A 61,349-nucleotide genomic window follows, 5' to 3' on the forward strand; every position below is an offset into this window, starting at 1 on the left:
AAGACCCACAAAGATCAAATCCCCCAGGCAAATACAAAGAACTCATACTGATGACTTGTTGGAAATCCCATGAGTTTTAAGCCAGTCTCAGGATTTTTGTGGTGACTCAAGTGGTGTGAAAGCTTGGGGCTGGGACCACTGTGTGAGGAAAGGTTGGCAGGGCAGAGCTGTGTCCAGAGCTCTATTTTCAGAGTTGTTAGGCCCTGATTCAGGAAATCACTTACACACGGGCACAGACGTAAGGGCCCTTCTTGACTAGGGGATGCCTTCCTGAACTGCAGCCTTAGTTACCTGCATGCTGATATTCCATCCATTAACACACGTCTTGGGCTGAGTCCAAGATTGTGACCATCTGTGGGGCAGGGACTGTCCCCTTCATTACTGATCTGTGCAGTGCCTGGCACAGTGGGGCCCTAATCACTGACTGAGGCTCCAGGGCACTACAGTAACATACCTAATAAATAATGTACAGCACCTAGCACAGTAGGGCTCTGATCCCTGTCTGGGGCTCCAGGGTGCTACTGTAATACATATAATTAATCACAATTCTAATCTCTTGCATCATCTCTTTGATCTTTCTCCCCATCCAGCCTCCCAGTAATGAATGATCAATTTCACTGTGTCTTTGATCATCTCTCTCCCCCCATCCCAGACACACTGGGTACAGGGGATCGAAGGGGGTGTCTCTGCCACACCTGTCTGTACATTTGCTAACACTGCTTAGCCTCACTGTCATACCCACCTTTCTTTCCCAGCAGATAAAGCACCACAGTCAGAACCAGGACAGCAGGGATTGTAATTCCCAACAGGAGCTTCAGATCCGGCCCTAGGAAAAAACCTCGATGTGAATGGCCTCTCCAAGCAACCACCGGCAAGTCCCCACTGGCTGGAGCTGGCTGAGCCGCTGAGCCGTAAGTGACCGCTAATGTCCTCATGAACGTACCTGGGGAGCTCACCCCACAGTTATCTGCAGGGCGACGTTATTGGCTGTTCTTTGTGAGTAAAGTTTTCCAAAAATTATTTTGACCCAACAGATTTTATTCCAAACACAGTTTAATTGAATCAGATGTTTCCCCCCGAATGTGCACATGCAATGATCTTAGTCTTGCCAGAAAAATAACTTTGAAATGAAAGAAAGCATTTTGTTTTGTTTTAAACTGACAGTTTTGTTTCATTTTGGTTTTCCAAATCCAGAAATGGAAGGAAAACGTCCCTTTAAAGGAAAACAAAGCAAAACTTTCTGTATTTCCAACTGACATTTTGTCTCATTTTTGTTCTGAAAACCCAAAACAAAGGAAAATGTCTAATCAAAATGAGATCAAAGGAAAAGTTTTGAGTTTCATGTCTATTTTTTTCATCAAAACATTGACATTTCCCATTGCAAGTTTTGAATTAAATACTTTTGTTCACAAATTTTTGTGGCAATAAATCTGGGTTTCCTCCCAGCTCTAAATGCGAGCTTCTCAAGGCAGGAAACATCCCTGTGGGAACTGCCCTGCTTCAGGGAAGCAACACAATTCAGGACAGCACCCTGCTACAAACTTAACTTCAAACAACCACTTTAGTTCCATCAATGGGACTTTAGTAGGTGCTTAAAGATAAGCACATACATAGAAGGATAGGGTTGGACTTGAGCACATGTTCACTGTTTTTTTTTTTTTTTTTTTAAATGGAGATATCTCCTAGAACTGGAAGGGACCTTGAAAGGTCATCGAGTCCAGCCCCTTGCCTTCACTAGCAGGACCAAGTACAGATTTTGCCCTAGATCCCTAAGTGGCCCCCTCAAGGATTGAACTCACAACCCTGGGTTTAGCAGGCCAATGCTCAAACCACTGAGCTATCCCTCCCCCCGATGGTTTCCTGGGTTGGGGCCAGAGATCTGTAGGGTATGTAGAGATGTCTGTGGAGCCGGTCAACAAATCTCCAATGGAACAGTTTTCCACCAGAAAATGCTGTTTATGCAAAATAAAAACATCTCAACAAGGCGCTTCCATGTTTCTGAATCAAAATGTTGCTGAATTTCTGTTCCATGAAATATATCAAATTTCGACTTTTCGTCCTGATTCCAAATGAAAATAAAATTTGAAATGTCAGAATTTGCTGCAGGAGAGAAATGCCTTTTCCCTCCCTCATTATTGGCCAGGGCTGAGCTGGGATACGGTCTCTCTCTGTCTCTCACACACACACATCTGACTCACGGGGCACGTTGAGGTGTTTAGCAGAGCTGAGCTGGGATCTGGTCACCCGTTTGTCGCTGTCCTTGATCTCGTAGCCACAGGCATAATTCCCGGAGCTGCCACTGGACACCATATAGTTATAGCTGTAGATGACCTTGTCCCCCGAACTCCTCTGGGATGAAATCTCCTCCCCGTCCTTACAGAAGACGATGCGAGTGGCCGGGGCCTGTGAGATCACAGAGCACTGGAGCTGCACAGAGCCCCCCGGTTGGGCAGATGTCTGGCTCAGGTAGAGGGCGGGGGCAGGGAGAGCACCTGGGAAGGGGAATGGGTCAGAGCTGTCAGTGGGGCTGTCAGTGGCTCTCGTTTTAGGGGGAGCCCAGGGAACATTTTACTAAAGGAAGTTGGTTACCGTGGAAGCAGCTCGCAGCTTCTAAGGGTCTGTCTACCCTGCAATCAAAAACCTGGAGGTGCAGCTGACCCATGTCAGCTCATTTGGGCTCGTGGGGTTTGGGCTCGGAGCTGCATATGTGGCACGGGCCAGCGTCCAATTGCAGAGCAGGAGAACCTCTGCCTGCGGAAGGGATGGGGAGTCTGCGCACTGTCTCTGGAGCAGGCTCTTATTTCAGCACAGCTGGGTAATGGGGGGATAATGTCAGATCTGAGGCTGGAGGCCGGTCGCTGCCCCAGGGAGCTCACTAACAGCCAAGGAGCTAACAGCAAGTCCCTAACCCCACCCCCCCAGTGTCTGCTCTAACATCCTCCTTGTCTTTGTGCCCCTCCCACTCCACAGTTCCCAGCTGGCAGAGGAGGCACCGGGAGCAATTCCAGGCCCAGGCTAAGGGAAGGCCCTGGAGCAGCGTCAGGGAGAGGATCCCCCTTTCCCGGGAATCACCAGAGTGATGGGATCCAGCTCTGAACTCGCAGGGGAATTGCTGCTGCCGCTGGGTAGGTCAATATCTACCCACCACCTTCCCCACCCCCGCAGAGCCCCCTGCTGCTGTCTTGGCCAGCAGCATCCCCCCTGCCCCTACTGCCCAGGCAGCCAGCAAAGAAATGCAGCCACGACCAAAAAAACACATCCCTGCTCCACCAGCCCCTGCTGGGCTGGAGTGAGGGTCGCTAGGTGCGGCTCCCTGGCCCGGGTCATACAGGAGCTCAGCCTGGGTGACCTAATTGCCCCTTCCAGCCATACCTTCTTGAAAGCTCCCTGCCCAGCTGGGGCTCACTGTTAACGGTTCTGCTGATATATAAGGAGGAGGCAAAGGCTGCATCCATGGGGGTGGGACAGGAGCTCCCGGGACAGCCCTGCGACCATGAGGGGCTGGGAGTCAGTGCCATAGAAAGGTAAATCCCTTAGGATCAGAACCGTGGTGTTCTCAACTTCCCAGGGCCAGTGCCCCGGCGCTGGGATGGGCTGTGGATGTGACTCTCTCACCCGAGTGTCACAGTGGTCCCAGGTCAGAGCAGAGCAGAGAGGGAGCAGGACAGAGAGGAATCGGCCAGGAGACCTGCGCACCCCACTTGGATCCCACACAGGCCCATCTGCCTTCCTGTGCCATTGGTACCGCCACTGCTCTGAGCAGCACGCAGCTCAAGGGGTGGTGGCTGGATGCTGTGGAGGGGGAGGGGTAAATGCCATGGGCAGATTGGGGACAGACAGACAGATGGACTCACCGGGAGCTGAGCAGATCTCCTGGCTGCTGGGACTCAGCACTGGGAACAGAAAGGTGACGTGTGTTCAGTGCCCAGCTAGAATCTCCCCTGCTGTGAGATGCCCTGAATGTCTGAGGGGGTCTCTGCTCCCCCCATGAGCCCAAGTCCTGCTTCCTGCCCCATCTGTCCCACCAGGGGCACCCCCACCTGCTTTGCAAGGCTCTGCCAGGCACTGTGCAGAGCCCTGACCCCCGGGTCCCCTCTGGGCCAGTGACGCCCATGGGGGTGGCTTGGAGTGTTCCAATGTCCCTACGGGACTGAGCATCTCTGTACAGGGCTCTGTTATCAGCCTGGCAGTGCCTACATTCATCTCCGGCCCCATTAATTCAGCTCAGCCCCTCACTTCACCAGCAGAGCCTGCAGCAGGGAACATGCTATAGACAGAGAGTCAGGTGCAAAGCAGAGCCCCCGATCCCAACCCTGCCTCCCAAAACACAGATCTTGGGTGAGATCCAAGCTGTGTGACTTGGACCTGGCCCTATAATGAGTCTGACCCTGAGCCCCAAACCCAGAACCCCTGAATTCTGGGGGAATCCACAACCGGAGCCCAGCCTGGATCCCAGCTCAGTGTCTCTGGCCTGTTGGTAACAAAGCCAGGCTGGAGGCCTTTCTGGGAGATGCTTTAGTCAAACACAAGTGACTGGGCTCAGTGCAGGGGAGCTGGATGCGTGAATGGTCCCTCCTGGCCTTAAACTCTGTGAAGCTGTGACTGTAACCCCAGCCTGGGCTGACTGCTAGCCCCAACCCATCCCCAGCACCGAGTGCTGGCCCTGTGCTGGTTTGGGACAGTCCCACTCCCTCTAACATCACAACAGTACAACCCTCTCTGCCGTTAAAGGGGATTTGCCGATTCCCTGGGCCAAGGACTGTTCTCAGTTCTGTGTCCTCCCAACCCCCTACAAATTAGCACAGGGTTCCCGGATACTCACCGGGCAGCAAGAGGCACAGAGACAGGATCATTGGGAACCAAGAGGGATGGAAATGGCCCAGCGATGTCTGCTCCGGACGGGGACAGTATGGGACAATCTGCAGTTGCTCCCTGCTCCGATGTGCCCCTCTGGGCTCAGGGCAGAAGGAACCTCTCCCTGCTCGGAGTCTCTGCCAGCCCCCTCGAGGCTGGGTTGTGAACCCAGACACTGTCTTGCTCTGAGTCCCCGTCAGGGCCGTATGGCTGAGGCAGCAGGGATGCCACGGCCCCTCTCTGCTCTGTCCCGTCCTGTCCTCATGTCTGATCGTCACTGCTCCCCGTTTCCTGTCCCATACACCCCCTGGCCACAGCGTCTTTATTTAGCGCCAGAAGCTTGAGAATCAAACACACATCAACTACGTCAATAAAAACCCTCTCCTAATTTAGTAACAGAGGACTCAGCCAAACCCACCCTGTTAAACACAGGTCTGTCCTGGCTGGAGGGTTTAACAATAATTCCTCCTAGCTCATCCAAAGATCTCAAAGTGTTTTACGCAGGAGGGAAACAAATGGTGAAACTGAGGTACAGGAAGGTGGGGACATGAATGGCCCAAGGTCACCCAGCAGGGCAGTGCCAGGAACAGGAGTCAGATCTGATTTCCAAACCATTGCTCTGTCCACTAGGCCACTCTGCCTCTCTTTGCACCAAGAACCAGCGTAACAAAGGTATTTAGGCAACTAGTGCTGCAGCCAGGCGTGTAGTGGGATTCACGAGAGCTCCTGGGCAGGCCAGGCACCTGACTCCTGTTGGCAGCCAATGGGAGTTAGATGCGTCACTCCCCTGGGCACTCCGTCAGTTGCACAAAGAGTCCATCTGCATCGCTGGGCGCCTGAATCTGGCCCCAGGTGCTGAAGGACCCGGAGCAGGTGAGAAAGGGCAGCTCCTTCTCCGTGCAGAGCGGGGCCAGGCAGCCCCCAAACCGCCTGCCCTCATGTGTGAGCCATGCCCTGCACGAGCGCTGGGAGGTCACTACCAGGACGACGGCTGTGGCTGTGTGTCACCTGAGGAGCTCTCAGCCACCACCTCAGGGTCACACACTGCTGACTCCGGGGAGGTGGCGCTGTCCAGTCCCCAGGCATTAGGGGAGCTGGGCTCCATTCCCCCACTGCTCCCTCACCGGGGCGCTTGGGGCAGCCAGTCCCCACCTGTCCAGCCCCCCTTGGCGATGGGCTCTGAGCTCTAGGGCTGACAATGCTACGTCAGAGCTGAGCCCACAGCCCAGGGCTCCAGTGACTTGGGGCTATTCACCCAAAGCTCCCACCTCCCACTAACCCTCCCCATCACGGCCCTCCCCCCTCTAACGCTGGGAACAGGCTGAGCTTTGGGGAGCCTGGGCCCAGCTGATGCCAGACAATTGCCAATGAGAACCGAGAGGCCAATTTCTGTCCAGGCAGGTGATTAACCACTGGGACAAACCACCTAGGGCAGGGGGGATTCTCCATCATCTGACGGCATCAGAGCCAGGCTGGAGGCCTTCCTGGGAGAGGCTTTGGTCCACACGAGCTATTGGCTCAATGCAGGGGGCTGGGGGAGTCTCTGGGCTGTCCAGGTCAGATTGGCTGAGCTAACGTCCCTTCTGGCCCTGGAAGCCAACGCACAGGGCTGTTTGTGTCCCAGTGTGGGGAGTGCCTGGCTGGGATGATCCAAAAACACAGGGCAAGTGTCAGAAACACAGGCTGAGAAATAGCCTGAGCGGGTTTCATTGATCTCACAGAGTGTCCCCCATCTGCTGGGCCTGGATCCGGGGCTGAATCCTGCCTCCCTCCCCCGGCCCAACCTCCTGGGCAGCCAGGGCAGAATTAGACCCGTCTCCCAGCCCTGCAGGGGATATTGATGGAGCCAGACGCTGCGGGACTAGAGAACAACTGGCTGCTGCTCAGTGTCTCTGTGCACCCAGTCTGGCTGCTCTGTGCAGCTGTGCAGAGAGGGAACCACAGGATGAGCTGACAGCGCCCTGAGCATCTGCAGAGTCCCTTGTGCAGACGCCTCTTCCCCCGACCAGCAGTGAGCTCTCCCCAGCCTGACCACGAACATGCAGCCCAGCAGTGCGGGGGTGTATCACATGCTCTGATGTGGGCTTGAAGAACCTCTCACATTGTGATATTTCTGGCACAGCCGGTGTCTCTGTGGCTCCTTCTCTCCATCTCTGAGGTTCTCCAGGGGAGCCTGGCTCTGAAGCCCAAGAGCCGGGGGTCTGAGCAGTGACAGAGCCGCCCTTAAAGAGCGCGGGAAAGTGAGCGAGTCCCACCGGGCTCAGACCAAAAGCCCCTGGGCTTCTTCAGTTGTGATGGCACCTGAAAAGGATAAAACCATGAGGTGTTTTGCGTGTTTTAGGAAAGTAAACCCATCCCCCGGCCAGACCCAGACCCCACCCCCCGGACAGGCGACCTACTGGATCTATTGTAGGGTTGACAACATTGTATTTGAAAAATACAGGACAGACCTCAGATGTCCCCAGTCTTGACTTGAACCTCTGGGGACAAGTCCCTTCCCTCCCTCCTAGGGTTTCTTTCTTTCCAGCTCTGAATGCTGCAGAGAGCCCAGGGACCTGCTGTGACTCCTGTTCAGGTTCTGTGTGGGCGCCAGGAGACAAATTGGAAGTTGCAGATGCTGGTCTTTGCCTGCTGCCAGGCTGTGCACCCTGCTGGGGATGTTGGCAGACTGTGCAAGCGGGATAGCTACATCCCAGGAGTACTGACCCCCTCCTAGACCGAGCCCCTTCCTGATCCTGGCCCTTCAGCACAGCTCCAGGGCACACAGCCCCGTCCACTTGCCCTGCCAGATAGAACATGTGCAGGGAAAGTGAACGGGGCCATGCTCAAGGACTGGAGTCAGCAGGGGGCCCTGTCCAGCAGGGGGCCAGTAGTCACAGGTGCATCTTTCCACTCCCTCCGAACCCTGGCCCTTGAGTGCAGCTCTGTCTTCTTTCTTTGTGCAGCACTGAAAGGCCAGGGTTGGGAGGGGAATGGAAAGATGCACCCATGAGTACCAGCTCCCTGCTGTTGAAATACAGGATAAAAGGCACCACACACTGATTTAACAGAGGACAGGCAATTTTCTATTTCAATAAGGGACATCCTTTGTAATACGGGACTGTTGGCAACCCTGTAATGGGGATGTAAAATTCCTAAGCCCTCTGCACTTGACTCATGGGTATTGGCAGATTCCCTAAAATGCTGATGCCCAAGAAAAATCTGCTTTCATAGTGGAACCTGCCAGCTCTGCCGGGCCAGGGTCAGTAAAGCACCAGCCCCACCACCATGAGGAGCTGATCCCTAATGATGAGTAACAGTGCACTGGCACCCTGGGGAATCTGCCATCCACCCTCCTGCCCTACAACATGAGGACCCTGTGACCTCCTAGGGGTTAGCGGGCATTGATCTGATGGGCTGTGAGAGCTTTTCACTTCCAGCTGAGAGGATGCTGTGATCCCCAGTGACACCTGGGAGAAGCCTTGAACTGCTGTTCTGGGGGCAGACATGGATTGGGGCAGGTGTACATGGGCCAGGCGGGACACGCACTCTCCTTGCTGTGCGCTGGCCAGACCCCAGATCGATGGATACAGAGATCCCAGCGCTCCCACTGGCTGAGTCACAGAGACAGGCGAGGTTCTGCAGAGCCTCCTTGGATGGTTCAGATGCTGCATCCCCCCTTCCCTACAATGGCCACCCTGAGACATGGAGCCACCCCAGTGGTGACCAGCTGAGGAGCCAGAGGGGGCCTGTCACACAAAGAGAACCCAGCCCCCTCAATGTCTCTCCTGCTGCTGCCTTCAGCACCGAACGTGGGAATAAGGAAGGGCAGGGGGACACACACACTGAAATTTCCAGATGTTTTAGTTTTCAAAACCTGAATCTACACCAGCCATTGTTCTGGGCTGGAATTTCCTGTTAAAATATCAAAAATGTGTTTTCTGAAGGAAATGAAAAACCCCAAAGAACCCCCTGTTTCTGACATCCCCCCACTTTTCAGAAGGGGCATTCCTGGGGCAAAGCCTTTGGAGCAGCTGCCCTGGAGTGCCTGGTCCATATACGGGTGACCTTGGATATGGGCTGTATGGCAATGATGGGACCTGTAGGGAGCCCTCCTTGGAGGGTTAATCCAGCCTGGTAGGGAAGGGGCTGGAGGGAGCTGGGGATAAAGCAGAAATGGGATCCCTGGGGCTCTGGGAATGACCCTGTCGCACACCAGGAGAGGCTGAGGGTTCAGCTGCAGTCTCTGAGAGCTCAGAATAGCTCAGCTTGGGTGATCCCTCTCCAGTGCCTGGCAAAACATCTACCAGCCTGGGAGTACCCAGAGCAGAGCGTGCCAGGCAGGAAATATGCCCACCAGCTCCCCGCACACAGGCAGCAGCTGGGGACATTTTCCCATTGCTGCTCTCCCTGTTTCAGCTCCTGCCCTGGTCTAGTGAAAGAGGCAGCAGGGAACCAATCCCAGCTTATCAGAAATGGGGGCTGGGCCAAGCTGTAGTTGGGGGCAGGAGCAGCTGCCCCAGGGGTGCCCTAGGGGGAAGGATGGGAGGGGAGATGGTCAGTGCCATTGGGGAGGGGGCTATAGGCGTGCTCTCTCGTTAGCTGTGAAAAGACGCTCAGACCTCGGAGTTAGTGGCTGGGGTTAGAACCTGGTTTACAATTTTCCCAATAGAAAATCTGGTTTGTCTGAAATCAGGATTTGCCGATGGCAGCTGGGATTGATCCTGAGGGAGAATTCCCAAGTGTGAGAAAGTGGGGGACACAAAACGCTGCCACCCCTTCTTCCTGAGACAGCTAGAAACCAGTAACCAGTGTTGGAAAATCATTATCCCTTCACCTCACCTCCCTCCACGGAGATATGGAGAGTCCAAGGGGAACATCTCAAGTGAGGATTATTCCTGAAAAAATTCTCCCAGGAAAATCCCCCTTTCCTGGCAGCCCTAACCAAGCTATTGCACAAACCTCATGTCATTGTTATGGGACTGGCTGCTCCTCTGTGCCCTCTCTGGGTGACCCCTTAGGTCTTCCCCTCTCTCACACCAGCCCTGGGCTACAAACCTCTGTGTACTGGCCATGCTGAGCCCCAGGAGGTCTGACTGGACTCGATACTTGTGGTTCCACCCACTGGAGCTGTGACCAGCAGTGACTGCAGTGACCCTGTCATAAACCTACAACTAAGGGTAGCATGGTAGCAGAGTGGTGGGATCATTTTTAATTTTGGCTGATTGAAAACCAGGGAGGTTTTTTGTTTTTTTTTAAAGGACACTTTTTTTTTTCTTTTAGCTGAGAGCATCTGGAGGTTGTTTTTTTCCCCCTCTGCTTCAGGGCAGAGTAGTTAAGTCCTGCAAGGGAATTCACAAGCTGTTTTTTTTTCTTTCTAGCTCTCGGGTTAGGTTAGGCTAAGCTAAGCGCAGGGAGGCTAGGATGACGGAAAGTGATGTCCAAAAGAAACTAGAGTTAGCTAGACTGGAAGCAAAAGAGAAAGAAAATGAACATAAGAGATAGATGGAATTAAGACAATTAGAAATTAATGCAGAGGAAACTGCCCACAAGTTAGCTGTGGAGGCAGAAACAGCCAGGGAGGAGGCTGCCCACAAGAGAGCTATGGAGGCCCAGAAGGAGGTCCAGAAGCATGCTCAGGAGAAGAGGGAAAGAGAGAGGAAGCATGACCTGGAGGTGATGAAGTTGAAATGACAAAACCCTTCAGCAGCTGACGCCACTTCCCCAAAAATCCACAAATGGGAGTGACTATGTCCAGTGATATTGCTGAATATTTCATCACCTTAGAGAGACTGTGCACCCTCCATGAAATTCCTGAAGATCACAAGATGACCGCACTGGTAGCAAAATTGACTGGAAGAGCTCTGGACATATTCAACAAGATGCCTATTGAGGATGCTTCTATGGTAAATTTAAATATTTGGTTTTGAAACAATTTCAAATTTACAGAGTAAACAATCTGAAATTTACAGAGTAAAATTTAGAGTCTTTGAGAGGGGGCTGGACTAAGTAATGTGGCTTATGTAAACCAGATGAAGGATCTGTTAGATAAATGGATCAAAGGCAGGGGTGTAACTAGCTTTGAAGGAATGTGTGATTTGGTTGTCCAGGAGCAGTTCCTGACTATGACCAGTGATGATGTAAAACAGTGTTTATGGGATAAGAAAATGGACTCAGCAGAAAATCTCGCTTCTTATGCTGATCAATACAAGCAGTCCCAGACTGTCAGAGAGGCGGGACAAATCAGAACAAAACGAGTGTAGGTAGCAGGGAGGAACAACCCTGGTTGCAGTTTGGGCGGATGCCCGAAGGCACACCCCAAGACCACACCATAACACTGAGGGCAGCCCAAGGCCCCAACTACACCCCAAGGAAAACCACAGACACCTTACTGTCCCACCACACCATTCTCCAGCAACCCACCTCGCTCCAGTGACCAGTCAGCTGGATGATGTTTTAAATGTAATGAGCTGGGGCATGTAAAGGCCAACTGCCCCTAGAACGCAAACAGATTACAGTTCATTGCACCGGGGTTACACCAAAGGTCCTAAGGTCCAGATGCCTCCCAGATACCCTCAGAGTGAAGGGAAACTGTGAGTGTGGATAGGAACAAAGTTATTGCGTGGAGAGACACTAGAGCACAGGTGTCAGCTATCCATCAATCCCTAGTGGACCCCAAATTCAACAACACAGAGGCCCAAGTGATGATTCAACCCTTCAAGTCGAACTCTTTTGACTTGCCTACAGCCAAGTTGCCTGTCCAGTACAAGGGCTGGTCAGGAATGTGGACTTTTGCAGTCTATGATGATTATCGCATTCCCGTGCTGCTGGGGGAAGACTTGGCCAACCATGTGAAGCTAGCCAAGAGGGTGGGAATGGTCACCCGCAGCCAGGCTAAGCAAGCCTTCACACCTAGCTCTGTTTCTGAGCCTTCTACAAGGGCCCAGTCTGTATTATCAGAGACCCAGATTGAGGTGGTGGAACCAGACCCCATGCCAACATCTGAGACAGCAATAGTGGATCCAGTCGCAGGGACCCAGCCAGAGCCAGTCTCGGAACTGTTGTTTGTTGTAGAAAGAGGACTTTTATACAAGGAAACTCTTTCTGGTGGGCACCAGGAAGACTGGTATCCTCAAAGACAGTTGGTAGTTCCAACTAGGTACTGGGTAAAGCTCTTGAACTTAGCCCACGATCATCCTAGTGGCCATTCTGGGGTGAACAGAACCAAAGACCGTTTGGGGAAGTCCATCCACTGGGAGGGAATGGGCAAGAACATTTCTACTTATGTCCAGTCTTGTGAGGTGTGTGAAAGTGTGGGAAAACCCCAACACGAGGTCAAAGCCCCTCTCCAGCCACTCTCCATCATTGAGGTTCCCTTTCAGCGAATAGTTGTGGATATTCTGGGTCCTTTTCTGAAAAAGACACCCAGAGGAAAGCAGTACATACTGACTTTCATGAATTTTGCCACCCGATGGCCAGAAACAGTAGCTCTAAGCAATACCAGGGCTAAAAGTGTGTGCCAGGCATTAACAGACATTTTTGCCAGGGTAGGTTGGCCCTCCGACATCCTTACAGATTCGGGAACTAATTTCCTGGCAGGGACCATGAAAAACCTGTGGGAAGCTCATGGGGTGAATCACTTGGTTGCCACCCCTTACCACCATGAAACCAATGGCCTGGTGGAGAGGTTTAATGGAACTTTGGGGGTCATGATACGTAAATTCGTAAATGAACACTCCAATGATTGGGATCTAGTGTTGCAGCAGTTGCTTTTTGCCTACAGGGTTGTACCACATCCCAGTTTAGGGTTTTCACCATTTGAACTTGTGTATGGCCGCAAGGTTAAGGGGCCATTACAGTTGGTGAAGCAGCAATGGGAGGGGTTTTCGCCTTCTCCAGGAACTAACATTCTAGACTTTGTAAGCAACCTACAAAGCACCCTCCGACACTCTTTAGCCCTTGCTAAAGAAAACTTAAAGGATGCTCAGGAAGAGCAAAAGGCCTGTTATGATAAACATTCCAGAGAACGGTCCTTCAAAGTAGGAGACCAAGTCATGGTCTTAAAGGCGCTCCAGGCCCATAAAATGGAAGCGTCGTGGGAAGGACCATTCACGGTCCAGGAGCGCCTAGGAGCTGTTAACTATCTCATAGCCTCCCCCACCTCCAACCTAAAGCCTAAGGTATACCATGTTAATTCTATTAAGCCCTTTTATTCCAGAGAATTAAAGGTTTGCCAGTTTACAGCCCAGGAAACAGATGACGCGGAGTGGCCTGAAGCTGTCTACTATGAAGGGAAAAGTGATGGTGGCGTGGAAGAGGTGAACCTCTCCGCGACCCTTGGATGTATGCAGCGACAGCAGATCAAGGAGCTGTGCACTAGCTTCGCGCCGACGTTCTCAGCCACCCCAGGACGGACCCGAAGGGGCATACCACTCCATTGACACAGGTAATGCTTGCCCAATTAGAGCTCAACCTTACCGGGTGTCTCCTCAGGCCAAAACTGCTATAGAATGGGAGATCCAGGACATGCTACAGATGGGTATAATCTGCCCCTCTAACAGTGCATGGGCATCTCCAGTGGTTCTAGTACCCAAACCAGATGGGGAGATATGCTTTTGCATGGACTACCGTAAGCTAAATGCTGTAACTTGCCCAGACAACTATCCAATGCTACGCACAGATAAGCTATTGGAGAAACTGGGACGTGCCCAGTTCATCTTTACCTTAGACTTAACCAAAGGGTACTGGCAAGTACCACTAGATGAATCCGCCAAGAAAGGGTCAGCCTTCATCACCCATGCAGGGCTGTATGAATTTAATGTGCTCCCTTTCGAGCTGCAAAATGCACCCGCCACCTTCCAGAAACTTGTAGATGGTCTCCCAGCGGGATTGGGAGAATCTGAAGTCGCCTACCTTGATGATGTGGCCATTTTTTCTGATTCATGGGCAGAACACCTGGAGAATCTACAAAAAGTCTTCAAGCGCATAAGGGAGGCAGGACTGACTGTTAAGGCGAAAAAGTGTCAAATAGGCCTAAACAGAGTGACTTACCTTAGACACCAGGTGGGTCAAGGAACTATCAACCCCCTACAGGCCAAAGTGACTGCTAGCCAAAAGTGGCCTGTTCCAAAGACAAAGAAACAGGTCCAATCCTTCTTAGGCTTGGCCGGATATTACAGGCGATTTGTACTGCACTACAACCAAATCGCCACCCCACTGACAGACCTAACCAAAAAGAAACAGCCAAATGCAGTTCAGTGGACTGATGAGTGTCAGAAGGCCTTTAACCATCTTAAAGCGACGCTCATGTCTGACTCTGTGCTAAGGGCCCCAGACTTTGACAAACCATTCCTAGTAACCACAGATGCGTCCAAGCGTGGAGTGGGAGCAATTTTAATGCAGGAAGGACCGGATCAAGAATTCCATCCTGTTGTGTTTCTCAGAAAAAAACTGTCTGAGAGGGAAAGCCACTGGTCAATCAGCAAAAAAGGAATGCTACATCATTGTATATGTTCTGGAAAAGCTACGCCCATATGTTTGGGGACGGCGTTTCCACCTGCAAACCAACCATGCTGCGCTGAAGTGTCTTCATACCATCATGGGCAATAACAAAAAACTTCTTCAGTGGAGTTTAGCTCTCCAAGATTTTGATTTTGCAATACTACACATTTCAGGATCTTCTAACAAAGTGGCTGATACCCTCTCCCGTCAAAGTTACAGTCTATGACAATTATCCTATTCCCATGCTGCTGGGGGAAGACCTGGCCAACCATGTGAAGCTAGCCAAGAGGGTGGGAATAGTCACCCGCAGCCAGGCTAAGCAAGCTTTCACCCCCATCCCTGTTCCTGAGCCGTCCACCAGGGCCCCATCTGTGTTACCAGAGACCCAAACAAAGGTGGTGGAACCGGATCCCCTGCCAACGACTGCAACAGCCGTAGTGGATCCAATCCCAGAGACCCAGCCAAAGCCAGTCCCAGAACCGGAACTGGCAACGCAACCGGCACCAGAACCATTGCCAGCACTGAGTCCAGCGCTTGCAAACCCGTCTACAACTTCAACACCAGAGGGCACCAGCGAGCCTGACCTGGCGGAAGCAGCAGATAACCCTACCCAAGAGGCTCAGCCAAAGCCTGAGATACCACATAGTGCACCAGCGGACAGCGGTTCACAGTCAATGGAAACAGCCCCAGCACCTGAATTGCTTCCAGAGGGACCAAGCCCCAGTCCACAGTCCAAGGAGGAACTGATGTCTCCAGCATCAAGGGAACAGTTCCAGGCCTAGCAGGAAGCAGATGACAGCCTTCAGAAAGCTTGGGCGGCGGCGCGGAGCACCCCACCGCCTCCCAGCTCTTCTAATCGATCCCGGTTTGTTGTAGAACAAGGACTTTTATACAAGGAGACTCTTTCTGGTGGGTACCAGGAAGACTGGCATCCTCAAAGACAGTTGGTAGTTCCCACTAAGTATCGGGTAAAGCTCTTGAGCTTAGCCTATGATCATCCCAGTGGCCATTCTGGGGTGAACAGAACCAAAGACCAGTTGGGGAAGTCCTTCCACTGGGAGGGAATGGACAAGGACGTTGCTAATTATGTCCGGTCTTGTGAGGTGTGTGAAAGTGTGGGAAAACCCCAACACGAGGTCAAAGCCCCTCTCCAGCCACTCTCCATCATTGAGGTTCCCTTTCAGCGAATAGTTGTGGATATTCTGGGTCCTTTTCTGAAAAAGACACCCAGAGGAAAGCAGTACATACTGACTTTCATGAATTTTGCCACCCGATGGCCAGAAACAGTAGCTCTAAGCAATACCAGGGCTAAAAGTGTGTGCCAGGCATTAACAGACATTTTTGCCAGGGTAGGTTGGCCCTCCGACATCCTTACAGATTCGGGAACTAATTTCCTGGCAGGGACCATGGAAAACCTGTGGGAAGCTCATGGGGTGAATCACTTGGTTGCCACCCCTTACCACCATGAAACCAATGGCCTGGTGGAGAGGTTTAATGGAACTTTGGGGGTCATGATACGTAAATTCGTAAATGAACACTCCAATGATTGGGATCTAGTGTTGCAGCAGTTGCTTTTTGCCTACAGGGTTGTACCACATCCCAGTTTAGGGTTTTCACCATTTGAACTTGTGTATGGCCGCAAGGTTAAGGGGCCATTACAGTTGGTGAAGCAGCAATGGGAGGGGTTTTCGCCTTCTCCAGGAACTAACATTCTAGACTTTGTAAGCAACCTACAAAGCACCCTCCGACACTCTTTAGCCCTTGCTAAAGAAAACTTAAAGGATGCTCAGGAAGAGCAAAAGGCCTGCTATGATAAACATTCCAGAGAACGGTCCTTCAAAGTAGGAGACCAAGTCATGGTCTTAAAGGCGCTCCAGGCCCATAAAATGGAAGCGTCGTGGGAAGGACCATTCACGGTCCAGGAGCGCCTAGGAGCTGTTAACTATCTCATAGCCTCCCCCACCTCCAACCTAAAGCCTAAGGTATACCATGTTAATTCTATTAAGCCCTTTTATTCCAGAGAATTAAACGTTTGCCAGTTTACAGCCCAGGAAACAGATGACGCGGAGTGGCCTGAAGGTGTCTACTACGAAGGAAAAAGGGATGGTGGCGTGGAAGAGGTGAACCTCTCCGTGACCCTTGGACGTCTGCAGCGACAGCAGATCAAGGAGCTGTGCACAAGCTTTGCACCAATTTTCTCAGCCACTCCAGGACGGACCGAACGGGCATACCACTCCATTGACACAGGTAATGCTCACCCAATTAGAACCCCACCCTACCGGGAGTCACCTCATGCCCAAACTGCTATACAAAGGGAGATCCAGGACATGCTACAGATGGGTATAATCCGCCCCTCTAATAGTGCATGGGCATCTCCAGTGGTTCTAGTTCCCAAACCAGATGGGGAAATACGCTTTTGTGTGGACTACCGTAAGCTAAATGCTGTAACTCGTCCTGACAACTATCCAATGCCATGCACAGATGAGCTATTGGAGAAATTGGGACATGCCCAATTCATCTCTACTTTAGACTTAACCAAGGGGTACTGGCAAGTACCACTAGCTGAACCCGCTAAGGAAAGGTCAGCCTTCGTCACCCAGGTAGGGGTGTATGAATTCAATGCACCCGCCACCTTCCAAAGACTTGTAGATGGTCTCCTAGCGGGATTGGGAGAATCTGCAGTTGCCTACCTCGATGATGTGGCCATTTTTTCTGATTCATGGACAGAGCACCTGGAGCACCTGGAAAAAGTCTTCGAGCGCATCCGGTAGGCAGGACTAACTGTTAAGGCTAAAAAGTGTCAAATAGGCCTAAACAGAGTGACTTACCTGGGGCACCAGGTGGGTCGAGGAACTATAAATCTCCTACAGGCCAAAGTGGATGCTATCCAAAAGTGGCCGGTTCCAAAGTCAAAGAAACAGGTCCAATCCTTCTTAGGCTTGGCCGGATATTATAGGCGATTTGTACCACACTACAGCCAAATTGCCGTCCCAATGACAGACCTAACCAGAAAGAAACAGCCAAATGCAGTTCAGTGGACTGATGAGTTTCAAAAAGCCTTTAACCAGCTTAAGGCAACACTCATGTCTGACCCTGTGCTAAGGACCCCAGACTTTGACAAACTGTTCCTAGTAACCACAGATGCATCCAAGCGAGGCGTAGGAGCAGTTTTAATGCAGGAAGGACCGGATCAAGAATTTCATCCTGTTGTGTTTCTCAGCAAGAAACTGTCTGAGAGGGAAAGCCACTGGTCAATCAGTGAAAAGGAATGCTACGCCATTGTGTATGCGCTGGAAAAGCTACGCCCATATGTTTGGGGACGGCGTTTCCAACTACAAACAGACCATGCTGCGCTACAGTGGCTTCATACCACCAAGGGGAATAACAAAAAACTTCTTCGGTGGAGTTTAGCTCTCCAAGATTTTGATTTTGAAATACAACACATTTCAGGAGCTTCTAACAAAGTGGCTGATGCACTCTCCCGGGAAATTTTCCCAGAATCAACTGGTTAAAAATTGTTCTTGGAATGTGGAACATATTGTTAGTTTTTATATAATCAGTAGTATGTCTAAAGGTACATGTGTCCTATTAACTCTGTTTTCTCAAAGAGCTCCAGGAAGAAATCACAGCCAGTGTGGAACCGGATGTCCAACACTATCTGTGATTTGGGGGACATGTCATAACTATAAAGGGAAGGGTAACAGCTGTCCTGTGTACAGTACTATAAAATCCCTCCTGGCCAGAGGCTCCAAAATCCTTTTCCCTGTAAAGGGTTAAGAAGCTCAGGTAACCTGGCTGGCATCTGACCCAAAGGACCAATAAGGGGACAAGATACTTTCAAATCTTGGGGGGCGGAAGGCTTTTGTTTGTGCTCTTTGTTTGGGAGTTCGTTCGCTCTTGGGACTGAGAGGGACCAGACATCAATCCAGGTTCTCCACATCTTTCTAAACAAGTCTCTCCTATTTCAAACTTGTAAGTAAATAGCCAGGCAAGGCGTCTTAGTTTTACTTTGTTTTCTCAACTTGTAAATGTACCTTTTACTAGAGTGTTTATCTTTGTTTGCTATACTTTGAACCTGAGGCTAGAGGGAGGTCCTCTGAGCTCTTTAAGTTTGATTACCCTGTAAAGTTATTTTCCATACTGATTTTACAGAGATGATTTTTACCTTTTTCTTTAATTAAAAGCCTTCTTTTTAAGAACCTGATTTCCTTGTTTTTAGATCCAAGGGAGTTGGATCTGTATTCACCAGGAGTTGGTGAAAGGAAGGAGGGGGAATGGTTAATTTCTCCTTGTTTTAGATCCAAGGGGGTTGGATCTGTATTCACCAGGAGTTGGTGAAAGGAAGGAGTGGGAATGGTTAATTTCTCCTTGTTTTAGATCCAAGGGGGTTGGAGCTGTATTCACCAGGAGTTGGTGAAAGGAAGGAGGGGGAATGGTAAATTTCTCCTTGTTTTAGATCCAAGAGGGTTGGAGCTGTATTCACCAGGAGTTGGTGAAAGGAAGGAGGGGGAATGGTTAATTTCTCCTTGTTTTAAGATCCAAGGGGTTTGGATCTGTATTCACCAGGGAATTGGTGAAAGGTTTCTCAAGGCTACCCAGGGAAGGGAATTAGTTTTTGAGAATGGTGGCAGCGGACCAGAACTAAGCTAGTAGTTAAGCTTAGAAGTTTTCATGCAGGCCCCCACATTTGTACCCTAAAGTTCAAAGTGGGGATACAGCCTTGACAGAGCCCTTGATGGTGTGGCTGATGTGGTTGGGTCCTCTGATGGTGTCACCAGAGTAGATATGGGGACAGAGTAGGCAACGAGGTTTGCTACAGGGATTGGTTCCTGGGTGGGCTTTTTTTGTGGTGTAATGTGTAGTTTAACATTTAACAATCATGTTAGCACATTCTGATGTAACTGGGGGTCGGATGGGTCAAAGCGTTATCACAAATCGCTGATGTTTTCCTTTGAGTTCAGGGGGAGGAAACATCTGAGGTGTCGCCATTTCCCCAAATTCCCTGTTGGGCGAGGTTCTTTCTCAGGTGTCAGCATTTGTGTCTGATTGCCCTGTTGTATTTCCTGGCCCTGGTATCCCTACAATGAGAGACTCAGTTCCAGAGACCCCTCAGGAGTCAAGTGCAGGGCCAGATTAACCGTTTCTGGGCCTGGCCCCAAACATATTTGTGGGCCCCCATGGGGGCAATGGAGTATGGTGCAGGGGGGTCGGTCCCCAGAGCGAGGGGCAGGCCAGGGGCCTGGAATGGGTAGCCCTGCCCCACCCAGCCCAGTGCAAGGGCATTATTTACAAACTGGCAGTTGCCAGATGCCCGCCCAGCCCTGTGCTGCCAGCATGCCGCTTCCCCTGGGGGGTGGGCCCATGCCATGCCACAAAGCCCCCCTCCCCCCCAACACTGGAAAACACCTCCAATTCCCTATGGCCAGAGCCCCCCTGGGCCCACTATGCCCAGTGCCCTCACCAAACCCTGCCACAAATGCCCAGCACCCCGCTGCCCACAGCCCCACCACAACTGCCCAGCACCCGAAACAGAACCCCCATTCCCTAGTGCCCCAACACACAGATCTTCCCTACCCCCTGACAGCCCAGCACCACCACCCCTCCAGACACCACCTCCTGCATGCTCTGCCTCCCGGCCACACTCACCGGCCCTGCTGGGAGGTGACTGTCTGCCAGGCTGAGCCACCAGGGCTGGTCCTGGGGCAAGGAATCACTCCGTCCCCTCGGGAGTGGCGCAATCAGCCAGGCCAGGGCCTGCCCCAGCCGGGCTCCCTCACGACCTACTTGCCTGGAGGGGCCCAGCCAAGCCCCCCACAGTGTCACCCCCCACCCCAACTGGCAGAGACTGGCCAGACTCCAGGGAGACAGGTGGGGCCCCACAGGTGGTGGGAAGCAGAGACTGCCTGGAGCTGGAAGTGCACTGGGGTCCAACCAGGGGGTCCAACTGGGGTCCAACCAGGGGGCAGAGAGAAGTTGGCTGGTAGGGTCGGGGGGGAAGAGGAGCCCTCAGCGGGCAGGCCTAGAGGAGCAAGTGGTGGGCAGGGTAGGGGGAGCCAGTGGGCTGGCGGGGTCTCAGGGCGCAGTGCACACAGAGCAGGCTAGGGCCCCTTCTGAGCATGGGCCTAGCTCCATGGCGCCACTGGCACCATTGTAAACCCAGCACTGGTCACCTGCTGAGCGTTTTTCTCTTCAGACCTTGGGGGTTTAGCATTTCTTTTCCCTCTTCTGTTTGCCAGGGCTCCTGCTCTGTTTTATCCCTCTTCTCTTCAGGATGGGGAAGTGTGTTTGGATATTTTTGATCTCAGATGTGCTGTTTCCTTTCACATCCCCATCTGTGGGAGCAGGATAATGTCCATGTTTCTCATGTAGCATATGGCCCTGTGTTGTTTCATAGACTCATAGACTCATAGACTTTAAGGTCAGAAGGGACCATTATGATCATCTGGTCTGACCCCCTGCATGCTGCAGGCCACAAAACCGTCCCTACCCTTTCCTTGACTCTGCTGATGAAGTCCCCAATTCCTGTGTCTTAGTGACTTCAATTGGCAGAGAACCCTCCTGCTAGAGATCCCTGCCCCATGCACAGTCACATGCTTCCACTTCCCTTGTTCTCCCCCTTTCATTCCCCTCTCGCTGTCATCTACTACTGCCTCCTCCTGCACCCTAGAGCATTCCCCTTCAGCCCCGCCTTGCCTGTCCTCCATCAGCTGCTCGAACCCCCGCCTAAACTCCACCAGGGTATCTACCTGCATCTCCAGTCCCTTACTCTTTTCCTCCAGTAACACTATAAGGTGACACTTCATACAAACATACCTTTGTTCCAGGTCCCCTGCTAGGACTATATACATACCGCAGCTCCCACATGCCGCCATCTGCATTCTGTCTGCTGCTGCTTGGCTCATGGCTGCTGCAGTCTCTGCCCACGGCACCTGGGGACTCAGAGCACACAACACACCGCGCCCTCCTGCCTCCCCCTGCAAACTCCCTCTCAAACTCCCCTGTTAGCCGCCCTGTTTGCTGCCTCCGGTGCCGCTGCCTGGCTGGGCGGCCGCTTTTATGGGCCCCCTACTCAGCCAAGTCCCGCCCCCTAATCAGGGCTCGGCGTCCCTCCCAGCACCCTGCCCCTGCAGGCCTCACAGGACCTTCCTCCTGGTGTCTGATAACGCTTGTGCTCCTCAGTCCTCCAGCAGCACATCCTCTTCCTCTCAGCTCCTTGCTCCTCTTGCTCCCAGCTCCTCACACTCCCACTTTCCTGCCCCTTCGCCATAACTGGGGGAAGGGGGCTGTGCTGGGGGTGTGAGATTTTGTCACAGAGTGTTTTACTCACCGTAGGGTAGTGCCCCCTTCTGGCAATTCTGGGGATTAGCGCCATCTCATTCAGCACCCGCTTTCTACCATTGCTGCTCTCCTCCCACTCACGGAGTCGCAGCACAGCCATTTTGTGATTCGGCCCTCCAGCCAGGTCACTCTGTGATTTCCATTTCTGGGGGGAGTCTCTCAAAGTCGCTTTCCACCAGCAGCGTCAGGCAGTCCTCACACCTGGCCCTGAGTAGTGACTCCCACAGTGACTCAGTCATTCCATTCACTGCCCCATACTGCCACTCTGCAGTGATAAGTAGGGGAACCCAGGCCTGCCCTCTACTCTGGGTTCCCATCCAGAGCCCTACAGCGAGCAGTTAAGGTCTGTGTCTACACTAACTTTACTGCTATTACCCCTGGACTCCTTCCTACCACACTGTTGTCAGCCTCCTGGCTTTATGGAAGCCCCACCTGTCCCCCCACTGGTGAATTTCCTCCTAATTAGCTCCCTCCACAGAACCTAAATTTCCCCCCTTCACAACTTAATTGGCTGATTGGGCCACTTGGCCCAGTTCAGCTCTTGCAGGGCCGGTGTGGGGAGTAAACCCCATCACAGATCTCCCCATCTAGCAGCTGCAATAATCCCTAATTTCTGGGGGGAATCCCAGTCGCTGGGGGGGGGGCAGATGCTGAGGGGTTTCCCCTGGTCCCTTCCCACAGTGTGACCAGGGCTGAGGAATGGGAACATTCTCTCAGAACCTTCCACAGGAATCTCCAGGAAAAAGGCCATTTCACTGACACTATAAAATGAGAGATGCCCCCGTTCTAGATCCAGATACACCCCAACTACTGTCAGCATCACACCCCAGGTCTGGATCACTGTCGGCCTCCCTGGGGTGATACCGCCCCTCAGATCTCCCAAGAGCCCAGCACTCCCTGTCAAGGGGTCTCTCCTACCCTCACTCTATCCCTCACAGTCTCACTGGTACTGGGAGGTGGAGGTGGGGGACAACTCGGTTACAGTATTTTGGTGATTCACACCATAATTTACAGATCATCATCATTTTTAAGTACAAAACTTGTTTTAAAAATTGGCTCTTCACTGTGTGAATCCCATAAAGCCAAACTGCTCTTATTATTTGCATTGTAGTAGCACCTAGAACCCCAGTCACGGCCCAAAACCCCATTGTGCTAGGTGGTGTACAAGCCCTGAACATAAAAACACTCACCCCCCTCATTGAGATCAGCATCAGGGTCTGAACTCTTAAGTATCAGTTCCCTCCTTTAGGCCCATGCTAGCTGAACCACATGAGTAATTACTAGGCTCTTTTTACATCAGCCAATGGAGAAGGACATGACACATGACTTCTCAATGAGTTACACAAGCATTCACTTGTCAACAGTAGGCTATTGGTGATTAGCAATCGCGGCTTCTACCCCAGCTCTGGGAGAGGCGTGTGGCTTATAGTGGTTAGAAATAGGTTAACCCAAGCTGCATCAGTCCCTCTGAAAGGCGGTGTGGTGAACTAGTCAATTTGAGTGGGGTTTGTTGTCTTAACAACCTGGGTCTTGCTCTGGCTCTCATTTTTGCCATGCTACATTTTTTGTCATCATATTAAAATTTTGCAGCTTCAGACTGGCACACAAATTTATTGTTATAATTGTAAAGTACTTTTTAGAAACAAAAATGCCATGCGTTGACCTAAAACTGGTACTCTTAGAATTGCTAGTATAAAAAACTAGGCTATATACAAGTCTGAACCTTGTCTGTGACTGGATCTTTCCACTAGAGGAGTATAAAAAAAGAGAAACATTCCACAGGGGAAAAAATCGCCAACACACCTATTTTTCAGCAGCTTATCATCAACTTTCCAGTACTGCACATTGTACAATCAATCCACCAAACATTCCATCACTGAATAAAGACTATAACCCAGGTTTTGTTTTATTAAAACTCACTCAAAAAACCAAAATATTCCCCATCCTTTCCACTGTAAAAACACAAATGTCTTTAATACAATCCTAGCTCTGGTGTAACTACGGCTGTACCCTAATCCAGACAGATTCCAGTCCCCGGTTATGTTTTGCTTCCATCGCCAATGGTGTCAATTTAGTCCACGGACAAGACATGAGACTTCCCATTCAGAGTGGGAAGAAAGCTCTTGGGCTCAACCCTCAGGGCTTGGCGGATCCGAGGTTCTAGTCCCAGCTGCGCCACTGACTCACCGTGTGAGCTTTGGTAAGTCTCCCCTGTCTGGCTGCCTCAGTTTGCCCCTTCCAAAGACAAAGCAAATAACTTTTGTGTGCTTCATATGAGTGTAAAGAACCAATACAAATCTGAAAGCAGACCATGAACATAACAACAAATCAGTGTGTGCGCAGAGCTGGTATATCTGAGCTTGCCATAACAGATGGGGATCAATATGAAAATTGAAAGGTGGATAAGGAACTGGTTAAAGGGGAGACTACAATGGGTCACACTGAAAGATGAACTGTCAGGTTGTAGGGAGGTTACTAGTGAAGTTCCTCAGGGATCGGTTTTGGTGCCAATCTTATTTAATCTTTTTATTACTGACCTTGGCACAAAAAGCAGGAATGTGCTAATAAAGTTTGTGGATGACACAAAGCTGGGAGGTATTGCCAATACAGAGAAGGGATATCATACAGGAAGATCTGGATGACCTTGTAAACTGGAGTAATAGTAATAGGATGAAATGTAATAGTGAAAAGTGCAAGGTCATGCATTTAGGGATTAATAACAAGAATTTTTGTTATAAACTGGGGATGCATCAGTTGGAAGTAACAGAGGAGGAGAAGGACCTCAGAGTATTGGTTGATCACAAGATGACTATGAGCCGCCAATGTGATATGGCCGTTAAAAAAGCTAATGCAGTCTTGGGAAGCATCAGGAGAGGTATTTCCAGTAGAGATAAGGAGGTGTTAGTACCGTTATACAAGGCACTGGTGAGACCTCATCTGGAATATTGTGTGCAGTTCTGGTCTCCCACGTTTAAGAAGGATGAATTCAAACTGGAACAGGTACAGAGAAGGGCTACTAGGATGATCCGAGGAATGGAAAACCTGTCTGATGAAAGGAGACTCAAAGAGCTTGGCTTGTTTAGCCTAACCAAAAGAAGGCTTAGGGGAGATACGATTGCTCTCTATAAATATATCAGAGGGATAAATACCAGGGAGGGAAGGAATTATTTAAGATCCGTACCAATGTGGACACAAGAAGAAATGGATATAAACTGGCCATCAGGAAGTTTAGACTTAAAATTTGATGAAAGTTTCTAACCATCAGCGAAATGAAGTTCTGGAACAACCTTCCAAGGGGACTAGTGGGGGCAAAAGACATATCTGGCTTCAAGACTAAGCTTGTTAAGTTTATGGAGGGGATGATATGATGGGATAGCCTAATTTTGGCAATTAATTGATCTTTGACTATTAGCGATAGATGCCCAATGGCCTGTGATGGGATATTAGATGGGATGGGATCTGAGTTACTACAGAGAATTCTTTCCCGGGCGGCTGGCTGGTGAATCTTGCCCACATGCTCAGGGTTTAGCTGATCGCCATATTTGGGGTTGGGAAGGAATTTTCCTCCAGGGCAGATTGGCAGAGGCCCTAGGTTTTTTTTGACTTTCTCTGCAGCGTGGAGTATGGGTCACTTGCTGGAGGATTCTCTGCACCTTGAAATCTTTAAACCATGATTTGAGGACTTCAGTAGCTCAGACATAGGTCAGGGTTTGTTACAGGAGTGGGTGGGTCAGATTCTGTCGCCTGTGTTGTGCAGAAGTTCAGACTAGACGATCACTAAACTGGGAGGTGTGGTAGATACGCAGGAGGGTAGGGATCGGATACAGAGGGACCTAGACAAATTAGAGGATTGCGCCAAAAGAAACCTGATGAGGTTCAACAAGGACAAGTGCAGAGTCCTGCACTTAGGACGGAAGAATCCTATGCACTGCTACAGACTAGGAACCGAATGGCTAGGCAGCAGTTCTGCAGAAAAGGACCTAGGGGTTACAGTGGACGAGAAGCTGGATATGAGTCAACAGTGTGCCCTTGTTGCTAAGAAGGCTAACAGCATTTTGGGCTGTATAAGTAGGGGCATTGCCAGCAGATTGAGGGACGTGATCATTCCCCTCTAGTCAGCATTGGTGAGGACTCATCTGGAGTACTGTGTCCAGTTTGGGGCCCCACACTACAAGAAGGATGTGGAAAAATTGGAAAGAGTCCAGCGGAGGGCAACAGAAATGATTAGAGGGCTGGAACACATGACTTGTAAGGAGAGGCTGAGGGAAGTGGGATTGTTTAGTCTGCAGAAGAGAAGAATGAGGGGGGATTTGATAGCTGCTTTCAACTACCTGAAAGGGGGTTCCAAAGAGGATGGATCTAGACTGTTCTCAGTGGTACCAAACACACAGAGGGTACAAACCAAGCGATAAATTTTTGAAAAATCCAGTGTGCTTACCTCTATGCCTCTGCTCCTGCTCGCTGCATCCTCGGGGTTCTGGGCTACCAATCCCAGGCATTCCCTGACATCTCAGGTTCAAGGCCCTCTGCTCCCGTTCCAGGGCACAAACACAGGGATGGGTCGCGGCCTTCTTTCCTCCAACAGCACATGTGTGTCCATCTCTGTGACTGCCCCCACACTCCTCAGTCACATGACACAATGTGTGGGGTTGGTGCCCCCCAGCTATGAGTGGCTTCAGTTTCTCATTCACTCTCGTCAAAGGATAACAGGGGGACCCGTTGTGGGACAGGACCCAAGCCCACAGACCTGCCCTTATCCCTGCAGCGGGATTTATAAAAGAAGCCAACCCCCTAAGAGATGACTTTCGGAGAGACAAGGAGTTTCTGTTCTCGGGCAGAGTTGGGGAAACAGCAGAGGAATACAGGAAGGTCTCTCCCAATGAAGTCACCTCCCTTGCCCATAGAACAGCCTCAGACTCTGACAAGGGTGGCAACTTACACATGGAAACAACTGGGGATTCTCATTCCACTTCACTCTTGTTATTATTAACAATAAACCCAACATTCATGAGCAACCCTACAATAACAAACCAAAGTGACCATAACACCAGCACTCACAAGTAACTCTACAATAACAAGCCAGAAATTCATGAAAAGGCCCTGTGATAACAAACAAGTATGCATGCAGCTTCAGCATATGAATAGCCTCAACACTTACGGACAACCCTACAATAACAATCCCACATGGAAAATGTCTCAGGCTCATGGATGCAAAAATAAATCAAAATTTAACCCCAGCAGTCACAAACCTTCAAACAAACACTTTTGTGTGTAGTCCTGGCACTCACCAACAACCCCACAACAACAAACCAAACCAGAGCTGGGAGAAAATTTCTGGATGAATACTTTCCTCGCCGGAAAATTAAGTTTTGGTCAACCCAAAACTATTCACAAATTTAACATGATTAGTTTTTAGCTGGGAAAAGGTTTTTAGTACGTTTTTCAGGTCAGCTTCAGAAGTGTGTGACCCAAAATATCAGCTAATAATTTGCTATTCCTTGGGCCAAAGAGCACGAGAACGACTCTCCAGCCTGGGGATTAAGGCACTGAGGAGGTAGGAGATGCTGACTCAAATCTTCTCTCTTCCTGATTCAGAGGAGAGATTTGAATCCATAGCTCCTACCACCCAGGTGAGCCTCTCAATCCCCAACCTACAGAGTCGTTTTCACTAGCTCACTCTTTGGCCCAATTAATATTTATGTAGTTATGCAAAGTGGAACAGCTTCAACAGGAGAGCAGCCCACCCCAGAATGGCCTGAATGAAAAGTTTTCTATGACCCAAAACAGACTTTCCTGATTTACTGACAAATTCCAAGGGCATTTGGAACCGACCCAAATACATGCTCTGATTTTCAGTTTGCTGATGGACTGAAACATCAACTATTCGCTCTGCTCTACCCATAAGTGACCTGCAGTAACACAGAGATGCAGCAACATCACAGAAGACTGTAAATCCTGCATGAATGTCAGCAACACACACCAATCAGAAATGGATGAAATCTAGACAGACCCTGGGGTGGCCACTCGGCTCTGGGATGTGCCCTGCAGCCTTGGGGTAAGGGTCAACTCCTTTGCAGGCACCTTGGGGTCTGGGGGGGGGGGGTGTTGCCATCCAGCTCCCACAGGCTTCCTCTGACCTCTGTCACTTGAGGGTCCCAGCATATCCCATGTGACATAAGAGATCATCTGACCTGGTTGCCCCATCCCCATCACCAGATCCCTTCCCCATGATCGGGGAACTGGGAAAGACGGGGACTTTAATTATGCTCTAAGGAGCAGGGTTATGTGAGTGTGTGTTGGGGGGAAGATCCACAGTCATCCAGAGACAGAACGGTAATCTCTCCTGGACCCTGTCTGGGCTCTCACCCCCACTCCCTGTTTCTATCCTGCTTCTCTCCCCTCCTCTCATCCTGTTTCCATCCCCTGTTCTCCTCCCCCATCTCCACCCCCTTCCCTTCTCCTCCACCTCCCCATTTCTATCCTCCTTCCCTCTGCATAACCCCCGTCCCCTCCCTCCTTGCACTGCCCCCCTCTTATCTGAGGGCTTTTCCTGACCCCTCCCCCAACCTAGTGACATCCTCCCTCAGGTGACAGTTGGCCTCCCCCATCCCCACCAGGTAACAGTTGGGCTTCTCCCACCCCCCACTCCCCCATCTCAGGTGACAGTGACCATTCCCCCCCCCCCACGGTCCCCTCGCTGACTCTGCTCGCCAGGTCCCTCCCCCCACAGGCATTTCCCAAGTTGCTGCAGCCGGCTCCAGCCCATCCCTCGAGCTCGCCGCACCGAGGGCTGGAGGGTTCAGCCCGTCCCAGCAGAGCCCCACCAGGCTACAGCAAGTCTCCAGCCCACAGAGCAAAGGGCCACGTAGCCCCTGATTGTTTGCTCCCCTAGTGATGTCACCGCGCCCTGAAATGCAAATACGCTGGCATTGCTCAGCCGCAGCCAGACGCCCGAGTGAGCGTGGGGACAAGACGGGCTCTGCCTGCTGAGGTCCCAGCGCTGGAGAGGCACCATGCAAAATTCCCACCTTTGTCAGCCGGTCTGGAGTCCAGCTGGCCTAGGGACTGCTGGGGCCCCAGTTGTTACCTGGGGTTCTTTCAACCCAAAGCTCTTGGTAACTTTTACTCTGTGCAAGGTGGTGTCAGGAAATAAATCAGGGGAGACGCGGCCGTCCGACCGATAGATGGCTGGCACAAACAGGACAACACAAGAGTGCTTTCACTTAAAGCTAAACTTTACTTATCTCAAGCACTTACACAGGTCCACAATAAGATTAGTAAAACACCCTCAACCCTTGATAATTACCAAAGCTGAGTGTGGCTTTCGAATGACACAGCGGCAGGCTTCCGGTGGCCAAATCTTCCGTTTGCCGGTGGGGACCGCAAGATGTATCCAGAGGGAGAGTCCAAAAAGAGTCCAAAAGAGTCTCCAAACGAGTCCAACTATCTCAAGCTTTTCCCCTTATTTATACATTAGTAATAGAATGACATGTCCCTTAAAGAAACCTTGTTAAGTAAGCAGTTTCAATGATCAAGCAATCGGTTCCTTCTGATTATTGATTAACCAGGTGTGGGTTTTTCCAGAGTGTGCAGCCTTGAGACCCCAATAGATATTCCTGGGGCATATCCTACTCTTTTAAAATGCATGTATCAGCAATTTCAACACAATTTTTATCAGGAAGGATGCGGGGTCAAGCTGCCCTTTCTGAGGCAGCCCAAACTCCCCCCCGCTCCTGCCTTGGTCAAGCTGCATGGCCACTTTACAACCTGCTTAATAGGTTGCTTTTAACAAGAATCCATAGTTGTTTCAGGCACCTTACTGCTTTGCAAAGTCTCCCCGTACACAGTTTGTTGGGTGTGTCTGGTTTTTATTAGCCAGACAAGGCGGGTGAGGTCAAACTTTCTATCAGACCAACTTCTGCTGGTGAGAGAGATGCTTTCCATCTACACAGCTCTTCTATCCTGGCACCAATATGGCTACGACCATACTGCCAACAACCACTTTTGGTGGTAAGGTATGCTGGAGTAGCGAGGGCCTGAAGAGGAAAGATCCAGTGGTCACTATTGCCAAAGGAAAGGCTGGCTAGCAACAAAGGTGGTATTCAGACCCACCCATGCAAATGCACTGAATCAGCCTTAACTTCTTTGCCACCTCTTCACCCAATGGAGCATCTTTTGCCTGAGCTGTCATTTAGTCAGCTAAGACCAGGCATCCAAGTGAAAGTAGAGAAGAAAACATAGGGCTGGCCTGCTGTCGATATAAAGAGTCAGGGCGTAGGAATATAGAGTTTGGTTATTTTCCCCAATTTTGTTCAGCAGAAACATTTTTTCATGCATCACTTCAGGCACTGTGCATTGTCCAGCTGTGGCCCCAGAGAAGGTCCCCCATTTTCTTGCTGCACGGCCCCTACAGTTGCCTCTGATTTTGGGAGGTTCTGTGATGCAGCTGCACACTGACGAGTCCTACATTTCAGCAAGTGGAGCATTAATGACATCTGTCCCGCTGCAGAGTGATGTCCGCGTATGTTGATGTCTCTTCTCTCTGGGGTGGTGGTTGCTTTAAGATAAAACACAGTAATGTTACTTTTCTGCTAAGCCAGCCTAAAGCCAGAGAAATGAAGCCAGAAAATGCCCCTCTGACAGCACTGCTGTACGGACATCAGGAGCAGTTCTAATGGGCATCTAATGGGCTGGGAAACACCAACGGCCCCACTTCCTACATCAACTCCTCTGAGGCAGGCAGCTCAGATTTCCCCTTCCCCAGCCTTGGTCTGGCCTTTTTCTGCCCCCCAGGCAGCTGGGCTTTGACCTGACACCTGCCAGCTGGGCAGTGGAGCCCTTCTCCCTCTCTCCATGCCAGCTGACACATCCAGGTAGTGCCAGGTTCTCCCTGTGGTGGGGTGTTATTATCTGAAATAAGGATTCTTCTGTGCTGCAGGCCGTGTAGTTTTTTCCTCTCCAGTTTCATATTTTAATCACTGATGTTATTAATGGCGATATTTATAATGATTCTAGGCAATTTTAAAAATAATATTATTATGCTGGAGATTAGTTGCTCCCAACAAGTGCTTCTCTAATCTATGGACAATTGCAGCACCTTGCTGAAATGGGTGGCTGTGATAGCCACCTTTGATTCAGAGTAAATAAGGGAAGCATTAACTGTTCCTTTATTCAGTTTCAGCTGAAGAAATAGGCAACCAGCACCCAAGGACTGGACCACAGGCATGGCTGGGCATAGCAGAGCCATGTGGTCTAAGTGAGTTACTCAGGGTCTGCTAAGAAATTGAGGGGCAGGGGTTGATTTCATTGCACCGGTGTGTCTTTGTGTAAGACACAAGCAGCAGAAACACCTCAGAAGCAACCAGAGAAAGCAACAAGAAAGCCAGACACAGCCAGAGAGCACTTGGTGCAGGACCCTGAGAAAAAGCTGAGAGGGAAAGAGTTTTTGGGCAGAGTGCTGGCTGGAAAGAGACTTGGAGCTGGGATCAAAGAAAGTGCCTCTTATTGTTTGGTTCCTGTTGTGTTCAGGGAAACAGGACTTTGTTGATTCATTGTAAATAAATGGGGTTGCATCAACGTGCATACCTGACTCTGTCATCACTTTCTCCTGTCAACAGAGAAAACCACAAAACTCCAAATATTGGCTAATTGCTTGGATCAAAAGGGAGACCAATATGTATAATTTAAAAAACAATAAATCAACTTGTGAATTCACATGAATCATAAATATCTCTGTAACTAGTACCCTGTCCTAGAGAAATTTATGAAAAGCTCTAAGGGATAAATCAGTTTTTGATCGTATAAGAGCAGCCACAGAAATACAAGGAGAATCTCTGGAATGTGAATGAGACTCCATCTCTCAGAGATCATTTATGTTCTTTGCCCCAAACATTTAGGAACAGAGCTCTCCAGTGGTGAAAATTCCATAATCAATGGATTGGTTTTGTAGAAGAGAGGACAGAGTGTATGTGAAAATCAGGCTGATATTGGGATACTAACTTTCATAGAATCATAGAATATCAGGGTTGGAAGGGACCTCAGGAAGTCATCTAGTCCAACCCCCTACTCAAAGCAGGACCTAATCCCAACTAAATCATCCCAGTCAGGGCTTTGTCAAGCCTGACCTTAAAAACCTCTAAGGAAGCAGATTCCACCACCTCCCTAGGTAACCCATTCCAGTGCTTCAGCACCCTCCTAGTGAAAAAGTTTTTCCTAATATCCAACCTAAACCTCCCCCATTGCAACTTGAGACCATTGCTCCTTGTTCTGTCATCTGGTACCACTGAGAATAGTCTAGATCCATCCTCTTCACTGGGGGAAGGAGACCAAAGCCCTGAGGTAAGTGGGGAAAGGGGATCCTGGGAGGAAGCACAAGCAGGAGAGTGCAAAAGGGGAGGACTCCTGTCTCATGCTGAGAAAGAGGGACGATCGATGAGTTATCTTAAGTGCCTATACACAAATGCAAGAAGCCTGGGAAACAAGCAGGGAGAACTGGAAATCCTGGCACAGTCAGGGAACTATGATGCGATTGGAATAACAGAGACTTGGTCGGATAACTCGCATAACTAGAGTACTGTCATGGATGGATATAAACTGTTCAGGAAGGACAGGCAGGGCAGAAAAGGTGGGGGAGTTGCGTTGTATGTAAGAGAGGAGTATGACTGCTCAGAGCTCCGGTATGAAACTGCAGAAAAACCTGAGAGTCTCTGGATAAAGTTGAGAAGTGTGAGCAACAAGGGTGATGTCGTGGTTGGAGTCTGCTATAGACCACCAGACCAGGGGGATGAGGTGGACGAGGCTTTCTTCTGGCAACTAGCAGAAGTTGCCAGATCGCAGGCCCTGGTTCTCATGGGAGACTTTAATCACCCTGATATCTGCTGGGAGAGCAATACAGCGGTGCACAGACAATCCAGGAAGTTTTTGGAAAGTGTAGGGGACAATTTCCTGGTGCAAGTGCTGGAGGAACCAACTAGGGGCAGAGCTTTTCTTGACCTGCTGCTCACAAACAGGGAAGAATTAGTAGGGGAAGCAAAAGTGGATGGGAACCTGGGAGGCAGTGACCATGAGATGGTTGAGTTCAGGATCCTGACACAAAGAAGAAAGGAGAGCAGCAGAATACGGACCCTGGACTTCAGAAAAGCAGACTTTGACTCCCTCAGGGAACAGATGGGCAGGATCCCCTGGGAGAATAACATGAAGGGCAAAGGGGTCTAGGAGAGCTGGTTGTATTTTAAAGAATCCTTATTGTGGTTGCAGGAACAAACCATCCCGATGTGTAGAAAGAATAGTAAATATGGCAGGCAACCAGCTTGGCTAAACAGTGAAATCCTTGCTGATCTTAAACGCAAAAAAGAAGCTTACAAGAAGTGGAAGATTGGACAAATGACCAGGGAGGAGTATAAAAATATTGCTCAGGCATGCAGGAGTGAAATCAGGAAGGCCAAATCACACTTGGAGTTGCAGTTAGCAAGAGATGTTAAGAGTAACAAGAAGGGTTTCTTCAGGTATGTTAGCAACAAGAAGAAAATCAATGAAAGTGTGGGCCCCTTACTGAATGAGGGAGGCAACCTAGTGACCGAGGATGTGGAAAAAGCTAATGTACTCAATGATTTGTTTGCCTCTGTCTTCACGAACAAGGTCAGCTCCCAGATTGCTGCACTGGGCAGCACAATATGGGGAGAAGGTGACCAGCCCTCTGTGGAGAAAGAAGTGGTTCGGGACTATTTAGAAAAACTGGACATGCACAAGTCCATGGGGCCGGATACGCTGCATCCGAGGGTGCTAAAGCAGTTGGCGGGTGAGATTGCAGAGCCATTAGCCATTATTTTTGAAAACTCATGGCAATCGGGGGAGGTCCCAGATGACTGGAAAAAGGCTAATGTAGTGCCCATCTTTAAAAAAGGGAAGAAGGACGATCCGGGGAACTACAGACCAGTCAGCCTCACCTCAGTCCCTGGAAAAATCATGGAGCAGGTCCTCAAGGAATCAATTATGAAACATTTAGAGGAGAGGAAAGTGATCAGGAACAGTCAGCATGGATTCACGAAGGGGAAGTCATGCCTGACTAACCTAATTGCCTTCTATGATGAGATAACTGGCTCTGTGGATGAGGGAAAAGCAGTGGATGTGTTATTCCTTGACTTTAGCAAAGCTTTTGATACGGTCTCCCACAGTATTCTTGCCGCCAAGTTAAAGAAGTATGGGCTGGATGAATGGACTGTAAGGTGGATAGAAAGCTGGCTAGATCGTCGGGCTCAACGGGTAGTGATCAATGGCTCCATGTCTAGTTGGCAGCCGGTTTCAAGCGGAGTGCCCCAAGGGTCGGTCCTGGGGCCGGTTTTGTTTAATATCTTTATTAATGATCTGGAGGATGGTGTGGACTGCACTCTCAGCAATTTGCAGATGACACTAAACTAGGGGGCGTGGTAGATACACTGGAGGGTAGGGATCGGATACAGCGGGACCTAGACAAATTAGAGGATTGGGCCAAAAAAAACCTGATGAGGTTCAACAAGGACAAGTTCAGAGTCCTGCACTTAGGACAGAAGAATCCCATGCACTGCTACAGACTAGGGACCGAATGGCTAGGTAGCAGTTCTGCAGAAAAGGACCTAGGGGTCACAGTGGACGAGAAGCTGGATATGAGTCAACAGTGTGCTCTTGTTGCCAAGAAGGCCAATGGCATTTTGGGCTGTATAAGTAGGGGCATTGCCAGCAGATCGAGGAACGTGATCTTTCCCCTTTATTCGACATTGGTGAGGTCTCATCTAGAATACTGTGTCCAGTTTTGGGCCCCACACTACAAGAAGGATGTGGAAAAATTGGAAAGAGTCCAACGGAGGGCGACAAAAATGATTAGGGGTCTGGAGCACATGACTTATGAGGAGAGGCTGAGGGAACTGGGATTGTTTAGTCTCCAGAAGAGAAGAATGAGGGGGCATTTGATAGCAGCCTTCAACTACCTGAAGGGGGGTTCCAAAGAGGATGGCGCTTGGCTGTTCTCAGTGGTGGCAGATGACAGAACAAGGAGCAATGACTCATAGACTTTAAGGTCAGAAGGGACCATTACGATGCATGCTGCAGGCCATAAAACCGTCCCTACCCCTTCCCTGGACTCTGCTGTTGAAGTCCCCAATCCTGTGTTTTAGTGACTTCAATCGGCAGAGACCCTCCTGCTAGTGATCCCTGCCCCATGCTGCGGAGGAAGGCGAAAAACCTCCAGAGGCTCAGCCAATGTACCCTGGAGGAAAATTCCTTCCCGACCCCAAATATGGCGATCAATAAGACCCCGAGCATATAGGCAAGAGTCTCTAGCCTGACCCCTGTTAGCCATTATACTATTTACCTACCATTGCTTGGTATTCCTTGACTACTATGTTTTACCATTAAACCATTCCCTCCATAAACTTATCTAACTTAATCTTAAAACCAGACAGGTCCGTCGCCCCCAGCGTTTCCCTCGGAAGGCCGTTCCAATATTTCACCCCTCTGACGGTCAGAAACCTTCGTCTAATTTCAAGCCTGAACTTCCCCACGGCCAGTTTATATCCATTCGTTCTCGTGTCCACATTAGTACTAAGCTGGAATAATTCCTCTCCCTCCCTTGTATTTATCCCTCTGATATATTTAAAGATAGCAATCATATCCCCCCTCAGCCTTCGCTTTGTCAGACTAAACAACCCAAGCTCCTCTAGTCTCCTTTTATACGACAGGTTTTCCATTCCTCTGATCATCCTAGTCGCCCTTCTCTGCACCCGTTCCAGTTTGAGTTCATCTTTTTTAAACATGGGAGACCAGACCTGAACACAGTACTCCAAATGAGGTCTCACCAGCGCCTTATACAACGGAAGCAGGACCTCCTTATCCCTACTAGATATATCTCGCCTAATGCATCCCAAGACCGCATTGGCTTTTTTCACCGCCACGTCACATTGTCGACTCATAGTCATCCTGCGGTCTACAAGGACCCCTAGGTCCTTCTCCTCTTCCGTTACTTCTAACCAATGCGTCCCCATCTTGTAACTAAAATTGTTATTAGTCATCCCCAAATGCATCACCTTACACTTTTCACTATTAAATTTCATCCTATTTCTGATACTCCAATTCACAAGCTCATTCAAGTCTCCCTGCAGAATATCCCTATCCTCCTCCGAATTTGCAATGCCTCCCACCTTCGTATCATCCGCAAACTTTATCAGCCCACTCCTGCAATCGGTTCCGAGGTCAGTTATAAATAGATTAAATAAAATGGGTCCCAAAACCGAACCTTGAGGCACTCCACTAGTAACCTCCCTCCAACCTGACAGTTCACCCTTTAATATGACCCGCTGCATTCTCCCCATTAACCAATTCCTTATCCACCTCTGGATTTTCATATCGATCCCCATGTTTTCCAGTTTAACCAATAATTCCTCATGGGGTACAATATCAAACGCTTTACTGAAATCCAGGTATATTAGGTCCACTGCATTTCCCTTATCTAATAAGTCCGTTACTTTCTCAAAGAAGGAGATCAGATTCGTTTGGCACGATCTGCCCTTCGTAAAACCATGTTGTAATTTATCGCAATTGCCATTAACCTCAAGGTCCTCAACTACTTTCTCTTTCAGAATTTTCTCTAGCACCTTGCACACTACAGATGTTAAACTAACAGGCCTGTAGTTACCCGGATCACTTTTTTTCCCTTTCTTGAAAATAGGAACCACATTAGCTATTCTCCAGTCTAATGGGACCACCCCTGAGTTTACAGATTCATTAAATATTATCGCTAATGGGCCTGCTATTTCCCGCGCCAATTCCTTCAATATTCTCAGATGAAGATCGTCTTCTCGACTTAGCCCCATTAAGGTGTTCAAGTTTTGTTTCTACCTCGGATACGGTAATCCCCCATCCTGAATGCCCCTCTGTAATGATGCTAGTATCCCTAATACCTTCATTGGCCTCATTAAACACCGATGCAAAATATTCATTGAGATATTGCGCCATGCCTAGATTATCTTTAATCTCCTCTCCGGCAATAGTCTTCAGTGGTCCCACTTCTTCTTTCTTTGCTTTCTTCCTATTTATATGGCTGTAAAACCTCTTACTATTGCTTTTAATTCCTCTCGCTAGGTCCAACTCTACACGGTCTTTGGCCTTTCTCACTCTATCTCTACATTCTCTGACTTCACTAAGGTAAGTTTCCTTACTGATCCCTCCCCTCTTCCACTCTTTGTACGCTTTCTGTTTTTTCCTAATCGCCCCTCTGAGTCGGTCGCTCATCCAGCTCAGTCTAAATCTTTTTCCCTTTTTTGGGATACAGGCCTTCGACAGCTCATGCATCTTTAACTTGAAGCAATCCCAGGTCTCAAGTTGCAGTGGGGGAGGTCCAGGTTGGATATTAGGAAACACTATTTCACTAGGAGGGTGGTGAAGCACTGGAATGCGTTACCTAGGGAGGTGGTGGAGTCTCCTTTCTTGGAGGTTTTTAAGGCCCGGCTTGACAAAGCCCTGGCTGGGATGATTTAGTTGGGAATTGGTCCTGCTTTGAGCAGGGGGTTGGACTAGATGACCTCTTGAGATCCCTTCCAACCCTGATATTCTATGATTCTATTATCAGAGGGGTAGCCGTGTTAGTCTGAATCTGTAAAAAGCAACAGAGGGTCCTGTGGCACTTGCATCTGAAGAAGTGAGGTTCTTACCCACGAAAGCTTATGCTCCCAGTACTTCTGTTAGTCTCAAAGGTGCCACAGGACCCTCTGTTGCTTTCTATGATTCTATGATTCTCTTTGGAACCCCCTTTCAGGTAGTTGAAAGCAGCTATCAAATCCCCCTCATTCTTCTCTTCTGCAGACTAAACAATCCCAGTTCCCTCAGCCTCTCCTCATAACTCCAGCCCCCTAATCATTTTTGTTGCCCTCCACTGGACTCTTTCCAATTTTTCCACATCCTTCTTGTAGTGTGGGGCCCAAAACTGGACAAAGTGCTCCAGGTGAGACCTCCCCAATGTCGAATAGAGGGGAATGATCACGTCCCTCGATCTGCTGGCAATGCCCCTACTTATACAGCCCAAAATGCCGTTAGCCTTCTTGGCAACAAGGGCACACTGTTGACTCATAAATTTATCTCTATGGAGACCAGCTATCCCTCCATAATGGCTGCTCATGGCTCTTCCCTTTGTGACATTGCTCTAAACTCTCAATAAAGTGGTACGTATTATAAGTAATAATAAAAAAATAAAACTTGAGTGATCCAAACTCCTCCCGTGAATCATAAGGGGAGGAAGAAAAAAATCCAGGGTTATTGTTCATTGCCAATATCAGCAGGAGTGTGGACAAATAATTATCATAAGGAAGCAGTTGGGGGACAGAAGCTCTGTGTTAGCAGCTTTCCCTGCCACTAACATAATACCCAGGTGTGTGCACCACTGCACAGCTGCTGCTAGCAGTGTGAGACCGTGCACGCCCCACGGACACCTACATCGCATGGAGACCCATGGGGGGAAATCCTGCCCCCACTGAAGTCAATGGGAACCTCCCAGGACACCCCTTGCCTGTCTTCCTTCCCCTGTGGGAGGCCTAGGGTGGGGGGGGGGGGTTACCAGAGCGTGGTGCTGAGGCTTCACTAATAGGATCTGTCTCACTAGAGCTGATTCCCATGTGGGTAACATTTCAGAGGTTTTCAAACTTGCCTGGGGGATTTGAACGTCCAGTTCCCAGGAGTTTTAATGGGAACCTTGAAACCTTGAATATCTCTGCCTTAGTTGGTTGGTTGACTGCAGAGGCTGGTGGGGAAAGCCCCTCTGTAGCAGGATAGATTTTCAGGCTGTGGGGGATTCTCCCTAATTGCTGCGGTGTGGAGTTTGGGAAGGATGTTTTCCTCTTGCCTGGATGTGTGTCTATGTGTCTGTGGGGGACAGGGCCTGACTGGCCAGGGTAACAGCAGATGTGGGAGGCAGCTACCTGCTCCTGGGTGGAGATCTGTGGCCCGAGCAGTGAGACCAGGGTAACAGACACAACCTGAAGCTTGGGAATCCTGAGTAAATCCATGTTCCAAGCCCACGGGTCACTGCCGAGCTGGAACAGGCAAACAAATCGCTCTTTTCTATCACTTCACTTTATTATTAGTAAAAGCTGCGACTCACCCTGGAGCTTCCCAGCCAATCCACCGAGGCGTCTGGGGAGAGAATGACAGTTACACATTGTCACTTGGGTGTAAATACCCTTAAGCGAAGGCACCTCGCTGAGCACAAATTATAACCCCACAGTTCCCACCTCTCCCCCAGTCAGGACAGGGCTCCCCCATGGGCAGCACTGAGCACAATAGAGCCTGATCCTGAGTAGAGTCGTTAAGTGATATCATGGCAGAAGGACTTTTAAATACAGCTGTTGAAGATGTTCAGTGGAAACTGTCTGTCTGGGTTTCTACAGGAAAAAAGCCTATTTTCTAACCAGGCCAAGGATTTAATGATCCACTGGGTTAATATTCAATTTTTTTAAATAAAAATGTAAATTTAGCAATCCAGACTCTAAGTGGGAAAAAGGTTATGTGTGACTGTGTTTCTCAGGAGGCTAAATCTCCCTCTTGGATGTGACATTAATTCCCCAGGGCTTCCAAACACCTTAGACATTTAGGGGATTTTAAATTACAGTTTTCTCTATTTATACTTCTACACTAACATACCCTAAGATAAGAATATCTCACATATACATATCTCAGCCTTCAGCCTGGGGTATCACAATACAGCCATCAGGTTGGCACCAATTGCCCAGTCTGTTGGGACTTATTGTTGTGTTGTCACATCCTGGTCCACATTAGTCCTGTTGGGTTCCGGGAAGTGGGCGGTTGCAAGCCCATCCACTGATAAAGGACCCTCCACCAGCCTTTGGAGAGGATCCACTAAGTCCACGAACTCAATTAATTACAGGGGATAACAGAGAATATAACAGGGACAGGTGTGAAGGTCAAAGGGTCAAAAAAAGGGAACCTGAAGAGGACACTGAGCGGAGAACCCTGGACAGTGCCCACTGCTCCTCAAAGATGTCAAGGGAGTCAGCGGACACTGCCCAGAGGAACTCTGACCAGATGCATTAATGGAGGGAGAACCAGAAATAGGCCCCACAGTCACAGGGAATCCCCTGAGCCAACATCCTCTTCCTGGTGTTATAGGTGGCCACTTTGGCCATTGCTAGGAGAAGGTTGGCGAGGTGGTCCCATGACTTTGTGGGGCCATGGACAGGGTGTGCATATATGAGAAGGTGTGGGGAGAAGTACAGAGAAAAATGTCAGAGGAGATCTAGGAGGAGCTGGAATAGGGGCTGCAACCTGACACACTCAAGATAGGTGTGCGCCAGAGTCTCCCTCACGCCTCAGAAGGGTCAGGCGTCGGGGATGGGGGTGAGCAATGCCAGGTACACGCCCGCGCTTGTGGCTCTGTGGAGGAGCTGCCAACCAATACCCCCGGCAGGCCATGGGACTAAGGTGGAGTATAGACTGTCCCACTGGGGTTCCTGACCCTCAATAGGCGGCAATAAGTCCCTTCGTATCGAGGGTGAGGAAATGGAGAGTATGCAGCACAAGCGTGTACAGATGTCATGCAACCAGCTTGGCGTGTGTGGGTGGGATAACTCGGGCGGCTCACAGGGCAGGGGCCCGATGAAAAGGTCCGGAGGGCTTGGGGTGTAGGGTGGGTGGGGAGTACCCTCCCAGAGGACCCGTTCGAGGTAAACCTGAGAAGCAGGCAGTAAGGCTGCCCCCACCTTCTGAAGTACGCGCTGGGGAGTACGAAGGATGGAGAGCCCCTTACACTGAGCAACCATCAGGCAATCCACCCAGTCTCCCCATCAGAGGTCTCTGATTCTGGTGACTTATGCCAGGACCAACTTCTGGTGCACCGAGTGGGACTCCACCACCTGCACACGGAATTGGGGATTGTATAGTCGGGGCACCGTGAGGAGATCTGCCCCCTTGGCGGCCGCCTCGGACCTGGTTGCCGAAACCAGCTTCCAGGTCCGGAGGTGATCCTGGTAGAAAACTGGCAGCCCAGAGGGGTCTGATGGAAAGACCTCTCAGATGGACATAAAAGAGCTGCCAATCATATCGGAGCCCTCAAAGGCAGCAGAGAAAGGTGTGCGCCAACATGCTCCATGCTGGCCTATCTGACTGTAAAGGAGTCTCTGCGGGGCCTGGAGGCGGAAGACATGGACATGGTTGCGTAGGCAAACCAGATAGTGTCCTCCCTCTTCCAGGGGAAGACTCAGAACCCCTGCAGAGACCCAGTGCAGTCCTGGCCAGAAGAGCTCCAGAGCCAACTTCTAGAGCCGGGCAAGGATCCCTGGGGTGGGGCTCAGGGTGTTGAGCCAGTGCCAGAGCATGGACAGGACTAGTTAGTTAAGTACCAGTGCCCTCCCGCACAGAGAAAGGCACAGGAGTATTCCCGTCCATCTCTGCAGCCGCTCACCCACCCTGGCCTTCAAATCCTGCCAGTTCTCTGGTGGAGAAGGATGCGTGGTGGATAGATAAACGCTGAGATAGAGCAGCGGACCCACGCTCCACCGAATGGCTTGAAGGGTGGGTGGGAGGGAGCTTGGCTCCCACCCAACCCCGACCATCATGCCAGAGCTCTTGACCCAGTTGACCTGGGTGGAGGAGGCCGCCGAGTAGATAGCCTGGCAGGCCTCCACCCACACCAGGTCACCCAAGTCCTGGAATACGAGGAGCACGTCATCGGTGTACGTCGACAGAACCAGCCGCAACTCCAGCTCTCGAAGCACCAACCCCGTCATCCTCCAGCGGAGGAGACAGAGGAAGGGCTCGATCGCCAGAGTATATAGCTGGCCTGACAGCGGACACCCCTGATGTACCCCTTGCCCAAAGCTGACCGGTTTGGTCAGGGTTCAGTTGAGCCTGACCAAACACTTGGCAGAGGCATACAGCACCTGGAGAAAACCCCCAAACTGGGACCCAAAGCTGAACGCCTGCAGAGTGCCCAGGAGATACCCATGGTCCATCCTGTTGAACACCTTCTCTTAGTCCAGGGACAGGAGGGCGAACGACAGACCATCCCTACATCCAAGCTCCAAGAGATCCTAGACCAAGTACAGATTGTGGAAGATGGAGCAGCCCGGGACGGTGTAGGTCTGGTTGGGGTGGACCACGTCTGCCAGCACGGACCCCAGCTGCAGCGAGATGGCCTTCGCCATGACCTTGTAGTCCATGCTGAGGAGTGAGATGGGACGTCACTTCCAAAGGTCGCAGAGGTTCCCCTTCTTTGGTAGCAAGGTGAGCACAGCTCGGCTGCACGACAGAGGGAGGATCCTGCTCCCGAAGGATTGGTCCAGACAGTGACTAGGTCTGGGCCAAGGATGTCCCAGAACACACGGTAGAACTCCATGGCCAGCCTGTCCATGCCCAGGAATTTATTAGTGGTCATGAGAGGAAGGGCTTCCAAAACCTTAGTCAGAGTGAGAAGTAGCTCCAGCAGGTCCCGGTCGCCCACGCTGACCGTTGGGAGTTCAGTCCAGAGCACTCTGCAAGTGTCGGCGTCGGTCAGGTTTGGGAAAAAGAGGTGGCGTAGAAGGTCCTGGCCCTTCCACGCATCTCCTCCAGCTCCATGAAGGGGGAGCCGTCCTCTGCCAAAAGGCAGGTGACATGCTTCTTAGCCCCCCCTCTTTTTCTCCAGGGTGTAGAAGAAGCAGGAGCCACGATCCTGAAGGAGATGGATGTGGGATCAAACAAATGCACCCCGGGCCCAATGGTCCTCAAGAACCCGGAACTCCTCCCACTTCTCCCGGCATGCTCCACAGAGGGATAGATCCCTGGGGCTGGCGGCCAGATGCCTCTCCAGCTCTAAGACCTCCAGTTCCAACTGCTCTATCGCCACATTCCTCTGCCAGTTGGTGCCCTGGGTGTAGTCATGGCAGAAGAGCCAGGCGCACACCTTCCCCACATCCCACCACCTCTGCACCAAGGGAAAGGCACACCTCTGCCCTCACCAGGCCAGCCAAAACTCCCAGAAAGATGCCACGAAGCCCACATCCTCCAGCAAGCTATTATTAAAATGCCAGTAGGCTGGCCCTGGTCTCTGAGATGAGAGAGGCTGTCATGGCCACCAGATGAAATGGTGGTCAGAGAACGGGGCTGGCCGAATGCTGGAGGAGTGGGCCCGTGAGAGATGATGACAAGATAAATAAATGCGATCCAACTGGGAGTGGTGTGACCGATCTACCTCCACCCAGACATAAGTAAAAGTGGACTCATTGTCTGGGTGGTAATCGTGCCAGATGTCCACCAGGGAGTGATGATCTTCAGTCTCCTGGAGGACATCCATGGTGGCCGAGCACCTCTTGGTCCCTGAGCGGTCCCGCTCTTCAAGGGTGGTGTTGAATTCCCCACCCAGGACCAGGCACTCGCGAGGATCCAAGGAGCCGAGGAAGGTGGACGCCTGCTGAAAAAAATGCCCCTGCTCCAGGCTCAATGTTGGGCATATATGTTGACAAAGTTCAATGCCAGCCCCTCTACGTGGACCTGGAGGTGCAGCAGGCAACCTGGCAAAACCTCGGCAACTCCCAACACCTCAGGCTGTAGATCAGGGGAAAACAGGGTGGCCACTTCAGCCATACTAGCTGTGAGATGGCTATAGGTCCACGTTAGTACAGGGAAGGAAGCACCGAGCCCAGCTCCTAGTGAAGGGGGTGGAACACTTTCCAATGGGAGCTTTCCCCGGATGTGTCCTTTCCATGAGGGACAGGAAGGGGTAACATTTTGGCTCAGTCCCCTAAGGCATGGCAATGCAGGACTGGGGATTACAGACAAAAGGTGGGACAAAGGAACCTCAGGAACTCAGATGCACAATCCCTGGGATCCTGCAAACTCTTTCTCCTCATTCACTTTTATCACCAGCAGTGTGTTGGACTAACTCTTGGCCAGACTGTGTAATCTGGAATCTGTCCATCCCCCACCAATTAACACATTTACCCTCAACCCCCGCCTTTCTCCCTCATGTGCTGGTGACCCTGGTAACCCCAATACTCTCCAAAAGCTCTTACAGTGAATATCATCTTCATAAGGGTTACTGGTGTCACGCTGGACTCGTTCCCTGTGGGGAGGAATAAGGACAGGGTTTATCAATCACACCATGTGCTCAATCTCTGTTTTCAGCAATCCAGCAATCTTCCCATGATGACTGGTCCTCCTGGTAGGACCTTAGATCTTGATTCTGCTCACACTCAGTGGAAAGGCAGCAAACCCTACTTCTGGATAATCAGGGAACATGGTGGCTTTACCATTTATGTAGGGAACGTCTAATAAAGATGAGAATTTAACGTCCTGTCCTATTTCAGCAAAACAGCCAACAAAACAGACAGCCAAAGCTCCACTTGGTCAGGTTGGAGTTAAAATTGGGGTGGGTGGGGGGAGGAGGACCAAAAATCCCTGACATCTCAGGACAGAAGTTGTCATTTGCGCTCAGTTAGAATTAGGTAAAAATGTTCTACTGATTTTCCCCCCATGAACAATAGTTTAAACAAAATGACATGGTTGGCCCAAACAGTTTCATTTTAATTAAATTTTCAATGAAAAAAGTCTGAAACAAACAAAATGTTAATGTTAATTTTGTTTGTTGTTGAATGGACATTTTTGTTTTATTTTCAGAATGAAATGAACAGTTTTATTTGGTTCACTTTGATTTTTTCTATCAAAAAACCCCAAAGTGTTCTATGAAACATTATGAATAAAATTGTTTGTTTGCAATTTTCTCACTGAATTTTTCCACATCTGCTCACAATATGTAAATGCTGAAAACTAAACATATATCTTGTAAGCAGGGTCTGCATGTGCTCTCTCCTGAGATCCAGTGATTAGCTGGGGAAGGAGACTTCATGAAGCAATCTTGTTTGCATAGACACGCCCACTCTGCCTAGGTGCACAGCCTCATGGAGCTGCTTTGACAAAATGGCCACTTTGGGCTGTTGCTGGATAACAAGTCACCTTGTTATTGGGGGCAGGGGTAACAAGGTGTTGTTATCCTTGTTGTGTGAATCAAGGGCAGCAGGATAGTGCTTGGCATACCCTGATTGAAGGACTCACCCTCTACGTAACTGTACTCACTAGGCAGGGGATGGGGACAGTGTCTCTAATACAAGAATCTGCACTACTAGTGAGGCTCTATCACTAATAGTTGAAATCAGTGAGAGCTTGGTACTGTATGGTGTGGTAGGACCTCAAAATGTTATAGATGGTGTAGGCTGGCCAGCAGGGTACTGAATGATTAGTGGGATGACTGGTGCTAGACTGAGTACCCAGACAGCAGAAATAGTAAGGTGTTTTCCCCATATACCCCCAGCTTCCGGTTGGGAGGTGAGCTCTGCAGATGCACCTTTGAGATCTAGGGTTTCACTGACCAAGGACAACAACTGTAAGTGGGGTGTGGTGGTGGGAGAAGGGAGGGAAAGGTTAAAGACTTAAGAACCTGAGGCAAAAGGACACTGCCCAATGTACTCTGTGTGTGTGTTTACTCATGGTTTTATGTTTGTGAATCCTACTTGTGGTGTTTTCCCAAGTTAATGCCAGGTTACTTTCCCCCTTTTTATTAAAAGTTTCTTTTCTACACTCAGACTCTGTGCTTGTGAGCGGGGAAGTTTTGCCTCTCAGAGGCACCCGGGGTGATGTGTAATTGTCCCAGGTCACTGTGTGGGGCTTGAGCCAGTTCTGGTTGTATTGTTGAAAAGGAACCCCTAGATATTGAACCCAGCCCTCGTCGCTGCTAACTCCAGCTGGCAGAAGGGTTATAATAATCAAGGCTCAACTTCAATATCTTTGAACAGAATGGAAATTCAGCTCCAGATCCCCAGCCAGTTTACTGCTGATGCAATCTGCTACCCAGCTCCCATGTCTCAGGAGAGGAAGGTGGGGGTGTTTGTGGGGAGAGGCTAGTCACATGGCTGGAGGAAGGAGGGAGGAATGTTTGGAGACAGGCAGCTGTTTAAAGCCCTAAAGGGGGGACAGGAGGCAGGTAGAGAACATACACAGCTGGGAGTTTGCGGAGTGGGGGCTCCCAGTACTGAGGGTCTGCATGTTGTGTCCCCCCCCTACCCCCACCAATTTTATTGGCAGAGTCACTGCACTGGGAACCCAGACTGGGCCGGATACTGGCAGAGCCTGGAATCTGCCTCTAGTCTCCCCAAGCTCCTTTCCCTCTCTGTGTTCAGCTGGTCACCCCAGGGGCTTCCTGAACTCCCACCTGGCTCTTTCTGCCCCACCCACAGCCTAGGGCAGGCTGCTCCCCACATCATGTCCCTCTGGGCCGTGACCAGGTAGATTTGCTGGAGTCCCTCTAGGGGCAATGTGCATCTGATGAATCTGCTTTGTTCTCTGGGGCTGTGAGGCCAGCATGGGCCAGGCAGGCCTTAAAACAAACATATGAGCCCCGTGGCCCTCAGAAGAACTGCAGTGGGCCCACTGGGCTGCAGAAAGGGTGTTGGGAATCAGAGCAGGAGTTGAGGGGGAGCCGTGAGTGGCAGGTGCTAGTTGCAGCGTAATGGAGAGTGATCCTTAGACACTCTCTGGGGTGTCCCTGCAAGGTCTCTGTGTGTGCTGGGCACTGGGAGGGGTCCCTCAGAGCCCCCTGACTGGGTGATGGGCAGACAGCAAGCCAGAAGCACTTAGCAGCTCCCCTGGCACTAGGGACAGCCTGGGCCCAATGAGCTGGTCCCCCTGGGTCGTGCTGCAGAGGCAACCGGCTCAGAGCCCCCTCAGCACAGCGTATTGCTCACACGTACAGCGCACTCTGAATCCCCATGGGTGTCCCTGCTGCCCGGCTCTCCCCAGCAGGTAGGGGGAGCACTATGGCTGCCCCATTCACAGACCTTCACCGAAATCACGGCCGCTGTGAGGGAACCCGCTGTGGGTGTTTTGGGGTGAGTCCGTGTGTGGCAGCGGAGCCTGGCACTAAATGAGCTGCAGCCAATGGAGCTAACGTTGGGTGTTACCCACCTCAGCTGGATGGACTGGAGACCCTTGGTTCCCAGCCAGGCCTGGCCACTCCCAGCCCTGCCCCAGAAGGACAGACCTGGTTCTAAGGAACTGGCTGGGTCGGTCAATGCCACTTTTTGGCCAACCAACCCTGATCTCCCCTGAGTGTAAAACAGGGTCACTTTCATTCCTTCACACACCCAGGGGAGATTTTCAAACACGCTCACTCTGCTGCTGGTGAATTCAATGGGAACACACCGCTTTGGCAAACCCCTTCCTTAAAACCCCAAATACCACCCCAACCAGGGAGTTCATCCTTCCCTGGCCTTTCAAAAACTCCTCCAGATAACAAACAGACTGAAAACCCCCCACAGCAGGAGAGCTCAGCTCTTTTGAGATGCTGGAGCGGCCGCTGACCCTTCTTTGAGGCAGAGAGAAGAGACCCAGAATGGAAATGAGATGGAGGAAGGGAATAATTTCTCCTACCTTTGATTCCTTGGGAGAGACATGGCTGAAAGGCAGTTAGACAATGTGATCAGAGGCATGGACACGTTTCCTTGTGGGCAGAGAAAGATGGAAACTCAGCAACATGGCCCCAATTAATCTTTGTATTACACCGAGCCCCATCCCCATGGGCCAGCCTTGAGCTCTTCTGCACTAGCCCACTGACTGCCCCTGGGAGCGGTGTGACCAAAGCTCACAATTTTAGAATCAATCTCACAGCATTTTATGTTCTCCGTAAAATCCTAGGTCTAAGAGTCAGGAGGTTCAGTGAGAATGTTGGCTTTCATTACAAATACATTTTAACTCTGTTGGGGAGAAAAGCCTGAAAATGACCCAAAAGCCCCCAAAGATCAAATCCCCCAGGCAAATACAAAGACCCCACACTGGTGACTTGTTGGAAATCCCATGACTTTTAAGCCAGTCTTGAGATTGTTGGGGTGACTCGAGTATTTTGAAAGCTTGGGGCTGGGGACGCTGTGTGAGGAAAGGTTGGCAGGGCAGAGCTGTGACCAGAGCTCTAGTTTCAGAATTGTTAGGTCCTGATTCAGGAAAGTACTTGTGCAGTGCACAGGCATAAGGGCCCTTCCTGACTAGGGGATGCCTTCCTGAACTGCAGCTTTAGTGATCTGTGTGTCCCATCTCAGCACACTGGGTACAGGGTATCTAAGGGGTTGTCTCTGCCACGTCTGTCTGTACATTTGCTAATACTGCTTGGCCTCACTGTCATACCCACCTTTCTTTCCCAGCAGATAAAGCACCACACCGAGAACCAGGACAGCAGGGATTGTAATTCCCAAGAGGAGCTTTAGATCCAGCCCTAGGAAAGAACCTCAATGTGAATGGCCTCTCCAAGCAACCACCAGCAAGTCCCTACTGGCTGGAGCTGGCTGAGTCCCGTGGTAAGTGACCCCTCAGGTCTTCATGAACATACCTGGGGAGCTCACCCCGCGGTTATCCGCAGGGTGATGTAATTGACTGTTTTTTATGAGTAAAGTTTTTCCACAAGTCATTTTGACCCAACATTTTTTAATCCAAAAACAGTTTGATTGAATCAAAATGTTTCCCGGAAACAGTGTATGTGCAATGATCTTCTTAGTCATTCCAGAAAGATAATTTTGAAATGAACGACAGGTTTGTTTTGTTTTGAATTGACGGTTTTGTTTCATTTTGGGTTTCCAAATCCAGAAATGGAAGGAGAATGTCCCTCTGAAAGGAAAAGAAGCAAAACTATTTGTGTTTCCAACTGACATTTTTGTCTCATTTTTGCTTTGAAAACCCAAATCAAAGGAAAATGTCTAGTCAAAATGAGATCACAGCAAAAATATTGAGTTTCATGAATATTTTTTCATCAAAACACTGACATTTCCCAAAATGAGTTTTGAATGAAATAGTTTTGTTCACAATTTTTTGTGGAAATAAACCTGGATTTCCCCCCAGCTCTAAGGGTGAGCTCCTCAAGGCAGGGAACATCCCTGTGGGAACTGCCCTGCTTCAGGGAAGCATCATTATTAGGGACAGCACCCAGGTACAAAACTTTAAACAATCACTTTAGTTCCATGAATGGGATTTTACCAGGTGCTTAAAAATAAGTCCCTACAAAAGTGCAGGACTGAATAGGGTTGGACTTGAGCTCACAGTTGAGAGCTTTCCTGAGATGGAACCAAAGATCAGTACGGTGTGTAGAAATGTGTGTGGAGCTGGTCAACAAATATCCAACAGAAAAGTTTTCCATGAGAAAATGCTGCTTCTCCAAAATAAAAACTTTTCAACAAGAATCTTTGATATTTCTGAATTAAAATGTTGCTGAATTTTTGTTCCATGAAATATATCAAATTTCGACTTTTTGTCCTGATTCCATATGCAAATAAAATTTAAAATATCAGAATTTCCTGTGGGAGAGAAATGCCTTTTCCCTCCCTTCCTCACGGTCTGAGACACAGACACACCTGACTCACATGTCACACTGAGGTGCTTAGCAGGGCTGAGCTGGGATTTGATCACCCGGTTGTTGCTGTCCTTGATCTCGTAGCCACAGGCATAATTCCCAGAGCTGCCACTGGACACCGTATGGTTGTAGATGTAGGTGATCTTCTCTTCTGAACCCATCTGGAACAAAACCTCCCCCCCGTCCTTGCAGAAGATGATGCGAGTGGCGGGGGCCTGGGAGAACACGGAGCACTGGAGCAACATGGAGTCCCCTGGCCTGGCGGACATCAGGCTCAGGTAGAGGGTGGGGGCATGGAGAGTACCTGGGAAGGGGAATGGGTCAGACCTGTCAGTGGCTCCCATTTTAGGGGGAGCCCAGGGACCATTTTGCCAAAGAAAGTTGTTTGCCATGGAAGCAGCTCGCAGCTTCTAAGGTTATGTCTACGCTGCAATTAAAAACCTGCAGCTGGCCCATGTCAGCTCATTTGTCGGTGTTACACTGTGTCCAGTCCCTAACCCTTCTGGCATCTGCTCTAACATCCTCCTTGTCCTTGTGCCCCCCCTCCCACTCCCCAGCTGGTTCAGGGGATCCAAGGGCAATTCCAGGCCCAGGCTAAGGGAAGCTCCTGGAACAGTGGCAGGGAGCGGATTCCCCATTCCTGGGAATCGCCAGGGGGATGGGACCCAGCTCTGAACTTGCAGGGAAATCACTGCTTTCTCTGGCCACCAACTTCCCCGCTCTGGCAGTGTCCCCGGCTGATGCCTTGGCCGGCAGCATCTCCTGGCCCTGCTGCCCAGGCAGCCAGAAAAGAAACGTGGCCATGACTGAAAAGCCGCATCCCGGTTCTGCCAGCCCCTGCTAGACAGGATGAAGGGTTGCTGGGTGCGGTTCCCTGCCCAGGTCATACGGGAGCTCAGCCTGGGTGAGCTAATGATCCCTTCTGGCCGTGTCTGGTGGGTGGGATGGGCCGTGGATGTGACTCTCTCACCCATGTGTCACACTGGCCCTGGGTCAGTGCAGAGCTGCAAGGCATCGGGGCAGGGAGGGGTCAGCCAGGAGACCTGGCACCCAGCTTAGATCTCACACAGCCCTGTCCGCCTTCCCATGCCATTGCCACTGACACTGTGCTGAGCAGGGAGCGGCCCAATGGGTGGTGGCTGGAGGCCTGGAGACAGAGGGCTAAAAGCTATGGGTAGGTTGGGGACAGACAGACAGATGGACTCACCGGGAGCTGAGCAGATCTCCTGGCTGCTGGGACTCAGCGCTGGGAACAGAAGGGTGACGTGTTCAGTGCCAGGCTAGAATCTCGCCTGCTGTGAGATGCCCTGAATAGCTGATGGGGTCTGTGTTCCCCCCAAGTCCTGGTTCCTGCCCAATTCATACCACCAAGGACACCCCCACCTGCTCCATGAGGCTGTGCCAGGCACTGTGCAGAGCCCTGACCCCCCAGGTCCTCTCTGGGCTGGTGAGGCCCATGGGGACAGCCTGGAGGGTTCCCATGCCTGCAGGGGATCAGCACTGAGCGTCTCTGTACAGAGCTCTGCCAACAGCCCGGCAATGCCTACGTTCATCCCCAGACCCGTTAACTGAGCTCAGCCCCTCACTTCCCCAGCAGAGCCTGCAGCAGGGAACATGCTATGGACAGACAGAGGGACAGGGCCCAGATCTGATGCAGATGTTTGAGAGACAGGCCCAAAGCAGAGCCCCTGATCCTAACCCTTCCCCCCCCCCCCAAAACACAGATCTGGGATTGGACCCAAACTGTGTGACTTGGACCCAGCTTTATGAGTCTGACTCCTAGCCCCAGATAAAGAACCCCAGATGAAGAATTCTGCGGGAATCCAGAACCGGAGCCCAGCCTGGACCCCAGCTCAGTGTCTCTGGCCTGCTGGTATCATGGAGCCCTGGGGCTGGACCCCGATAATCCCTCACCCTCCAATGGCAAGAGCCCTCCCTGGTCTCTCTGCCTCCAGGCTGAGCTGACAACCCATGAACAGCTCCCCCGAGCCCAGCCTATCCTGACTTCATGTGCCTGGCATGGGGAGCTGGGCCCAGTGACACACCAGGGGTTTGAATACAGTCAAATGCCAGGTCACAGCTCCCAGCAAGGAACGCTGGCCAGACCTGCAGCCTGGGGCCTGGGCCGGGACAGCAGGGACCCGGGGAAGGATTTAGGGGCCCCAGGGAACAAGTAACTCGACGAGCTCCCAGGACACTGTGGGGGCAGCAGCGCCAATGTGTCCCTGGGCTGTGTAATGAGGGGAGCAGGGAGCAGGAGCAGGGAGGGGATTTCCCCCAGCCTGTTGCCTTGGTGAGGACAATACTGGATCCTGTGCCTGGTTTTGGGGCCCCAGTTTAAAAGGCTGTTGGAAAAGTGCAGCGGGTGCAGAACAGAGCCAGAAAAACGCTGCGAGGGCTGGAGAAGAGGCCTCACAGGAGAGGCCAGCGGAGCTCCGTGTGTGGAGCTGGTCAGACAGCTGGGCTGGTCACAATGTCTAAGCTCCTTCCAGAGGAGAAAACCAGGTGCTGACGGGCTCCTCAGTGCAGCAGAGACAGGCAGAACCAGACCCGAGGGCTGGACACTGAATCTGGGCAAACTCCAGTGAGAAAGGAGGTAGCAGTTTCTCATCGTGCTGGGGATTAACCTCCGGCGCCAGTTCCCCAGGGAAGTGGGGGAGTCACAGCCAGGCCGGAGGCTTTTCTGGGGGATGCTTTAGTCAAACACAAGTGACTGGGCTCAGTGCAGGGGAGCTGGGGGAAGTTCTCTGTTCTGGCTATCGGGAGTCAGACTGGATGGGCTAATGGTCCCTCCTGGCCTTAAGCTCTATGAAGCTGTGACTGTAACCCCAGCCTGGGCTGACTGCTAGCCCCGGCCCATCCCCAGCACCAAGTGCTGGCCCTGTGCTGGTTTGGGACAGTCCCATTCCCTCGAACATTGAAACAGCGCAACCCTCTCTGCTGCTAAAGGGGATTTGCCGACTCCCTGGGCCAGGGGCTGCTCTTGGTTCTGTTTCCTTCCAACCCCCTACAAATTAGCACAGAGTTCCCGGATACTCACCGGGCAGCAAGAGGCACAGAGACAGGATCATCGAGGCAGTGGTGGGAACCGAGAGGGACAGAAACAGCCCAGCGATGTCTGCTCCGGATGGGGATAGGAAGGGACAGTCTGCAGTGAGTCCCTGCTCCGACCTGCCCCCTTTGCCCCTCAGGGTTGTGATCCCAGACACTGTCACTGCTCTGAGTCCCCGTCAGGGCCGTAAGGCTGAGGCAGCAGGGACACTGCGGCCCCTCTCTGCTCTGCCTATCCTGTCCTCACGTCTGATTGTCACTGCTCCCCGTTTCCTGTCCCATACCCCCCCCACTGGCCACAGCGTCTTTATTTAGCGCTGGAAGCCTGAGAATCAAACACACATTAAATACATTGATAAAACCCCTCTCCTGATTTAGTAACAGAGGACTCAGCCAAACCCACCCTGTTAACCCAGGGCCTGGCTGGAGCATTTAACAATAACCATAACTAGATCATACATAGATCTCAAAATGTTTTACACAGGAGGGAAACAGAGGGGGAAACTGAGACACAGGAAGGTGGGGACACTGGCCCAAGGTCACCCAGCAGGGCAGATCCAGGGACAGAAGCCAGATTTCCTGATTGCCAGGCCAGTGCTCTGACCACTAGGCCATGCTGCCTCTCTGCATCAGGGGCCAGCGTGACAAAGGTATTTAGGAACCTAGCACTGCAGCCAGATGCCTAGTGGGATTCACTAGAGCTCCTGGGCAGTCCGGGCTCCTGACTCCAGTTGGCAACCAATGACAGTTAGGCACTTCACTCCCTTGGGCACTCTGTCAGTCGCACAAGACGCCCGTCTGCATTGCTGGGCTCCTGAATCTGGCCCCAGGTGATGAAGGACCCGGAGCAGGTGAGAAAGGGCAGCTCCTTCTCCATGCAGAGCGGAGCCAGGTAGCCCCCAAGCCACCTGTCCTTGTGTGTGAGCCGTGCCCTGCACGGGCACTGGGAGGTCACTGCCGGGATGGCGGCTGTGGCCGTGTGTTGCCTGAGGAGCCCTTAGCTGTCACCTCAGGGCCACACGCTGCTGACTCTGGGGAGGTGACGCCGTCCAGTCCCCAGGCGTTAGGGGAGCTGGGCTCCGTCCCCCTCTGCCGCTCCCTCGTGGGGTGCTTGGGGCAGCCAGTCCCCCCCTGTAGAGCCTCCCTTGGTGACGGGATCTGAGCTCTAGGGCTGACAATGCTACATCAGAACTGAGCCCCAGCCCAGGGCTCCAGTGACTTGGAGCTATTCACCCAAAGCTCCCACCTCCCACAAACCCTCGCCATCACGTCCCTCCTCCCTCTAATGCTGGGAACAGGCTGAGCCTTGGAGAGCCTGGGCCCAGCTGATGCCAGACAAGTCCCAGTGAGACACAGGCCTCAATTTCTGTCCAGACAGGTGATTAACCCTGGGACAAACCACCCAGGGCAGGGGGGATTCTCCATCATCTGACAATTGATAGCTCATCTCAATTGATCGGCCTCTTACAGTTGGAATGGTTACTTCCACCTTTTCATGTTCTCTGTATGTATAAATATCATCTTGCTGTATGTTCCAGTCTATGCATCCGATGAAGTGGGCTGTAGACCACGAAAGCTTTTGCTCAAATAAATTTGTTAGTCTCTAAGGTGCCACAAGTACGCCTGTTCTTTTTGCGGATACAGACTAACACAGCTGCTACTCTGAAACCATCACCTGACTGTCAGAGCCAAGCTGGAGGCCTTCCTGGGAGAGGCTTTGGTCCCACACGAGCTATTGGCTCAATGCAGGGGGGCTGGGGGAGTCTCTGGGCGGTCCAGGAGTCAGACTGGCTGAACTAACTCCCTTCTGGCCCTGGAAGCCAGTGCACAGGGGCTGTTTGTGTCCCAGTGTGGGGAGAGCCTGGCTGGGATGGGCCTGAAAACACAGGGCAAGTGTCAGAGACACAGGCTGGGAAATAGACTGCAGGGGTTGTCCCTACCACTGCTCCTGACCCTGGGCTTGCTTCCCTCCCCCAGCCCAAACCCCGGGGGAAGAATTAGACCCATCTCCTCCTCAGCCCTGCAGGGGATATTGATGGAGCCAGACACTGCAGGACTAGAGAGCTGCTTCTCTGAAGAGGGAAGGGAGAGGACAGGCGGTGCCATGAGCAGCAGCTCCTGCTCAGTGACTATCTGCATGTACAGTCTGACTGCACCTGACAAGCCAATGGTGCCACAAGCATCTGCAGAGTACACCTCTTCTCCCGCCAGCAGTGAGCTCTCCCTGGCCTGACCTTTGCTAGCAGCCCAGCGGGGCAGGGGTGTATCACATGCTTTGATGTGGGATTGAAGAACCTCACATTGTGATATTTCTGGCCCAGACAATGTCTCTGTGTTTCATAGAATATCAGGGTTGGAAGGGACCTTAGGAGGTCATCTAGTCCAACCCCCTGCTCAAAGCAGGACCAATCCCCGGACAGATTTTTGCCCCAGATCCCTAAATGGCCCGACTGAACTCACAACCCTGGGTTTAGCAGGCCAATGCTCAAACCACTGAGCTATCCCTCCCCCTTCCTTCTCTCTGTCTCTTAGGTTTTCCAGGAGAGCCTGTCTCTGAAGCCCAAGAGCTGGGGGTCTGAGTAGTGACAGAGCTGCCCTCACAGAGCGTGGGAAAGTGAGTGAGTCCCACCTGGCTCAGACCAAAAGCCCCAAAGCATCTCCTGTTGTGATGGCACCTGAAAAGTATTAAACCATGAGGGTTTTTGTGGACTTTAGGAAAGTAAACCCTATTCCCAGCCTGGCCCAGACCCCATGCCTCAGATAGATGACCTACTTGCTCTATTGTGGGATGCAAAATTCCTAAGCAGTCTGGACTTCACTTGTGTGTATTGGCAAATTCCCTGAGCTGCTGATGCTCAAGAAAAATCGGCTTTTCTAGTGGAATCTGCCAGCTCTGTTGGGATGGGGTCTGTAAAGCACCAGGTCCCCTTAGGCTATGAGGAGCTGATCCCAAATAACAACAGGCGTGCTGTAATTATCCCTGCACCAGCCTCCTTGGAATCTGTCATCCTCCCTCCTGCCCTTTGTCCTACAAGAGGCCCCTGCGACCTCTGACACAGCTCCTGGCACTCTGGGCAGAGAAGAAAAGGAGACCATCATGGGTTCAGTGTGGGTTCTTCCAAGCACAGTCACATGGGGCTATTCCAGACTTTGGGTATGTCTACACTGCAGCTGGCAGTGAGCTTCCCAGTTTGGACAGGCAGACAACTGCTAGCTCTGTCTGAGCCAGTGCACTAAAAGCAGCAGGGTAGCCGGCGGTAGCAGGTGCAGCATCTTGGGCTGGCCACTCAACTCAAACCCACTCAGACTCCCTGGGTATGTATTCAGGCAGCTACTCTGAGCTGCTGCCTATTCTACCCCCAGCCACAGTGCCATGGTTAGCGCGCTAACTCAAGCGGAACCAGCATGTGTCTGTTGAGTTGTAGAGATGTGGAATCTGGTCCTATCCTGGATCTCATGGGAACAATGTGGGTGGTGGGTCCCGTCAGAGTTCATCTCACAGAGTCCTACAGAATATAGTAGGGTTAGGAGGCTCTGTTCATTTGTGGCTCAGGCCTAGACTGGTGGGGAGGGCAGGGTGTGAGGAAGAGGACAGGACTGAGGAGCTCAGGGCTGGGATAGCAGGGGGCTGCAGGTGGGCACTGAAGGGCACTGGCAGAGCTGTGTGCATGCAGGCAGCCCAGCACTGAGATAGCTGGAATTTTGCAGGTCAGAATTGTGCACACAGTCCCATAGTTCGGCCTACAGGGGTGTGATTTGCAGCATGCATCAAAGTCCTGCGCTGCAACTGCCCTGTGTGCATGCTGCTGGTGCAAACTAAACAGTACCTATGTTAGGGCTCCGACCACTGTCTGGAGCTCACAGGTGCTCAGGCCCTTTTCCCTCAACTCACATCTATCACTGGGTGTTTGTACCCTTAACAAAACCACATACAAATAAATGGGCCAAACAGATTAGAGTTTATTAACAAGAATTAAAACAGTAAAATAAACTGGGACCCCAACTAAAACAAGGTAAACACCCATACAACTATCAGATAAACAAATAACACTTTGGCTGCTAATGTCACCTCAGGGCCTGAAGCCCGGACCCCAAGATAGAATGGCAGGTAAAGTAAAGATGTTAAGATTACAACTGTATCATTCTCATTGGCAGGTACGAGACACCTCTCAGGCACGGCCAAGCGTGGACACGGTCCGCTGAACCGGATACAACAGGTGAAGGCTGGATCCTGGATTGATGTCCTCTCAGGTAATATGTCTTCTTTCTTCCTCTTTTTTCCCTGCATCATCCTGGCTGTGTGTCTAAGTGAGGACGTCTAGCCAGTGGTCCACTATCCAGGGCCAGCTCCAGCATTTCTGCTGCCCCAAGCAAAAAAAAAAATTGGGGAATTGGGGGAAAAAAAAAAAAGCCGCGATCGGCGGTGGCAGTTCAGCGGCAGATCCCTCACTCCTAGAGGGAGTGAGGGACCTGCCGCCCCCGAATTGCCGCAGGTGCCGCCCCTCTCCCTTGGCCTTCCAAGCACCTGCTTGTTAAGCTGGTGCCTGGAGCCAGCCCTGCCACTATCCTGTGAGTGTGTATGGGGACCCCTCCCCAACACAATACAGGTGCTAGATGGCTAATACAGCAGGATGGAGATTACCTTGCCAAGGGATCAGCTACCCCTGCATGGGCAATGGCTATCGCTAGAGATCAGTAGTGCTCACTGGTGTCTCCAGATACACACAGCTCCTACTGCTGTCTCCAGCCTTCTTGTCGCTAGGCAGATTAGTTGGTTACATTCCTAACCTGTTCCCGTGACAAACCAAAAAGGCACCAAATGGGGATAAAGTAGGGGGACCAATATGGATGCCAAAGGACAACCTGAGGCAATCCAAAATGCAATATGGCCTGTCAGTGAAATAAACAGCAAACTAATAATTTCCCCTTTCACACTAATGTAGTTCTCTTCAAATATGACTATGTTAAAAGGAACTAGGAACCTTTTACAGCACAGCATTTTGGTGTGCGCTGCTATTTTCACAGTCACCCCTGTAATCTGAACCGTTGGGCAGTGTAGACCTTGCTTGAGTCCTGCCATCCCATATGCACTAACTTCACGTTCTGGTGCTAAGGATTATACTGAAATCTGAGCAACAAATGCTGCAGGGTTTGTTACTTCCTACGGCAGGGGGGATGATCATGAAGGTGACTGAAGTCCATACAGCATGTGTGGTGATTTTTCTATCTCGTCACAGTGTGAAAACAGACACACGTTTACTAGGGGTATGGCCAAGTACCTGATTCCAAGGTCTTCCTCTCAGCATCTGAAATGGGCACGAGAAGAGTCAGACCCAGAGACACACACTGCATGGTGCTGCACATTCCCTAATGACTGTGGTTTGTCACAGACATACCACACCCACACTCCTAAACCCAGTGCAGGAGCCGGCAGGTTTGACAGGAGCAAGGCTGGTGGTTAGTGATATGCACCAATACACAGGAGACTTCGGGGAGTTTCTCACTCATTAGTGATTGTCTACACCAAGGCCGGCTCCAGGCACCAGCGTAGGAAGCAGGAGCCTGGGGCAGCCAATAGAAAGGGGCGTCAGTCCGTCTGTTGTTGGGGCGGCACATCCGGCACATTCGGCGGCAGCTCGATCAGCCCACTTCAGTCTTCGGCGGCAATTCGGCAGCGGGTCCTTCGCTCCCTGTCTTCCTCTTCGGCGGCACTTCGGCAGTAGCTCAATCGGGTTTTTCTTTTCTTTTTCTTTTTTCGCTGCTTGGGACAGCAAAAAAGCTGGAGCCGGCCCTGGTCTACACACACACTGGAACCAGTTTAACTAATTAGTTTTGAAAACACGCCTTGAGTTAAACGGGGGCAGGGCTAGTAGGCCCATGGGGTGGGGTCAGTTACTCCACAGTGACTCCTCTGGCTAGTTACAGAAAAGCACTGATTGCTAGGGGAGTCCTGTCCAGCCCCCCTCAGCTGGAGGAATGGTGGCTGCAAGGGGTATGGCAGGGGGCAAAAGAGATGAAAGAGAGGGATCCTCAGGGCTCTTCCGAGTTGTCCCTGTCATGAGAACCCCAGTCACTGTGCTGGCATGTTGTATCCGGTCTCTCTTCTTTTCATCTGTATTTCTCTGCATGTGTGCGCAGTGCCCAGCAGAACGGGTCAGCACCACCACAGTGCAAACCAATGTTGTTCTTAAATATTGAAAATTTCACAGTGGAATAAATTAGATGTGTGGACTTTTTAAAAAATGGTGCTTCCATGGTCTATTAGCGCAGCTCAAGAGTGAATGTCATAGATTCATAGAGTTTCAGGCCAGAAGGGATCATCTGTACAGCACAGGCCAGAGAATCTCATCCAGTTCCCCCAGCACCAAGCCCAATAACTTGGGTTTGGCTACAGCAGCTTGCAGAAAGTTGCCCAGTCTGGATATGAAGCCATCAAGAGATGGAGAATTCGCCACTGTCCTTGGGAACTTGTGCCAGGGCTTGACAGTCATAGGGATGGAATCATCTCAGAGAGCATCATTAATCTTGCAGTGTCATTTCCTTTAAGGAGAATAGAATCACCAAGCAATTGTCCAGAGTTAGTAAACAGAAACTGACCCAAATTTGTCATGTCAAGCCTGTCTCCCTGCTGCACCTATGTGCAGGGAATCTCACAAGCACTGAGCCTTGTTCTTCTGCTTCAAAATACAGATTTGACAACCTGTTATCATCAGAGTGTGTGAGAATGTGGGGGAGATGAGGAATCACTAGGCAGAGACCTAGTGGCTCCATCCCTTTCATTGCACTGAGCCCACAGATAATACCAACCTGTCACAGAGCGCACACATAATCCATCTCAGACAGAGCAAGAGATAGAGCAGGAGACCTATAAAGTTTTAATAGAATCTCCTTTTTGGAGCATTTCTTCTGAGAGGCCTTTCGCTTCACTGTGAGACAGAGACTCAGACATTGCAGTGAGAAAGGGAAGGAAGGGGAAACTCTGAGCAATACGCTAATAGAGGTGGGGCCGTGGACCCCAGTGTGTTTGCTAGTTTTGTTTATTTCCTAAAACCAACCCAAGGTCAATATCTGAACAATAAGACATTCTCATGCCACCCCCCTCCCCCCAGTGCTCTCTAGGCCGGGCTCTAAACATGCAAATAACACATTCCTGTTATCTGCGTATTGAAGACATACACAAGCTCCAGCAGCAATGAGAACCAGGGTATGTCTACCCTACAAAATTAGGTCAAATTTATAGAAGTTGATTTTTTTAGGAAGAAATTGTATACAGTCGATTGTGTGTGTCCCCATTAAGTGCATTAAGTCTCATTAAGTCGGCGGCACAGTACCGAGGCTAGCATCAACTTTTGGAGCGTTGCACTGTGGGTAGCTATCCCACAGTTCCCGCAGTCTCCGCCACCCATTGGAATTCTGGGTTGAGCTCCCACTGCCTGATGGGGCAAAAACATTGTCGCGGGTGGTTTTGGGTACATGTCGTCAGTCGCCCCTCCCTCTGTGAGAGCAATGGCAGGCAATCATTTCGTGCCTTTTTTCTGCGCAGACGCCACACCACGGCAAGCATGCAAACCGCTCAGCTCAGTCACAGCTGTTGTGTCCTGGGTGCTGCTGGCAGCAGACGGTGCAGTATGACTGCAAACCATCGTCACGGTTCCACTGCCACTCTGCTCTCCTGCTCTGGCAGCTGACGGTACAATAGGGTTGCAAACCATCATCATAGAACGACCGAACGACTGCTTCCGCTGCCACTCGGCTCTCCTACTCTGGCAGCAGACGGTGCAGTAGGGCTACAAACCATCGTCACGCTTCCGCTGCCATTCTGCTCTCCTGCTCTTCTGCAGATGCCATACCATGGCAAGCATGGAGCCCACTCAGATCACCATGGCAGTTATAAGCATTGTAAACACCTTGCACATTATCCTGCAGTATATGCAGCACCAGAACCTGCAAAAGCAGGCGAGGAGGAGACAGCAGCGCGGTGACGAGAGTGCTGAGGACATGGACACAGACTTCTCTCAAAGCATGGGCCCTGGCAATTTGGACATCATGGTGGTAATGGGGCAAGTTCATGCCGTGGAATGCCGATTCTGGGCCTGGGAAACAAGCACAGGCTGGTGGGACCACATAGTGTTGCAGGTCTGGGATGATTCCCAGTGGCTGCGAAACTTTCGCATGTGTAAGGGCACTTTCATGGAACTTTGTGACTTGCTTTCCCCTGCCCCGAAGCACAAGAATACCAAGATGAGAGCAGCCCTCACAGTTCATAAGCAAGTGGCAGTAGCCTTCTGGAAGCTTGTAATGCCAGACAGCTACCGGTCAGTTGGGAATCAATTTGGAGTGGGCAAATCTACTTTGGGGGCTGCTGTGATCCAAGTAGTCAACGCAATCACGGAGCTGCTACTATCAAGGGTAGTGACTCTGGGAAATGTGCAGGTGATAGCGGATGGCTTTGCTGCAATGGGATTCCCTAACTGTGATGGGGCGATAGATGGAACGCATATCCCTATCTTGGGACCGGAGCACCAAGGCAGCCAGTACATAAACCGAAAGGGGTACTTTTCAATGGTGCTGCAAGCACCTGGTGAATCACAAAGGACATTTCACCAACATCAACGTGGGATGGCCAAGAAAGGTACATGACGCTCGCATCTTCAGGAACTCTGGTCTGTGTGAATGGCTGCAGCAAGGGACTTACTTTCAAGACCAGAAAATAACCGTTGTGGATGTTGAAATGCCTATAGTTATCCTTGGTGACTCAGCCTACCCCTTGAAGCCATACACAGGCACCCTGGACAGTAGTCAGGAGCTGTTCAACTATAGGCTGAGCAAGTGTAGAATGGCGGTAGAATGTGCATTTGGATGTTTAAAAGCTCGCTGGTGCAGTTTACTGACTCGGTTAGACCTCAGCGAAACCAATATTCCCATCATGATTACTGCTTGCTGTGTGCTCCACAAAATCTGTGAGAGTAAGGGGGAGACATTTATGGCGGGGTGGGAGGTTGAGGCAAATCGCCTGGCTGCTGATTATACGCAGCCCGACACAAGGGCGGTTAGAAGAGCACAGCAGGGCGCGCTGCACATCAGAGAAGCTTTGAAAACCAGTTTCATGACTGGCCAGGCTACGGTGTGAAAGTTCTGTTTGTTTCTCCTTGATTCACTCTATTTCCTTGTAAGCCAACCACCCTCCCCTACCCCCTTTGATCACCACTTGAAGAGGCAATAAAGTCAT

General features: G+C 50.9%; 1 protein-coding gene across 1 annotated transcript; it reads right to left on the reverse strand.

The window, feature by feature from the left end:
• Positions 1 to 29,928: 29,928 nt before the first annotated feature.
• LOC122173236 (uncharacterized) lies at positions 29,929 to 49,431 on the reverse strand. The gene is made up of 6 exons (XM_042847337.2): positions 49,080 to 49,431; positions 47,858 to 47,941; positions 47,107 to 47,176; positions 43,698 to 43,747; positions 38,795 to 38,826; positions 29,929 to 30,229 (listed from the first exon to the last, which is right to left on the reverse strand). Exons 1-6 carry the CDS (start codon positions 49,411 to 49,413, stop codon positions 30,158 to 30,160), a joined length of 642 nt encoding a protein of 213 aa, XP_042703271.2. The 5' UTR covers positions 49,414 to 49,431; the 3' UTR covers positions 29,929 to 30,157.
• Between the last annotated feature and the right edge of the window lie 11,918 nt (positions 49,432 to 61,349).

The sequence above is a fragment of the Chrysemys picta genome, chromosome 17, assembly GCF_011386835.1.
Source record: "Chrysemys picta bellii isolate R12L10 chromosome 17, ASM1138683v2, whole genome shotgun sequence".
NCBI classification, from domain to species: Eukaryota; Metazoa; Chordata; order Testudines; family Emydidae; genus Chrysemys; species Chrysemys picta.

What these genes read in the sequence shown, in the direction of transcription:
- LOC122173236 (XM_042847337.2), bottom strand. Translation starts at nt 49,413, where the DNA reads ATGGGAGCCACTGACAGGTCTGACCCATTCCCCTTCCCAGGTACTCTC. An exon ending in TAAGCACCTCAGTGTGACAT is followed by an intron (nt 47,942 to 49,079) that starts GTGAGTCAGGTG and finishes GTTCTTTCCTAG; the next exon opens with GGCTGGATCTAAAGCTCCTC. An exon ending in TTATGAAGATGATATTCACT is followed by an intron (nt 38,827 to 43,697) that starts GTAAGAGCTTTT and finishes TTCTCTCCCCAG; the next exon opens with ACGCCTCGGTGGATTGGCTG.